The sequence below is a fragment of the Lolium perenne genome, chromosome 3 (genome assembly GCF_019359855.2).
Source record: "Lolium perenne isolate Kyuss_39 chromosome 3, Kyuss_2.0, whole genome shotgun sequence".
Taxonomy (NCBI): Eukaryota; Viridiplantae; Streptophyta; class Magnoliopsida; order Poales; family Poaceae; genus Lolium; species Lolium perenne.
Genome location: NC_067246.2, coordinates 275555462 through 275626101, shown reverse-complemented (window position 1 = coordinate 275626101; position 70640 = coordinate 275555462). Strand labels below are relative to the sequence as shown.

General features: G+C 44.0%; 5 protein-coding genes and 1 pseudogene across 7 annotated transcripts; 2 read left to right on the top strand and 4 right to left on the bottom strand.

Annotated features, from left to right (window-relative positions):
• Positions 1-2870: 2870 nt before the first annotated feature.
• Positions 2871-4147, top strand: LOC139838180 (uncharacterized; annotated as a pseudogene).
• Positions 4148-15484: 11337 nt separating this feature from the next.
• Positions 15485-18593, bottom strand: LOC127344461 (aldo-keto reductase family 4 member C10). Its single transcript, XM_051370744.2, has 7 exons — positions 18314-18593; positions 18161-18211; positions 17999-18075; positions 17815-17902; positions 17448-17720; positions 17137-17367; positions 15485-15766 (listed from the first exon to the last, which is right to left on the bottom strand). Exons 1-7 carry the CDS (start codon positions 18425-18427, stop codon positions 15683-15685), a joined length of 918 nt encoding a protein of 305 aa, XP_051226704.1. The 5' UTR covers positions 18428-18593; the 3' UTR covers positions 15485-15682.
• Positions 18594-20755: 2162 nt separating this feature from the next.
• LOC127344459 (aldo-keto reductase family 4 member C10) lies at positions 20756-24345 on the bottom strand. Its single transcript, XM_051370742.2, has 7 exons — positions 24028-24345; positions 23831-23881; positions 23200-23276; positions 23018-23105; positions 22444-22719; positions 22083-22331; positions 20756-21052 (listed from the first exon to the last, which is right to left on the bottom strand). Exons 1-7 carry the CDS (start codon positions 24136-24138, stop codon positions 20969-20971), a joined length of 936 nt encoding a protein of 311 aa, XP_051226702.1. The 5' UTR covers positions 24139-24345; the 3' UTR covers positions 20756-20968.
• Positions 24346-29668: 5323 nt separating this feature from the next.
• Positions 29669-36080, bottom strand: LOC127344460 (aldo-keto reductase family 4 member C10). The gene is made up of 7 exons (XM_051370743.2): positions 35861-36080; positions 35634-35684; positions 31979-32055; positions 31800-31887; positions 31113-31388; positions 30747-30995; positions 29669-30055 (listed from the first exon to the last, which is right to left on the bottom strand). The coding sequence occupies exons 1-7, from the start codon at positions 35969-35971 to the stop codon at positions 29972-29974; spliced, it is 936 nt and encodes a 311-aa protein (XP_051226703.1). The 5' UTR covers positions 35972-36080; the 3' UTR covers positions 29669-29971.
• A 24211-nt stretch (positions 36081-60291) lies between these two features.
• On the top strand, positions 60292-64856 carry LOC127344463 (CASP-like protein 5B1). 2 transcript variants are annotated; one of them, XM_051370751.2, is made up of 4 exons: positions 60292-60489; positions 60567-60848; positions 63741-63873; positions 64474-64856. In XM_051370751.2, the coding sequence occupies exons 2-4, from the start codon at positions 60718-60720 to the stop codon at positions 64672-64674; spliced, it is 465 nt and encodes a 154-aa protein (XP_051226711.1). In that variant the 5' UTR covers positions 60292-60489; positions 60567-60717; the 3' UTR covers positions 64675-64856. The 2 variants fall into 2 exon arrangements, with proteins under 2 accessions (XP_051226711.1, XP_051226708.1); XM_051370748.1 differs by lacking the exon at positions 60292-60489 and having other exon boundaries at positions 60496-60848.
• Positions 64857-65946: 1090 nt separating this feature from the next.
• On the bottom strand, positions 65947-68448 carry LOC127344462 (probable mannose-1-phosphate guanylyltransferase 3). Of its 2 annotated transcripts, none has more exons than XM_051370747.2 (5): positions 68137-68448; positions 67849-67983; positions 67346-67408; positions 67008-67247; positions 65947-66932 (listed from the first exon to the last, which is right to left on the bottom strand). In XM_051370747.2, exons 2-5 carry the CDS (start codon positions 67957-67959, stop codon positions 66261-66263), a joined length of 1086 nt encoding a protein of 361 aa, XP_051226707.1. In that variant the 5' UTR covers positions 67960-67983; positions 68137-68448; the 3' UTR covers positions 65947-66260. The 2 variants fall into 2 exon arrangements, with proteins under 2 accessions (XP_051226707.1, XP_051226706.1); XM_051370746.2 differs by having other exon boundaries at positions 67849-67980; positions 68137-68447.
• Between the last annotated feature and the right edge of the window lie 2192 nt (positions 68449-70640).

The window sequence follows — 70640 nt, the reverse complement described above, 5'->3', positions numbered from 1 at the left end:
CAACAACATGAACCCTAAATCCCAAATTCGAGGGAGTAACAAGAAAATCGAGAGAAAACAGAGAAATTGGAGCGAGATCTAACCTTACCCCTCTCTATATGGCAAGCTCTCGCATGCAAGGAACTCACGTCCACGGTTTCCGTTATCGTCCGTCTTACAGATCGACCGCTTTAGAGGCTCCTGGCGTGGGCAGTCAGAGCATCTTGTCAAAGGCACGGGTCCATACTGCGGCCATGAAGAACGGGAGGTCGAAGAGAAATTAGACATCACTCGTCTGCCGGAGAAGGGCTGCCGCTGGCGGAGAAGAAGAACAATGTGGCGCGGGGAAAGAAAGGGGAAGCAATGGCACGGGCACGGGCGCGGGCCTGGCTCGGGCTCCCATTATGCAAAGGTCACCTGGGTAAGCTGTGGGTCCGGCGCGCTAACGTGGACAAGTTGTGGGTCCCACGATGATCTGGATAAGTGGAGACGTATCCACTGCGGGGCACCAACAGCGGCCCCACTTGCTAGCACCAACCAACGGTCAACTAAACGGGAATCCTCCATCCGAGCTCCTTCTGCGGGTTTCAGACAAGGGATTGGGGAAAACTGATGAAAAACTAAGGAGCTGGGGAAAACTGAGTACAACTAAGGACCCGAGGGCACGAAAATAGAAATCCTTTTTTTTTTACCAAAATAGGCACTGCATAGGAATACGACGAATTGAATTTCCGCAGCATAAAGATTATTAAAGGTTTTCGAATTAATGGCTTGATCTCAAATTGAGAAATTCTCAAATTGAGGAGTAGTATGAATTAATGAATGAAGATGAGCTCCGCCACTACATGTCATCGTACCTTTCCGAGATAACAACGTCAACCAGGTGTGTCTTAAGTGCAAAACGGAAGGCGGAAGTAACTTTACCGTCAATAGACTATTGAATACACTATTATATGTTAGACATATTTGACCTAAAGTCCTAAACACTAGCATGAGAATGATTTGGTTACACTACAACAACAATATCAAAGCTTTTTTCCCAAACAAGCTGGGGTAGGCACTGATTTGTTTACAATATCCCCAAATACTATATATACACTGATTTTTTCTATGTAATATTGTAAGTAGACATGACTAAAAAACTAGAATTTTCTATCAAAATATTCTTTAGCATACGACTTAGGCATCCAGATAGGTAAGCATACACACATATATATGCACTATCATTCCAATGACACAAATTAATACGAGAAGATATCTATTTTTTCTTTTATTGTTTCTCACTTCGAGAGGATTCGGTTTGAACCTCTTTTTAAAAGCCAATATGTTAAAAATGTAATTTTTATTACACAATACGATTAAATGTTGGACAACATATTAGATATGACTGTGGATTGATAAAAGAGAGTTATAAACTTGTATATATAATTTTAGTATAAATAATTATATTTATTTAACTCTCCCCAAGATTAAGAATTTGCACATATCTACAACCCTGAATAGGATGAGACACAAAACACCTCTTTTCTAAAATATCTTTGAATCAACACTAGTTCACACAAACACTTAGGTCTCTTTCGTTTCCTCCCAACTCGGCCGGTTGTGGGCCGAGATCCACGCAGTTACACCGGGGTTGGGCCCCCAGGGGTTACATACCGGACCGCGCCAGAAACGTGTCCAGTTAAACCACCCTGGTTTTCTACACCGCCCAATTTTGCTCGAAAACACCTGTTTTGGCTGGTTTTTAGAAACACTAGGGTAGACTCGTGGATTCCATCCGGAGCGCTCGCGACGCTCGCGACGAAACGACAGCGACTCTCGCGACAGCAACAGCGGCGGCGGTGACTTGATCGGGGGGCGGAGTGGACGGCGGCGGAAAGGAGCCCCTCGACGCTGACGCCGCCCTTCCTCGACGCGGACGCCGCCACGGAGCCCGACCAAATCCCTAGCCGGCGGAAGCTCAAGATCTTCCCCTTCCCCGCCTCCGACGCCGGCTGGTAGAGGTAAATCATCTCCTCCTCGTCCCCCCTCCCCCTACGATGTCGTAGTCTGACTTGTTCTTGTTGGTTGGTTCCAGCCCTGATGCGATCTGGCATGGATTTGTCCACGGACATTCATGTTGGGATGGTTTCCTTGATCTGGGAGATGTTGTTGCTTTGCTCGACTAGACTAGAACAATTTGATGCATGCATCCATCCGTGTGTCACTCTAGTCCTAGCAAAATTACCAAATGTTCCTCTGTATGAGACACAAACTGAACCTAGATAAGCTTCTTGTTGCATGAAGAAACGTGAAGCTCTGTTCAATAGAAACTGTGGGAGGACAAACTAATACTGAATCCATATTTTAACTCGCTGATCTAGGACTCATTTGGGTATTTAACCATCTTTGCTCGGTGGTTTTGTAGCATAATTTACTTCTAGCGTTGGTGGTACGTGTGAAGCCACTTGTCTTGGGAGTGAAGCCTGATGGTCTGTATTTTCTAAGTTCAAAGAATACTCTGCACTTTTTAGCACTCGGGTAAAATAGAAGTAAACAAAACAGCTTATCCAATGTACTATCTCGTCCTTGCAAAATAAAATGTATTGTGTCTTAACTGTATTTGTTCGGTCACATCATATTTTCTCTCACCAAAGTATTGTACTACCTCTGTCCAAGAATAAGTAATTCAACTTTTTCTAAATATGGATGTGTCTACACACAAGATTAACCTGTTGAGGCAGTATTAACCTGTTGCTGGGTTGGCAGTACTAATTGATACATTGGATTTCAATATTCAATTTGTTCCTACTTTGTATCTTGAATTTGTTGTGGTATTTACCTGCAATTATACTATGTGTGTTCTCTTTGTGTTTATGGTATTTAAATCTACATCTTTCAAACTAAGGTAGATGGCTTTGAGAATTACGGATCGCATTAGGAAGAGAAGGGAGGAGGAAGAGGAGGATGATGATGATATGGTTCTCTTTCTTTTACCAATGTTGCATCTGTTGGGTGAACCAAAGGAAAAAGTGCCCCGCCATACATCAATTATAAGAGGCGAGGAGGTTGTAAGGGACTTGCTGGAAGGGCACGTAGAAAATTGCCGGGTAGCATTTAGGATGGAGGCTCACATCTTCAAGGCTTTGACTAGTTTTCTTTGATGCGAGAGGTTGGTACGTGATACCAGACTTAGCGTCGAAGAGAAAAACTAGCAGCCTTTCTGTGGATGCTATCCCATAATGCCTCCTACCAGGATCTACAACTCCAGTTCAAGCATAGTAATGACACTTTTCATAACATCATGAATAACTTCTTCAACATCATTCCTGCACTATCGAAGCACTTTCTCAAGCCTCCAAATCCAGCTCGAGTACATCCAAAGATCCGGAACAACCCAAGATTATTTCCTTATTTTCAGGTTTTTACTATACTACTTCAATCTAAATCATATAACCATGAAAATATGTTCTTTTTCACATAGCAAATAATACCTTCTTGGTGTTCTTTACAGAATTGTCTTGGAGCTATTGATGGGACTCATGTTCCCATGAACATTAATGGTGACATAGCCGTGCCATTTAGAAATAGGAAGGGCACACTGAGCCAAATTGTGATGGTGGCATTTGACTTGGACCTAAACTTCACGTTTATTTCTTGTGGTTAGGAGGGTTCTGCGACTGACGCTAGGGTTCTTAGGTCAGCAATTCGCAAAGGGTTTAGAGTACCTGAGGGCAAGTTCTATCTTGTGGATGGTGGGTATGCAAATACTAAATTATTTCTTGCTCCGTATCGTGGTGTTCGATACCATTTGAAGGAGTTTGGCCGTGGTCACCGAGCACCCCAAAACTACCAAGAATTGTTCAATCACCGCCATGCCCTGATACGGAATCATATTGAACGGGATTTGGGAATCATGAAGAAGCGCTTCCCCATTCTAAAGGTTGGAACACATCACACAGTTCAAAACCAAGTAAAGTTGCCGGCTGCTGCTGCAGTGTTGCATAACATCATCCATATGCACAAGGGAGATGAGAGTTGGTTAGATAACCAAAGAGAACTCATACCTGCAGCAAACTATGTTGACCTACCCGATGGTGACCCTCCACAGAATCATCAAGTCAACAATCAAGGCAACCACCTTAGAGATACGATTGCGCAACAAATGTGGGCAGATTACCGACATTAAGTAGTGACATCTGAAACTCATTTTGTGATGTAATAAATTACCAGAATCGGAGTTCTTTTGCTTTCATGTGATGTAATATGAACTTCTATACTTATGTAATTTATAAGAAAGTAGTTCATGTGAACTTATTTTGTGATGCAATAAAGTACCAGATTTGGACTTCTTTTGATTTCATGTTATGTAACAAAATATGTCTTGTTGCTTGTATCATTAATATTTTTAGGGGTCACCATGTCGACTATGACAACTGTCAGACGATCTCCAAGGCTAGAGAACTCGAAAAATACCCAACAGAGTGGAGTAGCGTTAATGGTGGGAATGCAAGTCAAAGGTGGGGTAATAAAAAAGAGTAGAGCATCGTCAAAGGTTGGAACCAAAGGTGCGTGCTTTTTATTACATTACACGACTGAAATGCTTTTACTACTGCTCAATGTTCTTTAATATGATTTCATTGTCAACCTGACAAGCTCACTGTAACTTGTAGTGTATATTCAGTCGAGTCGTCAAGTTTCTACTCATATCTTGAAAATCTTGTCAAACAGCTAGGGCTTCTTGGAATGCAGAAATGGAAAAGGTTCTTGTGGAGTTGCTCCATGAGCACCATTGTCCTCAATATAAGGGTCAGAATGGATGGTCCACCGATGTTTGGAACAGAATTACCTAGAAATTCCATGAGAAGCACCCGTATGTGAGTTACACACAGGGACAAATACAAGACAAATAAAAGGAGATGAAAAGAGAATACAAGATGCTGAAGGAGGCTAGACAGCAGAGTGGGGTTTCATGGAGTGAGAAACGATGTATGATTGAAGCTGATCAAGAGCTGGACAACCTCATCATTGTAAGATTGATTGTTTTGCTACTTACATGATTCCATCCATTCTTCTTTACAGTATGCATCACTAATGTGTTCTTTTCTGTTATGCAGTCATTCCCTAAGATTGGGAAGTTCCGTAGCAACAAGGCTTTTCCGCTTTTTAATGCCTTGGGAGAGCTATACGATGGGAAGCTTGCAGAGGGAACTTACAACTTTACTTCCACTGAACCAACACAACCAACACAAGTGGACTTCAATCCCGAGGTCAGTTCTGTAGAGGCTACACATTCCTATCCTGATGTAGAGATCACAGTGCATGTTCTGGATGATACACAAGGAGGGATGCAAGAGGCTAGTCTGCTAGACAACCTTGCTGGGAACATTGCTAGGAACGAGGAGGCTCAACCCACGGTGTCTGCTGCACCATCAACTAGCACTGAAAATGAACCCAAGAAACGTCGGACAAATGGAGATGTTGCTGCTATGATGGAAAAATACATTGAGATTAAGTCGAAGCAGATCGATAGTAAGCAGATCGAGGCCGTGGATGAATAGTCCATCAAGAACTGTGTTGCTAGGCTGAACACAATGGCGGTCTCATGAGAGGAGAAGGTCAAAGCCCTAAAAGTTTTTAAGAATGCAGACAACGCGAGCTCTTCATTTGCATTGATGCGGATACTGCTCTGATGTGGCTGGGAGATGAAATGGCTTAGGAAAGGTAAAAATCTCTTTTTTTCCTTTCTTTCATTTGCGTTGATCATGAGAAGCATGTTACAGACCATGGGATGTTTTACTGTCAGCTTTTTATCTAATTCATCTTCTAATTGCCAAGCAGATAGATTGTAGCTGTGATGGGTTTTTTCTTCTCTTTTATCTGATCTTCAAGTCTCCTGGGCTAAATTATGCCATTATGCTACATTCAGATTATGCCATGATGCTTTAGATCAAAGTATGGTGTGATGCAACTCTTACTGCTTGATTTCACATGTCTTGTGAAAATGAGATGCTAAGAAAAAGAGAGGAATGAGGAGCTGAGTTGCCAAATCATCCTTCCAGTTGAAGAGTTCAAGAAGGACCTTGTGGACCAGAGAACTTGATGCTTCATGCTTCAAACTGAACAAATTGATATTTATGTTTGTGTTATTGTAATAAGATGATGACTCTCTTTCAGAGCACTTGATGATTCATGCTTCAAACTGAACAAATTGATATTTATGTTTGTGTTATTGTGATAAGCTGATGACTCTCTTTCAGAGCACTTGATGTGTATTTTGTTTGAGATAACAATTTTACTGAAATCGAATTTTCATTGTCACCGAAAATTGATTCAAAGTTGCTATGAAGTAATTATTATCTGATGTCTGCACTAACGAGCTGATGCTGCTTGTCCATTGCCGCTGCCTGACTGCTAGGCGTTGTTGCTGCTACCTATGTGCATCGGCGCTGCTGCTGCTAGGCGCTGCGTGTGCTGCTGCTAGCTGCTAGGCGTTCGGGATTAACCGAATGAGCATTAGGGACCAGAATCCGGCGGGGAGAGGGTTGGTCGGATTGGGGTGACATGATGGGATCACCCAAATACACGGGTGGTTACTTCCCTGCGCGGATTGATCCCGCAGGAACCGAACGAGGCCTTAGAGTTGTCTCGTTCAGCATGTGCACGTCATGTTGAGAAAGTTACCTCAAGTGAGAAATGTAAAACTAGAACATCAGGTGGACCTGTGAAGAATTAATTAGATAGAGTCGTCGGAGTATATATACTAGTATTGTGCTACTTGCTAATGGGTATAATTGGAATTAAGTGGAGTGTAAGAAAATTTGTAACTATTTTTTTTGTTAAAATATATGCACATGTGATACGTCTCCGACGTATCGATAATTTCTTATGTTCCATGCCACATTATTGATGTTATCTACATGTTTTATGCATACTTTATGTCATATTCGTGCATTTTCTGGAACTAACCTATTAACAAGATGCCGAAGTGCCAGTTCCTGTTTTCTGCTGTTTTTGGTTTCAGAAATCCTAGTAACGAAATATTCTCGGAATCGGACGAAATCAACGCCAAAGTTCCTATTTTCATCGGAAGCATCCAGAACACCCGGGAAGGATCAGAGGGGAGCCCTGGGGGCCCCACACCACACCCCGGCGCGGCCAGGGGGGCCGCGCCCCCCTATAGTGTGGGCCCCCCAGAAGCCCTCCTGCGCCGCCTCTCCGCCTATATAAAGCCCCTGACCTAAAAACCTCGATGCGTTCGACGAAAACCACAGAAACCTTCCAGAGCCGCCGCCATCGCGAGGCCAAGATCTGGGGGACAGGAGTCTCTGTTCCGGCACGCTGCCGGAACGGGGAAGTGCCCCCGGAAGGCTTCTCCATCAACACCGCTGCCATCTCCACCGCCATCTTCATCACCGCTGCTGCTCCCATGAGGAGGGAGTAGTTCTCCATCGAGGCTCGGGGCTGTACCGGTAGCTATGTGGTTCATCTCTCTTCCATGTACCTCAATACAATAATCTCATGAGCTGCTTTACATGATTGAGATTCATATGAGTTTTGTATCACTATTCATCTATGTGCTACTCTAGCAATGTTATTAAAGTAGTCCTATTCCTCCTGCACGTGTGTAAAGGTGACAGTGTGTGCACCGTGTTAGTACTTGGTTTATGCTATGATCATGATCTCTTGTAGATTGCGAAGTTAACTATTGCTATGATAATATTGATGTGATCTATTCCTCCTACATATGCATGAAGGTGACAGTGTGCATGCTATGTTAGTACTTGGTTTAATCTGTTGATCTATCTTACACTAAAGGTTACTAAAATATGAGCATTATTGTGGAGCTTGTTAACTCCGGCATTGAGGGTTCGTGTAATCCTACGCAATGTGTTCATCATCCAACAAAAGTGTAGAGTATGCATTTATCTATTCTGTTATGTGATCAATGTTGAGAGTGTCCACTAGTGAAAGTGTAATCCCTAGGCCTTGTTCCTAAATACTGCTGCGTTACTACTGCTTGTTCTTTGTTTCTTTGTGTTACTACTGTGCAATACTACCACCATCAACTACACGCCAGCAAGCTATTTTACGGCACCGTTGCTCTTGCTCATACTTATTCATACCACCTGTATTTTACTATCTCTTCGCCGAACTAGTGCACCTATTTGGTGTGTTGGGGACACAAGAGACTTCTTGCTTTGTGGTTGCAGGGTTGCATGAGAGGGATATCTTTGACCTCTTCCTCCCTGAGTTCGATAAACCTTGGGTGATCCACTTAAGGGAAAACTTGCTGCTGTTCTACAAACCTCTGCTCTTGGAGGCCCAACACTGTCTACAGGAAAGGAGGGGGAACGTAGACATCAAGCACTTTTCTGGCGCCGTTGCCGGGGAGGAAGGGTAAAAGGCACTCATACTTCGGTTCCAGGTAAAGTACTTTTCTGGCGCCATTGTGTTTGTGCTCGAAGCTATTTCCTTTAGATCCTGCAATTGCAACTTTTTGTTTCTTGTTTACACTAGTAAGGCATAATGGACAACATCTGTGAGCTCTTTGTACTATTTCCTGAGTCAAGACATGAATGGTTTAATGCGAAAATTAAAAAACCCATGGAACATATTAGCATGAACACATTGAACACCATTGTTGCTAATGATATGGAAAATTCTAAGCTTGGGGAAGCTGGTTTTCATGATCTTTTTAGTCCCCCAAGCATTGAGGAGAAAATTTTCTTTGATGATACTTTGCCTCCTATTTATGATGATTACAATGATATTGGTCTTTTAGTGCCGCCTACTATGGAGAGTAATTTTTATGATGATTATACTATGCCTCCTACACTTGATGAGAATAATAATGATAGCTACTTTGTTGAATTTGCTCCCACTACAACTAATAAAATTGATTATGCCTATGTGGAGAGTAATAATTTTATGCATGAGACTCATGATAAGAATGCTTTATGTGATAGTTATATTGTTGAGTTTGCTAATGTTGCTACTGAAAGTTATTATGAGAGAGGAAAATATGGTTGTAGAAATTTTCATATTACTAAAACACCTCTCTATGTGCTGAAATTTTTGAAGCTACACTTGTTCTATCTTCCTATGCTTGTTACTTTGCTCTTCATGAACTTGTTTATTTAAAAGATTCCTATGCATAGGAAGCATGTTAGACTTAAATATGTTTTGTATTTGCTTCTTGATGCTCTCTTTTGCTTCAAATACTATTTCTTGCGAGTGCATCATTAAAACTGCTGAGCCCATCTTAATGGCTATAAAGAAAAGAACTTCTTGGGAGATAACCCATGTGTTATTTTGCTACAGTACTTTGTTTTATATTTGTGTCTTGGAAGTTGTTTACTACTGTAGCAACCTCTCCTTATCTTAGTTTTGTGTTTTGTTGTGCCAAGTAAAGCCGTTGATAGAAAAGTAAGTACTAGATTTGGATTACTGCGCAGTTCCAGATTTCTTTGCTGTCACGAATCTGGGTCCACCTCCCTGTAGGTAGCTCAGAAAATTAAGCCAATTTACGAGCATGATCCTCAGATATGTACGCAACTTTCATTCAATTTGAGCATTTTCATTTGAGCAAGTCTGGTGCCATTTTAAAATTCGTCAATACGAACTGTTCTGTTTTGACAGATTCTGCCTTTTATTTCGCATTGCCTCTTTTGCTATGTTGGATGAATTTCTTTGATCCACTAATGTCCAGTAGCATTATGCAATGTCCAGAAGTGTTAAGAATGATTGTGTCACCTCTGAATATGTTAATTTTTATTGTGCACTAACCCTCTAATGAGTTGTTTCGAGTTTGGTGTGGAGGAAGTTTTCAAGGATCAAGAGAGGAGTATGATGCAACATGATCAAGGAGAGTGAAAGCTCTAAGCTTGGGGATGCCCCGGTGGTTCATCCCTGCATATTCTAAGAAGACTCAAGCGTCTAAGCTTGGGGATGCCCAAGGCATCCCCTTCTTCATCGACAACATTATCAGGTTCCTCTCCTGAAACTATATTTTTATTCAGTCACATCTTATGTACTTTACTTGGAGCGTCTGTTTGTTTTTGTTTTTGTTTGTGTTTGAATAAATTGGATTACATCATGCTTGTGTGGGAGAGAGACACGCTCCGTTGTAGCATATGGACAAGTATGTCCTTGGTTTCTACTCATAGTATTCATGGCGAAGTTTCTCCTTCGTTAAATTGTTATATGGTTGGAATTGGAAAATGATACATGTAGTAATTGCTATAAATGTTTTGGGTAATGTGATACTTGGCAATTGTTGTGCTCATGATTAAGCTCTTGCATCATATGCTTTGCACCCATTAATGAAGAAATACATAGAGCATGCTAAAATTTGGTTTGCATATTTGGTTTCTCTAAGGTCTAGATAATTTCTAGTATTGAGTTTGAACAACAAGGAAGACGGTGTAGAGTCTTATAATGTTTTCAATATGTCTTTTATGTGAGTTTTGCTGCACCGGTTCATCCTTGTGTTTGTTTCAAATAAACCTTGCTAGCCTAAACCTTGTATCGAGAGGGAATACTTCTCATGCATCCAAAATACTTGAGCCAACCACTATGCCATTTGTGTCCACCATACCTACCTACTACATGGTATTTTCCGCCATTCCAAAGTATATTGCTTGAGTGCTACCTTTAAAATTCCATCATTCACCTTTGCAATATATAGCTCATGGGACAAATAGCTTAAAAACTATTGTGGTATTGAATATGTAATTATGCACTTTATCTCTTATTAAGTTGCTTGTTGTGCGATAACCATGTTTACTGGGGACGCCATCAACTACTCTTTGTTGAATATCATGTGAGTTGCTATGCATGTTCGTCTTGTCTGAAGTAAGAGCGATCTACCACCTTATGGTTAAGCATGCATATGTTAGAGAAGAACATTGGGCCGCTAACTAAAGCCATGCTCCATGGTGGAAGTTTCAGTTTTGGACATATATCCTCAATCTCAAATGAGAAAATTATTAATTGTTGTTACATGCTTATGCATAAAAGGGGAGTCCATTATCTGTTGTCTATGTTGTCCCGGTATGGATGTCTAAGTTGAAGAATAATCAATAGCGAGAAATCCAATGCGAGCTTTCTCCTTAGACCTTTGTACAGGCGGCATAGAGGTACCCCTTTGTGACACTTGGTAAAAACAGTGCATTGTGATGATCCGGTAGTCCAAGCTAATTAGGACAAGGTGCGGGCACTATTAGTACACTATGCATGAGGCTTGCAACTTATAAGATATAATTTACATGATGCATATGCTTTATTACTACCGTTGACAAAATTGTTTCATGTTTTCAAAATCAAAGCTCTAGCACAAATATAGCAATCGATGCTTTTCCTCTATGGAGGACCATTCTTCTACTTTTCAATGTTGAGTCAGTTCACCTATTTCTCTCCACCTCAAGAAGCAAACACTTGTGTGAACTGTGCATTGATTCCTACATATTTGCTTATTGCACTTATTATGTTACTCTATGTTGACAATATCCATGAGATATACATGTTACAAGTTGAAAGCAACCGCTGAAACTTAATCTTCTTTTGTGTTGCTTCAATGCCTTTACTTTGAATTATTGCTTTATGAGTTAACTCTTATGCAAGACTTATTGATGCTTGTCTTGAAGTGCTATTCATGAAAAGTCTTTGCTTTATGATTCAGTTGTTTACTCATGTCATTACCATTGTTTTGATCGCTGCATTCACTACATATGCTTTACAAATAGTATGATCAAGTTTATGATGGCATGTCACTCCAGAAATTATCTGTGTTATCGTTTTACCTGCTCGGGACGAGCAGAACTAAGCTTGGGGATGCTGATACGTCTCCGACGTATCGATAATTTCTTATGTTCCATGCCACATTATTGATGTTATCTACATGTTTTATGCACACTTTATGTCATATTCGTGCATTTTCTGGAACTAACCTATTAACAAGATGCCGAAGTGCCAGTTCCTGTTTTCTGCTGTTTTTGGTTTCAGAAATCCTAGTAACGAAATATTCTCGGAATCGGACGAAATCAACGCCAAAGTTCCTATTTTCATCGGAAGCATCCAGAACACCCGGGAAGGATCAGAGGGGAGCACTGGGGGCCCCACACCACACCCCGGCGCGGCCAGGGGGGCGCCCCCCCTATAGTATGGGCCCCCCAGAAGCCCTCCTGCGCCGCCTCTCCGCCTATATAAAGCCCCTGACCTAAAAACCTCGATGCGTTCGACGAAAACCACAGAAACCTTCCAGAGCCGCCGCCATCGCGAGGCCAAGATCTGGGGGACAGGAGTCTCTGTTCCGGCACGCTGCCGGAACGGGGAAGTGCCCCCGGAAGGCTTCTCCATCAACACCGCTGCCATCTCCACCGCCATCTTCATCACCGCTGCTGCTCCCATGAGGAGGGAGTAGTTCTCCATCGAGGCTCGGGGCTGTACCGGTAGCTATGTGGTTCATCTCTCTTCCATGTACCTCAATACAATAATCTCATGAGCTGCTTTACATGATTGAGATTCATATGAGTTTTGTATCACTATTCATCTATGTGCTACTCTAGCAATGTTATTAAAGTAGTCCTATTCCTCCTGCACGTGTGTAAAGGTGACAGTGTGTGCACCGTGTTAGTACTTGGTTTATGCTATGATCATGATCTCTTGTAGATTGCGAAGTTAACTATTGCTATGATAATATTGATGTGATCTATTCCTCCTACATATGCATGAAGGTGACAGTGTGCATGCTATGTTAGTACTTGGTTTAATCTGTTGATCTATCTTACACTAAAGGTTACTAAAATATGAGCATTATTGTGGAGCTTGTTAACTCCGGCATTGAGGGTTCGTGTAATCCTACGCAATGTGTTCATCATCCAACAAAAGTGTAGAGTATGCATTTATCTATTCTGTTATGTGATCAATGTTGAGAGTGTCCACTAGTGAAAGTGTAATCCCTAGGCCTTGTTCCTAAATACTGCTGCGTTACTCGCTTGTTTCTTGCTTTCACTGTGTTACTACTGCTACAATACTACCACCATCAACTACACGCCAGCAAGCTATTTTCTGGCACCGTTGCTACTGCTCATACTTATTCATACCACCTGTATTTCACTATCTCTTCGCCGAACTAGTGCACCTATTTGGTGTGTTGGGGACACAAGAGACTTCTTGCTTTGTGGTTGCAGGGTTGCATGAGAGGGATATCTTTGACCTCTTCCTCCCTGAGTTCGATAAACCTTGGGTGATCCACTTAAGGGAAAACTTGCTGCTGTTCTACAAACCTCTGCTCTTGGAGGCCCAACACTGTCTACAGGAAAGGAGGGGGAACGTAGACATCAACATGCATATCTTTTGATCTATGATAGTTGAATAAGTTACATTAGCCTCTGAAAGAATAGTTATACTAGTAATAGTGCACATGCAATGCACATTTTGTGAAGAAAAAAATAATTTTTAATAAATATATAGCAAACAAAAGATATACTTCCCATTTTTTCGATAAAGAGTATATATTAATATCTTGAAGATACCAATTACACCCAGCCTCTGCAACAACGCATTGCCCTAGCGGCACTACGGATGCACACAGCCTGAAAAGAAAGAAGAATTACAAAAAAGAAAAGTCCCGCTACAGCAATCTATGCCTTGAAACAACGGCACTAACACCACCAAGACAACACCAGAAGTTCAGTTTCTCCAAAAGCGACGCCTCCAAGAAGGAAACAGCACCAATGCCATCGTCGCCCGATCATAGATCTTAGGTTTTCACCCTGAAGAAAATCCTCACTCTCAAAACAATACCTTCAACAAGGTTATTGCCAGCACAACCAATTAAGGTCAGACCTTAGATTTTCACCCTGAGAGGTAAGACTTTGAACTTCTCTTGTGTAGTCGCCCCCACTTGCATACCGTTGCTTCAAGTCACAAATCACCAAGCCAATTCCTCATCGCCACCCAGACTCGAACCACCATAGCTAGTCCCCAGATCTTGACTTTCATGTCATTCTCTGCCAGCATCATAGAACGAAAACATGCTCCATGATATTAACGGCCAGTAGAGCTTCGAAGCGCTCCCTCTGAAACCAAACGGCCAGAGAAAAACACGGGTGCGCACGACCGAATTCCACCCGATCCAGCAATCTCCAGGCATGTCGTCCATTTGGAGTTCGCCGGCGGAGCTTTCCGGAACTCGACAGTCCAGCCAGATCGTGGAAGACACACAACTAGCGGATCAACATCTTGGCGCGAATTGGAATCCTAGGACAGCCACCTTTATGTGGTCGGACCAGCAGCCCCCTCGCCGCCGGCCGGCTTCCGGCGAGAATGTGTGCCGCAGCAGGCTGATGGACGGGGCAGAGAGAGGGACAACCGCCCCGAACCCCCAAACCACCACCACTGCCGACCGCCGCCACAAGCCGCCTCACAGAGAGGCGCCCGAGCCGGCCCATGCGGGCCTAGATCGGAGCCGCCACCCCACAGCACCCGCTGCGCCAGACCACCGCCCCTGGGAACAAGGGCAGCCACCACCCTCCTGGAGCCGCCAGGACCGCTGCCGTCGCAGGTCCCTACGCCGCCGCCGCCGCAGCAACAGCGCCGCCACGCCCCTGCCGCGCGACGCCCCGACCCAGCGGTATCGGCCCGCGCCGAGCTCACCGCGTGAGGGAGAGGAAGGGCCCCGCCGCCGCCCGCAACCGGCCTTTGGCCGGCGGCGCCATCCGGCGGCGGCGAGGAGAGGGAGGGGGTGGGGGAGGGACGAGGGCCGGCGGCTAGGGTTTCTCTCCTGTCGCCCGCGGGAGCGACGAGGAGATATACTTCCCATAAAATATGTATGCCATATATTTCGATTGTGATAAAGTTTATTGACTTATAGTGACTTATAGTCCATCCACTCCAATATACGATACATGTAAACTATTCATTACATTTACGGTAGCAAATATACGATACATGTAAACTATTGGTTACCTTTACCGTAGCAAACTCACTTCCTGATAAATTGTAGTTAAAACAAGCAATTGTATGTTGAATTGGTTTTGTGTTGACATCCTTTCCAAACATGAACATAAAATATAGTGCATGCCATCTACTCACAGTAGAAGTTGACCATATATCTCAGCAATAGACAATCCAATTATTACAAGGATGCCCTTATTACATCAACACGTGACGTCCATCTAAAAGAGCCACATGTTTTTTTTCTGAAGATGGAGATTCAACAACCACCAATTATTCTCAAAACGCTACTCTGGGTTTAGAGATTTCTTTCGGGTGAACAAGTGTATTTTGTTTCTTTTGGATAAACCTTGATCCACGCCAGCTTCAGAACACCTTTTTTTTAGGGGTGCTTCAGAACACCTAATCTCAAAGCTTCTCTGAAGTCTGAACACATTCAGAGAGGAATGCAAAGCAGTATGGAGGAATTACAGTAAGCTGTATCTTTTTGTACTTGTGATGTGGAGGCACGCTTCGCTTAATTCACTTGATTGTTTTTATTTGTGTCCTTAAGAAAACCTTGATATGAAGTTATGAACTGCCTCATATCATATTGCAGTGTATTTGCTACGCTGTCGGTTGCAGCTAACTAATGATGGAGGGAGATACGGCAGCCTCTTCTTACAAGCATTGTTTATCCAACTTTCCACTTTTTATTAGCCTTCGATAATTGCTCATCATTTGTTAGATTTCTCCATCAGTTTGACATCAGTGCTGTCTTCTTTCAGATTTCTCCATCGAAGAGCTCTTCGTAGGTTTTGTAAACGCTCTTCGGGTGCACAAATGAATCTCCTTTGATTTGCTTAGCCTGTTTCAGAATGAGCAATGAAGAAGACATGCATCAGTAAAACTTCTATAAGGTCTATAATAAATGCAGTCAGGCTGATAGTGGTATGCTTAATCATTGTAACGATAAACTAACCAGCAGTAGGTTTATCTTATGAAATGCACATTAGGAAATGTCAACATTGTAGCAAGAAATGGAAACATTTTCTGCACCTCAAAGGCTCACACAACTAAGAGCATCTCCACTCGTCCCCCCGAACAGGCCCCCGGCGAGCGTTTTTTCCATCCGGACGGCGTAATTCGGCCCAGTCGCGCCCCCGGTTCCTCGTTTTCGTCCGGATTTGGGCCTAAATCCATCTGGCGATCCCACGACATCCCCGGCCCCCCGGGGAGCGCTCGGGGACTCCGGACGAAGCGAAAGCGCGCGTGGCCCCAACTTGTCGGCGACAATGGCCTCCGATCTACGGCAAAACCCTCGTCTTCCCGATCTACGGCAAAACCCTCGTCTTCCCGATCTACGGCAATACCCTCGTCGAACGAAAGCTTTGAACTCTCAATTGGTGCAACATAGATAGATTATATATATATTTCGAATATAATTCGAATAAACATAAGAATTACATATAAAAACTAAAAAACTAAACTACTTCTTCTTCTTCTTAGAAGGCCCCGCCTCATCGTCGTCGCGGCGACGCTTCCGGCTCGCCACCTCCTCGTCGGAGGAAGTTGAGTCCTCCTCGTCGTCCTCATCTTCGTCCTCCTCCTCCTGCTCCTCCTCCTGCTCCTGCTCCTCCTCCTCTTCCTCGGCCTCTTCCTCGGCCTGCTCCACGGCCTCTTCGTCCTCCTCCTCGTCGTCCAACTCGTCCTCGCTGGCCGGCGGGGGGGAATCGTCGCTGCTGGACGATGCAGCTGCATCCCACCAATGGCGCCATCCAGGCGGCTTCCCCTCGCTGTCGGTGTCCGATGGCCAAGAGATATCGCTCATGGTTGACGGAGGATGGTGACGAGAGAACAGATGAATGGCGTCGCCCGTCGAAAACCGTATATGTAGGTCTCTCGACGACAGAGAGCGCCGGTTGCTCTTCCCCGGAGTTCGTGCTCCATTACGGCGGTTCTCGCATCGAGGCCACTTCGACCGTTCCCGACGAGTCGTTCCGGCTCTCCAGTCCACTTCGCGACGGTTCAATGCGTCGAGGGAACTCCGACGATTGCCCTTCCCGGTGACTGCGCCGTCGCTATGCACGCGGTGGGTGCGCGTCCATGGGCTCGCGGCTGGGAAAATGGGCCTCCCCAGGCCAAAAACTACATCCATCCGGCGCTAAATTTCGCCGGATTTGGGCGTGGGGAGCCCAAACGAGTGGGGATGCTCTAACTGAGATGTTGAGTACTTGCCTGTTTGATTTCAGAAAGCTTGGCGCACAGTTCTTCAGGAATAGACCAGTCAAACAGATCAATGTTCTCCTTCAACCTCGATGCGTTGGCACTCTTGGGAAGCACACTCTGACCCTGCTGAAGACCCCAGCGCAGAGCAATCTGCGCTGGAGTTTTCCCCAAACTCTCGGCTATCGACAACACCACCGGATTACTCGCGACGTCTTTCATCCTGCCCAAAGGTGCGTACGCCTACGGATCGAAAGCACATGATCACAACACTCCCAGTGTTACAGGCAGATAATTAATCTCAGAAACGCATGCAGACTTACTGACAGATGAACTCCACTGGAGCGGCAAAACGCTCTCAGTTTCGCCTGCTGCCAGCCGAGGTGGCACTCGACCTGATCGACGGCCGGAGGGACACGGGCGACGCCAAGCAGATCACCCAGCTTCTTGGATGAGAAATTGCTGACGCCGATCGCGCGAGCTTTGCCTGAATCGTACAGCTGCTCCATTGCCTGCCAGGTCTTGGGTATGTCAGGCTGGACAAAGTTCTCGGGGCTGATCTCGGTGCCTTTCTTGACCTGGAATGGCCAGTGGATCTGCAGAGACACCAGAGGAATCACTTGTCAGCAGGAAAGAGAGGTCAATCTGGTGTTTCGTTTGCATGATCATGATCACGCCTGACGAATTTACCAGATACAGATCCACATAATCCAACTGCAGGTCGTCCAGCGTGCTGTCGATTGCAGGTGCAACGTCTTCAGGCGCGAGATCACTACACCTATACAGAAAGGGGGATGATTAAAATTTCAGAACGATGTGCTGAGCATTTTAGTGTTCAGAACTCGAGGTCACTGTAAAGAAATTCTACTAGTACCATATCTTGGAGGTGATGAAAAGGTCTTCTCGCCTGACCACGCCATCGGCCAAGACCTTCTTCAGAGCAACACCAATCTAACAACACACAAAGCTACTCGTAAATCAAAGGTGTGAAATTGCAGTAGTAGCATGTGATTTACAGGGTGTTTTGCTAACTAACCTCCTTCTCGTTCTTGTACATCGGCGCGCAGTCGATGTGCCGGTACCCTGCCTGCCATCACCAATTCACCATACGCCGATAGCAAGCAAAACATGCATGTCAGTCAGTAAACAAGCTGAGAACGGTAAGTGGGCGTGCAGGTAAGGCAAAGACCTTGACGGCGGCGCCGATCACGTCGGTGACGACCCCCGGAGCGGCCTTGTAGGTGCCGAGGCCCACGGAGGGGACGCGGGCGCCGGTGTTCAGCGTGAAGTCGGCGGCGGCCATCCTCCGGTTGCTGGCTGCTTGCTTTGCACCCGCTTCGCTCTCTCTCGCGCGCGCGCCGCCGACCGCCGCGAGCGTGACACGGTCACACGGATGGGGAGATGCCGGAAGAAAACAAAAGCGGGACGCGAGCTCGAAGATGCAAAGCGATAGCCGGCTAGGTAGGCGACCGGGGACGCGTCCCGATCATACCAGTCACACCCGGCGTGCTAAAGCCCAACGAGATGCGGACACGGGACCCGCATGTCATTGCACATTTGCGCTAAGCTCAAGCGCATTCTTTTAGGAAATCACTTGTAATCCGCCGACCGATCCGGGCAAGAAAATCGGTCGTCACTCCCGCGCGCCGAAACGCGGAACGTCTCAGCTTATACGGAGTAGGTTCTGTGCGCGTGCAGTTAGGGCCTGTTTAGTTCCCAGCCACACTTTGCTAAGCCAAAGTTTGGCAATTTGGCATGTGTTTGGTTCTTGCCACACTTTAGAGCCGCCACACATCACTATCCATATGGCCCACTTATCATAGAGTGAATTTTTGCCAACTTTACCACACTTTGTGACTTCCAAAATCCTAGCCACACTTTTGTGGCTGCCACACTTGCCAAAATTAGGCTTGATAAAGTGTGACTGGGAACCAAACAGACCCTTAGTGCTTTATCTTCTTTTTTCTGTCGTGCGGCCATTCCAACCTAGTGATGCATGCAAGCGGACCAGGTTACTAGTAGCTTTCTTGTTTACTATTGATGATGCATGCATAGGCTTGCTAGCCTTTTCTGCACGCACTCAGGCGCAGCTTGCTACTTTTTGGCGCTTGGAAATTGTTAATGTTGTGTTGTTCACTCTTTTTGTACACCCCCAACTTTTTTTATTGGATTCACCAGTGATTATTATTGTAAATATATCAGCGATTTGTTGTAACGATATCTTGGCACCATAAATATTAGTTTTTGATTTCCTATTTTGTTGAAATTATTGTTTACTATTGTTGTAAACACCTAATATTTATGTGGAATTTATTTTAAATTATTGTTGAAAATACATTAGTGATTTTATTGTAAACATATGAAACGGTTGCCTTTTTAATAAAATCATTGTTTACTATTTGTTGTAAACACCTAACATTTTTGTTGTATTTATATTTAATCATTCTTGTAAATACACAATTCATTTTATTGTAAAGATATGAAAAATGTTAATTTTCTGTTGAAATCATTGTTTACTATTTGTTGTAAACACCTAACTTTTTGTTGTATTTAATTTTAATTATTGTTGTAAATACACATGATTTTATTGTAAAGATATAAAATTGGTGCTTTTCTATTGAAATCATTATTTACTATTTGTTGTAAAGACCTACTATTACTATACTAGTACTAGAGTATTATAGCTCTCAAGTCTCAACAATAACCACGGTAGGCTCACAGGACCTCCACTCCAACGAGAATGCAAAGTAGTAGTGGTAAAGCACATGCCACCTGACGTAGCACAGCAGGATTGAAAGCGACGTTGATGAATTAATTCCTCGCGCGTGCCATGCCGAAAGCTGGACATGCGCCTGACACAGCGAGCTTTGCATGCAAGCAGCAGATAGCGACATGAGAAAATAGCCAAGCCGTACGATGCTGATCCAACGGACGCGAGAGCAACCGATCTAGGAGCCCGGATCCGGCGACCGACGCCTAGCGCGCGCCATTCTTTTAGCTGCACGTCACGTTAGACGTCATACTATCTATATATGGAATGAATCTAGTGAGGAGCTCCACGGGATAAAAAAAAAATGAAACGATGTTACCCTTGATCATATTTTGCTGACATTTGCTAGTTCTAAGACAACTCCAATTTTATCGGTTTTGCTAGTTCTCATCTGAGATTTAGTTAGTGCTTGGTTATCTCCATAGCCTTTTGATTTTCTTTGTGATTCGTGCATTCCTATGAGCTGCAGGTGGGTTGTTTTTGAGTTGCAAGTGGGTTGCAACGGAGAAAAATTTGTTCATGCAGTCAAATAAAATGTTCATTAGCAGTCTTGTGAGTTGAAAGTGGATTGCAACTGAGTATTTTGAGTTCCAATGAGTTACAAGTGGGTTGCAACTGACAAAAAGAATTACCGTGGTAAAAAATATCCATCTGGTGGTCGTATGAGTTGCAAGTTGATTGCAACTGAATATTTTGAGTTGTAAGTGGGTTGTATCTGATAACAAAATTGTTCAGAACTAATCTAGTCTGTCAAGCGAGAGCTAGAGATAGACCCTAATTTTATTTATTGCTTTGCATCTTCTCTGGCAACACAGAGTTGATACATTTTGCATCTTCTCTGGCAAACAAACGAGCAACACAAAACAAATAATGCAGATGACAGTAACGAGCTAGGATAAATACATAGTCGTAGCACATATTCCTTAACCTAGAGGAGCAATGCATGCAGTCTAGAGAATAATTCCCAACGGAACTGTCTGAGCCATATGATTGTTAAGCACATGGTTGACAATACATAACAATTTAACAAGCGACTGTGTACCAAGGTGCCCTGAATAAACACCGGGAACAGTCCTAAATTTCCCCGTCCCAGAGCTCCTCGTGGGTCTTGTAGATGCTGTCTTTGTTCACGATGAAGTTGCCCATGAGCAGCCTAGTCTGAACATGACAAAAACAAACAAAAAAAAGGCACGTCAGGAATAACTGCTGCACTGCACTCAAACTGGTGTGGACACATGAAAATGCATATTCACTAATCAGGCCATCGGGGACCAGACTTGACATGTATCGCTTTTTAACAACAACAAACAAAACTGTCCTGATAAAGGAAACTGAAGTTGTCTGTTTTCAACAACAGCAAACAATATTGTCCTGATAAGCACATGTAGCAACAAACAACCAATTGATAGTAAAGTGGAAATTTGGTTCTATCAGTGATGTTCTCTTAAAAAGAACGGAGCTATCAGCAAACTGAAGTTGTTTGTTTTCAACATCAGCAAACAATACTGTCCTGATAAGCTCGTGTAGCAACAAACAACCAATTGATAGTAAAGTGGAAATTTGGTTCTACCAGTGATGTTCTCTTAAAAAGAACGGAGCTATCAGCAAACTGAAGTTGTTTGTTTTCAACAACGGCAAACAATACTGTCCTGATAAGCTCATGTAGCAACAAACAACCAATTGATAGTATAGTGAAAATTTGGTTCTATCAGTGTTGTTCTCTTAAAAAGAAGGGAGCTACTTCTTTCATAAGGAGAAACTAAAGAAAAAGCACATCCAGACTCAGTGGCTGGGTGCCACAGCACACACCACACAGTGAAATAAAGGGAGCACATAACCATCGGTTATGCTATTATATAAACCTGAACCTGCACATCATTTCACTATATTATTGCTCACATGTTTCTATGAATTGGAACGACCAAGGATAAGAGAACATTTCAATATGAGTATCCTGGCACTGAAGCTATGGAACGAAGATATAAACTTTTAAGACTGCAAATGCAGAAATGCTACTTAATGTGATATTTCATCAGTTTATTGTATATAGATTTGTAATTTCACACCCAACATCAGTGTATTTTTCTCCCAATTAAATTAGATAGCTCCCATCTGGTAAAAGAAGTCTGCACAGACAAAACAAAGCTAAAAGTTGACGAAAAAACCAAAACAAAGTAGCATAACTCACCTGCTTAATCTCAGAGAACTTCGCAAGCAAGTCATCCGGAATTGACCAGTCATAAACATCAAGGTTCTGCTTTATACGATCTTCACTCACGCTCTTTGGGAGTACACTGTGACCCATCTGAATGTTCCAGCGCAGCGCTACTTGTGCAGGAGTTTTGCCAAGCTTCTCTGCGATTGAAATGACAACAGGTTCTTTAAGGACATTACCATTCATCCATGTTGATCCAGGTGAACCTAGTGGTGAGTACGCCTGCAAAATGCACAAGCCGATTTATAAGCACACACACCAGGTTTTCCAAAGAAGTAAATTCACAAGCCAGTACCTTAACTGGCAAGAAAATATAGTTAGATAGCAGACTTACAGAGAGGTGAACACCCTTTGACTGGCAGAAGCTATGGAGTTTAGTTTGCTGCCAACCAGGATGGCACTCCACCTGGTCAACAGCTGGAGGTATGCGAGCAAGAGCAAGCAAGTCCCCCAGTTTCTTCGATGCAAAGTTGCTCACACCAATTGCACGAGCTTTGCCAGCATCATGTAGCTTCTCCATTGCTCCCCATGTAGCTGGGATGTTAGGTGTTACGTAGTTTTCAGGGTTGCCAATACTGGATCCCTTCTTGACGCTAAATGGCCAATGGATCTACAAAAAAAGTAATGCGTTTTTTTATCAGACAATACACGCAAACAACATGCCAACCCTTTCAACGAACAATTATTTAGCTCAGAAATTAGACAGATGTGTTAAAAAATGAACAATAAGAGCTACCTTAAGATTTATTGGTAAGTGAAGTCTATAGTACAATGCAAGGCAATACCAAAATGGATGCGGAGAATCACACGCAATACATATAGCTGATTACTCAAAGATTGAGAACGCATAAATGAGCAAGTAGCATAATGAACTATACTCCCTGAACAGGAAGATGCATACAACTTACAAGGTAAAGATCCAAGTAGTCAAGCTGCAGGTCACTCAGGGATTCATCAAGTGCCAAAGGTACATCTTCTGGAGCATGATGACCACACCTGAAAAAAACATGGCCATTACAAGCAATCAGTCAGACACGAAGTATTAAGAAGATACAAAACTATAGGGGGTTCACCAAAGATCTGGCTTTACCATAGCTTAGAGGTGATAAAAAGATCTTCGCGCTTGACTACACCCTCTTCAAATAGCTTCTTGAGAGCCAAGCCCACCTGGACAATCCAAATGTATGCTTTTGTTATTCATAACCCAGCTTGAACAGAGACAACTTTGGACAAAAAGAATGTTAATGTTGGAAGGGTAAATGTTAGGACTATAAGTTTTGATTTCTATCTCAATTTGGTACGTGTCCTCTAAAGTACAGTCCAAATTGGTCACGCCTATTTTCTAAACCAGTTGTGGTTGTTGTTGTTTTTTTCCTTTTTCTGGAAGAAGGTAGATGGTCGTGGACTCTTTCTAAACCAGATCACTGGTCTAGTAGTCCCTGTGTCAAATGAATGGACAGAAAGGAATTTATCATAAGGCCCACACGTATGCAGATTGGACATATAAATATTCAGATGTTATTTTAGTCTTCTGTTAGTATGCTAGATCGAGTTGTTCGTGTTTGCAGGAAACAAGCAAGAAATCTGTGCCCGAATATTAGGATCACATATAGTACGAAGATAACTAACAATTAATGTGAAGGGGATTAGCCTGGTTGGAAAAACAAATAGAGAATATAGCACTGCGTGAGTGATTCAAAGCTTGGGAGAAATCGAGTTACCTCCTTCTCGTTGTTGTAGGCTCTGGCGCAATCGATGTGCCGGTACCCTGCCTGCACGATTTAATTGAGGAGGAGATCACGCACTGATTCGCCGACATTCTCCCGCAAAAAGACAGCCACACGGGCAGGATCGGAGAGGGGGAAGAGGGAAAGAAAAAGAAAAAGGGGACGAGAGGGGGCATTGCGGTGAGACGGACCTTGACGGCGGCGTAGACGGCCTCGCCGACGACGCCGGGGTCGGACTGCCAGGTGCCGAGCCCCACGGAGGGGATCTTGGCGCCGGTGTTGAGCACGAAGTGGCTCGCCATCTCTCGCTCCCACTCCGCCGCGCAAGGAGACCGAGGTCACAGTGACAGATGCGCAGACAGGGGAAGGGGACGAAACGGAAACGGTGAGCAGAGCGGGGTGCGCTCTACTTTGTAGGCAGCGGCTGCGGTCGGCCGTCGGCGAGGGTGGCCCGGCACGGCCACGGATGGTTTGGTTCGTTCCGGGGCTTCGCGTTGGTGGCAGACTGGTAGTAAGTAGCACGAGGCTGTACTACTGGCTGGTGCTGCGTGCGCCAAGTGGCTGGGCCAGCTACCAGTAGAACCAGTCCGAGGGTTTTAATAAGCTGCATCGTGTTTTTTTTTTCTTGGCGAACCTAAACTCCCAGTCGAAAATATTCTGCAATCTGACAATTAGATTTGGCGCCATCAGAATAGAACAAACGTTGTGCAGGTCGATGCAAAGAAAAAGCAGTACCGCAGAAGCAGCTTGGCACCAAGCCATATGGCCGCGAATTGAGGTCGGCGCCAAGGGCAATGGCTTCCGTGTTGTTTTTTCTTAGCGTTGGCCTGCACAATTTCAGCTCTATTCACGATAGCGCTGAATTCAAGGGTTAGATTTCGAACAGTTTTACCAAGAGGTTAGACAAGTAACTAATTTCGTGCATGGGTAAGATTCATAAAAAAAAAATCCCTCTACGGAGTCTCCTTTGAAAAAGACCATGTTTTGGTACCGGCACACATCAATAATTCTACGTTTACGGGAAGAAAGCTTACGGGATTTTGTTACGGGATTACCTGTCAATCAAGGATTTGTCCTTGAAATTTTTTCTGCAACCGAACCAAAACTTCCTTCCAATGAATTGGTTCCACGATCTCCCCGTAAACTTTTTTCGTAAGCTCTCTCCAGTAAGTGTAGCATTGTTGGGCACACATTAAATGACCTTCCTCGCTCCCCCTCTGCCCCAGATTAGCCAGGTGAGCAACATATGTGTAACATTTTGATAAATTTGGCCTCTAGACGAAATTAATCCATCGCTTGGCTCTCTGGCAAAACAATTTCGGAATCTCGACGCCACCGATAATGGCGTCAAAGTTCTGTAAGGAAATGCAACACGGAAAGACTCTGACGAGTTTGGGGCCATCCCGTTGGCGGCTTGGCGCCAACTACACTTCAACGTTGGATGACTTGGCACCGACATGCTTCGTTATTGTGCTGCCTTGCATCGACTAACATAATTTTAGCTTTGTTTTCAATGACGCTGCCTATAGGACAGATTTTTTTTTTCGAGGAATCCTATAGGACCGATTTCAAAACAGTTTCTCAAGAATAGATGAAGAATTAGTCTCGTCCAAGGGATGGACTTGTAAAAATGCAACACATGAATATTGCTCTCAATCACGATATGCATGTTACGGTCTAAGTTAGAGCATGTCTAACAGGCTCCGTATTTTTTCGCCCCTTAAAACGCGAGTAGAGGACCCTGTATCCAGTTTTCGCCGGCCGAAAACTCGGACGAGCTAGCAGAGCCCGTATCCCTAAACTGTAAAAGGGTATATTCCTAGAATATACCAAATCATTTTTTTTTCTTTTTCCTCTTCTTCCTCCTCTCCTTCTTCCTCCTCCAACCACCCCGTGCCTCGCCTGTGCCACCGCCCGCTTCGCCAGCCGCGCTTCGCGCCGCTTCGCCGCCGCCACCGGCCTCGCCGCCGCCGCCGCTCGCTGCCATGCGCTCTGCACTTCGCGCTCGCTCGCCGCGCTCGCTTCTCGCCCGCCACGGCTCCGCCCGCCGACCTCGCCGCAGCCGCGTCGCTTCGCTTCGCCCGCTTCGCTGCCGCCGCCATGGCTCCGCCCGCCGCCATGGCTCCGTCACGCCCGCCCCGCTTGCCGCCCGCCCGCCATGGCTCCGTCCGCCCGCCATCGCTCCATCCGCCTCCACCACGCCGCGCGTCCTCGCATCTCCGGCTTGGCTGCACCCGCACTGCCGCCGCACCGCGTCGCGCCTCGCACGCTCCCCGCCCGTGCCGGCTCCGACGCCATCGGGTGCACACGCGCCCGGCTGCTCCAACCGTCGCGATTTTCTGAAAGTTCAGCGCGCCACGAGTGAGGGGTTGGCCATGTATTCAGCCTCCCGCCCCGTAGAAGTAAGGGGCCAAAAGCCACCCCGTAGCCAAAACTGTAAAAAATCGACGCGGGGGCCTGTTTTACGGGGTCTGCTAGACGACCGGGTAGAGCCATACCCCGTATATCGGCGGTTATTTTATGGGGTTGGGCCTTTTAAGGGGTCTGTTAGACGTGCTCTTACCTCTGCTATGACCAGCCTCTGCAATTTCGATCGCAGTCTTCTGTTTATTCATATATAAAAATTCGTGGCACTTGTTTTATGACAGGGCCATGAACATAAAACGATGAAAAATACGGTTTACCTACCCTTCCCTGTCGCATGTGCCGCTTTGCCGGATTCAGTTGGTATCTTTCTCCCTGCCGACCCGAGAAAGTGGAGAATCCTTTTTTGTCCACATCGTAGAGACCTAAATCAAATTAGGTAGTGTTCCCTTTTGGACATTGGAAGTGGAACGCAAAGATACCGAATGCATGCCGCATAATCGACTTATTAATGACGCGGCGACAACTGATCAGTGATCAGTACTGCTAGTTGACTAGTGACCCGTCGAATTGTGGCTGATGATGACAAGAACAGCGACGCATCCACGAGTTCAGACCAATTCGAGGCTATGGCTAAACCACGTCGCTGATGAAGAGCAAACCTGCACTGTATCGCTGCACTTGGCTAGCTAGCTACTGGACTTGACAAGATTGTGTTGTGCATTCTGAATCGTAAGCAGTGACGCGTTAAACAGGTAAAGCTAGTTCTCGCGCGGGATCACCGGATGAAAGTAGGGTTGTGTGGGGTGAAAGTCTGACAAAATACTCCCCACCGATCCATAACAAATATGGGGATTTTAGTTAATTTTATTTTAAATGTAAACTAAAACACCGACAGTTATCATGTTAGTAGCATTTTTGGAAACTACAACACAAAATGGATTAGGTTCGAACTTTTTTACAAAATAGGGTCTTTCATACTATCCTCAGGTGGGGCGCTGAGTGTCATGATAGATAGCACGACGCCTTTGCTATAGCTAGGTTCCGCGCCATACAACACGACGATGTGGCCTAGGGCGTCATCTATCTAGCATGGCGTCTTAGCCTAGGGTGTCATGCACAAATGCAATTTTATGGAAAATATAGATCTACTCTATTTTGTGCTAAAGATTTAGAGAAAAATCATTTTTATCCATTTTCACCAGTCTAGGTAGGTAGCAAGACAGCAGGAGCACAAGTTTTGTTTTTTGTTGTTGATACACGAAACAACGGCGAGCATCCTATGCAGGACGTGTTTGGTTATCTAGGCGTTTTTTGGACCCTTGCACAATAAGCTTGGTGAAAACTGGTTATATTGAAATGAGATCTGACTATCTGAACCAAGCTCTGCACTTTGTTTTATAGCCCACATCAGTGTTACCGTTTGGTTTTTCTTGCACATGTTGTTTCAGGGTGCAAATGTACAAAACATTGGTGTTTGGTTGTATAAAATGGTGTGATAGTGCGAACGAGAGGAGTTGAGGGAAACTCCACACGAAGGGTAGTCGACTCGTATCAGAGTGTAAGTCAAGAAAACGAATCTAAACCTACCAAACTGATTATAAACATGATCGCTTGAGGAGATTGCCAAATAAACTTCGCTAACAAACCATACAAAGAGATATACTCTAACACCAATCCCTTCAGTCGGTGGATGCATGGATTGTACTACAAGTCCAGGAAGAGTTACGAGGGTAGACCCTTCACCATGATATCAACGAGTTGTTGAGGCATCTCAAAAAAAAAAAAAACGAGTTGTTGAGACGATGACACATGAAGAACCCATATGTGACCGAGAGATACCTTCTGGCTCACAAAGTGGATGTCGATCTTGATGTGCTTGGCACGCCGATGTACCCGCCATAGAAGACAATTGTCGCAGCTCAAAGGGGATGATGAAGCTACTGAAGTAACTATCGAATCCAAGAAAACTCATCGATGGTGTGAGCAACATCACGATATTCCACTTCGGCACTGTGGGAAATAATCGTCTGACGCTTGGAGGACCACGACAACAGATTATCACCGAGGTACATGCAGTACTTGGAGGTGGAGTGGTGTCGAGTATCTGGATAGCCCACCTAGTCGGCATCCGAATATGCCTCGAGGGAGGCAGCAGGCATGGCATAGACTCGAAGACTGAGTTCAAGGGAGCCCTTGATGTACCAAAGAATCCGCTTCACCGGGTTGAGATGAGGTTGATGGGGTACATATGCATGTACAAGCACACTTGTTGTAATGCATGAGCAATGTCGGGCATGGTGTGTCATGGTATTGTCAAGATAGATGATACATGGGTAGCTTAAATGAGATGAAGAGGGATGGAGACACTAGATGGTCTGGACCAGATTGGCATATGCCACGATGTACCCAAGTCTGGCCCCTCAGGGTGGGAGAGGGATTCTCTAACTTTGCATGTCCTAACTTTGGGTCATTGATAGCCGGGTCCAGCATCTGGTGGCCCCCATATTTTAGTGATTCAAAGTCAGGAAAATGTTAGATGTTAGAGGCAAAGTCAGAGAATCAGTGTCGCTCAAGGTGGAGGTAAAGATCAATTCCTGCTTGGTTGTATTGATAGATATGTTTACAGATTGCCGGAAACATAGATGGAGGCTAAGGCGGGCGAATATGTTCTGGAGCTACCATCCCTTGGCCAAGTCTTTTATATATGCGACTTGACCTAGGGTTTACATCATGCGGGTGAATCACCTAGCTAAACCCTAAGTCGACTATCCACCATTGATTTCAAGGCTTGCCCTTCAACCGGGCCTTCACGTCATACATGACCTTGGCGAGTAGGTCCAAGAGGAAGGCGAGTGGAATGGGCCACCCTGGTCTTGGACAGCAACTCACTCCGCTGGGCCTATACGCATGGATATTCCATTGTCATGGTGAGAGTGAGGTACCGTGCAGCTCCAACAAAACTCCGATACCGTCGAATCAACAACAGGAGGGCACAGAGAGCTTGCAACGAGAGCTTGCAACGAGTGTCAATAGGCATGTCACATGGGTTGCAGTTAAGCATGCCGACACGCCGAAGAAGATCCACAACGTATTGGCGCTGAGACTGAAGCATCCTAGTTGACGAGAAAGCGTGACAGAAATCCCGAGGAAGTGGGTGAGATCCGCCATGGAGAACTCGAGGGTGAATGATCTCGGTGATGTGTTGAAGTAGCTAAGGTGTCAAGGCAGTGAATATAATTCCATCAACTTACAGTAAAATGAATACACCTAGATAACTCAAGCACAAGATTAGGCCGCTAATTATGTTGTCGGTCTCCATCAAAACCACTTAGGGAAGAAAATGCACTTACAGACATTGAGAAGCAAAGTCACCAATCCCAACCATTCAGTTTAGATCCGACGTAATAGATTGGTCCCGATTAATTAACTAAAAAGAATGGAACTTTTCAGAAAAATTTACAAAAATGTCCAGTAAAATGTAAATGTTTCATTGTATATTTTGAGAAAAAATCGGTCAACTTGAATGAGAGGTTGTGACTAAATATACATAAAAAAATTAATTAATCACAAACCACTCATCCAAATGGATTGGAACTTTCTCAGGAAACATGACCTATAGGAGCAATACATGCAGTCTAGAGAATATTAACTCCCAAGGTTGGAGACTTGGAGCCATACATTTCCTTAAGCGCATCGTTGGCAATACATAACAAGTGACTGGCACTAAGGTGGCCTGCTCTCTGGGCAGAACCAACATCAGGAGCAGTCCTAAATTTCCCCGTCCCAAAGCTCCTCGAGGGTCTTGTAGACGCTGTCTTTGTTCACGATGAACTTGCCCATTTGCAGTCTAGTCTGAACATCACCCAAACAAACAAACAAACAAACAAAATGGCACGTGAGAAATAACTGGTGTGGACACATGAAAAATGCATACTGTGGTTCTGTGATGATCAAATTGTCACCAATCAGTTCATCAAGGATCAGAGTTCAGAACAATACATTTGGCATGTATCCGTCTTTACAGATCTATAGGAAACTGAAACTGTTTGTTTTGAACAACAGTCCAAGAGGCAAACAATGCTGTCTTGATGAAGTCATGCAGCAAGCTGTAAACACTACACAGTGAAGTGGTAATTGCTTCAACGAAAGGAGCACATAACCACCGCTTATACTATTCTAATGAGTAAACCTGAACCTGAAGATCATTGTAACTATATCATTGCTGCCTGTTAATGCTCACGCGCTTCTATGAACAAGCACAATTAAAGGATAAAGGAACATTTACATCTAATATCCTGGCACTGAAGCTATGGAAGATATAACTTCAAATACTGCAAATGCAGAAATTCTACTACCTAACTTGATATAGAACATTTCTGATGAGGGTTTTAAAACGTCACTTCATTCTATATAAATTTATAATTCGATACCCAGCATCAGTGTACTTTTATCCCAATTAAACAAGACAGCTCCCATCTGGTAAAAGAAGCACAGCCCAGCTAAAAGTAGGTGACAAATGACAATAAAAAGTTGCATAATTCACCTGCTTAATCTCAGAGAACTTCGCAAGCAAGTCGTCTGGAATTGACCAGTCATAAACATCAAGGTTCTGCTTTATACGTTCTTCACTCACGCTCTTTGGGAGTACACTGTGACCCATCTGAATGTTCCAGCGCAGCGCTACTTGTGCAGGAGTTTTGCCAAGCCTCTCTGCGATTGAGATGACAACAGGTTCTTTAAGGACATTACCATTACTCCATGTTGAACCAGGTGAACCTAGTGGCGAGTATGCCTGCAAAATCGAGAAGCAGAATTATAAGCACAAGCACCAAGTTTTCCAAAAAAAAAAAGTACAAATACCACTAGCCAGCATCTTGACTGGCAATAAAATATAGCACGACAGACTTACAGAGAGGTGAACACCAGTCGATTGGCAGAAGCTATGGAGTTTAGTTTGTTGCCAAACAGGATGGCACTCCACCTGGTCAACAGCTGGAGGTATGCGAGCAACAGCAAGCAAGTCACCCAGTTTCTTGGATGCGAAGTTACTGACACCAATTGCACGAGCTTTGCCAGCATCATGTAGCTTCTCCATTGCTGCCCATGTAGCTGGGATGTTAAGTGTTACATAGTTTTCAGGGTTGCCAATACTGGATCCCTTCTTGACGCTAAATGGAGAATGTATCTACAAAAATGTATAAGCGTTTATTGTTTTTGTATTAGACATTACGTGAAAACAACATGCTAACCCTTTCAACGAACACTTATTCAGTTCAGAGGTTAGACATATGTATTACAAACTGAACCACAAAAGTGACAGTTTACAATACAGCTTCAGTCAATTCCAAAATGATAAGGAAAATCATACTGCAATGAACTAGCATATGCAATACAGACACTACAAGAAACTCTGGACACGAATGTATCAATTAATGGAGAAGAATTATATTTACAAAAATGGAAAGGGATTACAAAATAGCAATTTGTTTTGAGTTGATGTCAATGGTCGTGAAGGTCACTGGAAATCGAGAAACCATAACTTGACACGTAGCGTATTGAACTGTATTTCCTGAACAAGAAAATGCATACAACTTACAAGGTAAAGATCCAAGTACTCAAGCTGCAGGTCATTCAGGGACTCATCAAGTGCCACTGGCACATCATCTGGGGCATGATGATCGCACCTGAAAAAACATGGCCATTAAAAGCAATCACTTAGACATGAATTATTAAAAGAGCCAAAACTAAGGGGGGTCACCAGAAATCTGGCTTTACCATAGCTTGGAGGTGATAAACAGATCTCCACGCTTGACTACACCCTCTTCAAACAGCTTCTTCAAAGCCAAACCCACCTGGACAATCCAAAAGTATGCTTTTTCTATTCTTTAACTTAAAATTAAATAGAGACAACTATGGACAAAGGGAATGTACTAACGTTGGAGGGTAGATGCTAGGACTATAAGTTCTGATTTCCATCTCAATTTAGCAAGTATATAGTATGGTTGCATAATTAATCATTTAGAAAACCTCTTGTGTTTCATGCTAATTACAGATGTTGCATGTGGAGTCTTTTTCTTCATGGTTGCATGCAACACTCGTATTAATAAGGACCATACAAGGTAGAAATCTAATAAAAAAAATTGGGGAGAGATAGTGGCCTTGTATATGTAGATTTTTTTTTAATAATGGTCTTCAATTCAAAGACGGAGAGAGTACCTCTCTTGTACTAGATTGTGTGTTCGTGTTTGCAAACAAGCACAACATTTGTACATGAATATTCGGATCACATGTACCCATCCAGAGGTTTGGAGAAGTCGAGTTACTCCTTTCTGTTTTTTTATACAAGGTCAGCATCTCATTTTTTGGATACCAAGAAAACGAAGCCAACTCATAAACAACAGGATTAATTGTTTGGAAAACCTCACATGTTCTGGACTAATTAAAGATGTTGCATTTGGCAAGTACTACCTCCGCCCCAAAGCTTAAGGCTTATAGTTTTTTTTTTTTTAAGTCAAACCAAGTAAAGTTTGACCAATGTTAGAGATATATTCCGTGTACGTATAAACGGATACTCTAGGATAGAGATAGGACTCTCGTGTCTTGCCTTGCACTCCAAGATAATTCCTGTACGCCTATATATACTCGCCCATGAGGCTCAATAATACATCCAACATATTCCGCATATCTCTCTTCCTCTCTATCCTTCTACATGGTATCAGAGCGGCACCGATCCTAACCTAGCCGCCGCCCAAGCTTCCGCGCCGCGCCGCCCCCGGGAGGTCGATCTCCATGATCTACTCCGGGGGCCGTGCAACCCGTACGAGGGTTCGTCCGCCGATCCGTTGATCCGCTGCCCTCGAGTCTTTTTTTTTTCCAATCTGTAGATTGGTCTTCTTTTTGCGTCGCCGGTCGCTCGACCGGCGTTTTCTTTTTTGGTTTACCGATCATAGATCGGATTGAGTCACCCACCGCCGCCATCACCGCGCGCCTCTACTCCGACAACAGCGTCGATCTACACCGGCCATCTTCATCCACCGCGCGGCACGGCCGCACGCGTCACACACGGGACGCCTACGTGCGACGCAGCAGGCTATCTCGCCCGCGCGATCTCCATCACCGGTCCGTCTTCGCCGTCATCGCCCGGGACATCACCGACAACGTCGCCAACGACTCCGATCTGCGGCGCGTAGTCCACGCCATGGCACGTGTAGCGCCACCGTCGGTCTGATCAACCGACCCCGCGCACGTCTTCGCCAAGCACGTCCCCAAGCACGCGCCTACTACCGACCGAGCTACGGGCTGCCGCTGCGTTGCCCTTCGGGCCGCTGCGCCGCCGCCTTTGGTCCATGCTACCGGCCTCCGACGCGCCTTCCAAGGCGTGTACGTTGCTGGTGGCCTCCCGCCGCTGCATCGACTCGCGCTCTGCAGCTACGCCGGCCCCTCGGGCCGAGACGTCGCCACACGCAGTCTACTTCGCCGTCCCCCGCGCACCGACGTTCCAGGCTACTACCGCGCCGCCCCATCGGCGCAGGTCGCCACCGTCAGCGCAAGGTCTACGTAAAGCCGCCGGGTTCTTCCTCGCCTACTTCGAGTACCGCCGCCGCACCTCTACAGGTAACCTGCATGACCACTTCTGGTCGTTGCAGGCCTCGCCGACCACCTCTACAGTCTAGGCATCCAGCATGGCCACTCCTGGCCGCCGCTGGTATCGCCGCCTTCTACATCTCCGTCCACCATGACCTCGTCGCCAGCATCATCGACAACCGCGGACTGCATCGGCACCTCTCCCTTTTCGCCGCTCTGCGTCTCGCCACCGTTCTGGAGGCCTCCTCTGCTGGTCCCCCTGACACTGGCGCATGGTCCATGATGATCCCTACCCCCGGACGCCCGGTATTGGCAACACCGATACGTACCTTCGTCCCCGACGCGTCTCCGGGCCTGGCAAGCTCGGATTGGCGCCTCGTCTTCATCGGCATCGACTCTTCTACGACTGCCTCGACCGCGTCGCCGACTTCGTCTTTGCGTACTCGGTTCTGGCAAAACCGGAGTATGCCTTCGTCCCCGACGTGCGCCTAGTTCTGGCAAAACTAGGGCAGCACCTCGTCCTCGACGGCTCAGACTGCATCGACTTCGGCATCGACCATCTCCACGACTGCCTCGACGCGTCTCCGTCACTCTCCTCGCGCACTATGCGCTCGCGGCTTCATGTGCGGCTACCTCGACACCGGCAACCGACCACGACATCGACCACGGCACCCCCCTCGCGCGGCTACCCCGACGAAGGTTGCAACACCCACGCTCTCGGCTACCTCGACATCGGCACAAGGGCTACCACCTCGCCTGTGCCTCACCAGCTTCCTCTACAGTCCAAGCATCCGCGTCGCGACATCGTCCACGATGCCCCCGCTACGACTGTGGGGGAGTGTCAGCCTTCTGGTGTCCACTTCGGTTTATCTCAAGTCTGACCGTCCACGTCGTTCATGTTGTTCACAACGCTCCCGCTACGACTGCGGGGGAGTGTTAGAGATATATTCCGTATACGTATAAACGGATAGTCTAGGATAGAGATAAGACTCTCGTGTCTTGCCTTGCACTCCAAGATGATCCCTGTACGCCTATATATACTCGCCCATGAGGCTCAATAATACATCCAACATATTCCGCATATCTCTCTCCCTCTCTATCCTTCTACAACCAAACTTTAGAAAGACCTATCTACAAATATGATATTTTGTAGATACCATATGAAAATATATTTCATTATCTATCTAATGATATTGATTTTCTGTTTTGCATGTTAATGATTTTTGATAAAAACTTAGTCAAACTTAACATAGTTTGACTTTCTAAAAATAATATAAGCCTTAATCTTTAGGATGGAGATAGTATAGTATATGATTACATGTAACGCTCCCATTAATAAGGACCATCGAGATAGAACTCTAGACAATTCTTCTCGAAAGACATAGTGTGACCTCTTCAAATAAATGTATTTCTAGCTCTTGTACTAAGTCAAATTTGTAAGCTTTGACCGACTTTATTGAAAATAGTAGCCTATCAAATTGGTATAATAAAGCTACATCTCAAGACTGATCTAGTGGTATAAAATTGGTACTCCCTCTGTTTCAAATTAGTTATCGCAGTTTTGGTTAGGTTTGATCAGATACAAACGTATCTAGGCACGTTTCAGTGTGCATGTTTCGCTCATTATGAAAGAAAAATATACTGCGAGTAATTTGAAAGCGGAGGAAGTACCATAAAGATAGTTAGTTTTCCCCGTAAAGATGGTCAAACTTTTCAGACATTTGACTTCGGACAAGATCTAGAAATAAGCTTATTTGAGGACGGAGCAACTATATTTGGGGGCCCGTCAAAAAAAAAAACTAGATTTGGGGCAGTGGCCTGTTTACAAAGACGGCGGAGGGAGTACCTCCTTTTCGTTGTCGTAGATTCTGGCGCAATCGATATGCCGGTACCCCGCCTGCAGGATTTAAATCGAAGAGAAAATCACATACTCATTCGCTGACATTCTCCCACGAGAAAGTATCCACGCTGGCAGGATCGGAGAAGAGGATTGGGAAAAGAAATCCGAAGCAAAGACATGGAGAAATGAACAAACTATGGGGATGAGAAGGGGGCCATGGCGGTGAGAGGGACCTTGACTGCGGCGTAGACGGCCTCGCCGACGACGCCTGGATCGGACTGCCAGGTCCCGAGCCCCACCGAGGGCATCTTGGCGCCGGTGTTGAGCACGAAGTGCCTCGCCATCTCCGCTCTCTCCCGAACTCTGCTGAATCACAGACACAGTAGCAGTCACAGACGCTGAGATGCAGGGAAGGGGCACGGGACTGGGACTCTGGGAGGATAGTAGGAGGAACTAGCGAGGAAATTGGTGCGGTGCTTTTATATGCGAGTAAAATGCATTAATAGTCCACCAACTTGTCATTGCAAGTTGGATTCATCATCCTAATCCGAATACCATTTTGTGGTCGCTAAAGACGTTGTCTGTGTTTTCTGCGGTCACTGAGCTACCGTGTATTTTATTTTTTTGAGAAACACGGTACATGCGCTCACATACACGCGCATACACTCATCCCTATGAACGCACACACGCACACCATATCCCTATGAGCACCTCCGAAAACCGAGCCGACGGATTGGATCTTGAAATTGACGAAGTCATCACAGGCGCCTCGCTGTCGACGGAAACGCCGCCTCCCACTGAAAGAATATTCCGTCTTTTATGAGACACACAGATGTCAAACCTGGGGGTTTGAACTCTGGTGGGCTGGGGGTACAACCACCCTCCTAACCACCCAACCTCAGGTTTGGAATCCACTTGTCAGTACACATGTGGTATTCTAGTATTTTTTCAAACAAAAAATGCCAAGTAGGAGGTTATATGCAAAAGTGTCATTGACTTCTAGTTCCTCCTGGATGCAAAATCACCTCACCCTCTGCCTCCATGGCGGCGGCCTGCGTTCCCCTCCTCCGCCATAGTCCCACGATGCCTTTGTCGCGTGCAGCCTCCCATCTCTCCGTTGGGCCCCGACTGGCCACCGCCGCAGCGACGTCGACTCGCAAGGAGGAGCGTTGCGCAATTTCAAGGTCAGGAGCACCACAGGCAGTCGTGGTGCCCCCTCCGAGGATGGCATCCAACAACATTGTGGCAGGAGCAAACAAAGTGGCAGTAGGGCGTTGGATCTTGAGGGAGGCATGTCAACACACGTGGAAAAATACATATCATGTCTTAGAACCGGTGACCGTAGAAAACACAGGCAATGGACTATTCATGTATTTTACTCTTTATATGTAGCTGGGTGCGGTGAGTTGTCGGCGAGGCTAGCCCGGATGGTTTGTTTATTCCGGAGCTTTGTGTTGGTTGGTGCTCGCATATGGCCCAGTGGACTTTTAGGACAGGGATTGCCGATAATTATGGGAATGGTATTTTGGCACCTAGGAGCATATGCTCCTGATTTTTTTTAAAAAAAAATCAAATACATTTTCGAAATGTTGAAAAATTCGGACAACAAATTTAATCCGTGCATCTCAAAATTTTACACGCTCACAAAGTAGTTCCACGGAAAACTGACATTTTAGTGTCATGTAAAATAGACGGATTTTGGTGTAAAAAAAGGTTGTATACGTGATAGTTTTTTGTCCTTTTCACACAAATCACAAAAATGTTGATTTTTTCGTAAAACTTGATGTGTGCACATAGAATGTCGATACGTAAGCGCGGAAAGTTCTATTCAGATTATTTTGACGTTTCAAAATGTTTTTTTAGCATATGCTCCTATGTGTTGAATTGAATTTCTGCAGAATTATTACCTATATATGCTCTAAGGAGAGAGCTTTGGCTATTGTTCATTAAACACATGAACAGTACCAATGGTAAACTGTGTTGCAGTAAAAGAATCCTGGTAATTTCTTGATTGTAAATTTTCTTTCCACATGCAAATTTTTTACGGTTTTTTTATTGTAATTTACTGGTTTAAAATCTTGTTATAATTTTCACGAATGGCCTTTACAAGGCGACTAGGGAGTAGTAGCACTAGCACAATAACCGAGCGTGGCAAGATGTTGATAAATATAATAAATATATGAATTTTCTCAAACTAGAATAAATAGAATATTGGGTCTTTATTTTTCCGGAATCACATTATTTTGGTCAGGATGTGACGCCACAGGTCATCATTTTTCTTTAAAATTCGTGCAACGTAACAATCTCATACTACGATCTATTTTATCTCACCGTTTGAAGGGCACGTTATCCCGCGGACCAATCCTAGAGCGCACCGCCTCCTCAATCTCAGGAAGCCCTTTGGGACAAGACCTTCTCTCGTTACACCAATTGTCGTTGAAGCAGGTGCCTTGTTATAGACGTAGATGTCACCAATCTGGTCAGTGACGAAGTCGAGGCTCCCGAAGCGGATAGATCCCCCCAGAAACCCCCATGGTCCGCTGGAGCGGTTCGAGGATCATATGTGGTGGAATGGTGACTATCGGTGGTGAACAGGAAAGGTAAGCCAATTGAGATGCTTGAAAGTGGCACAGAAAGCCCAAACCTCGCGCGCCAACTGCTAGGTTCTGATTCCCGGTCCTAAATTTGTAGGCGGGTGGAGGACTTGTGACCACGATCTCGTGAGGGAACAAGCTGAGTCTCACGGGAGAATTATACATGTTCGGGCCAGGAATAGATCGCTAGTAACAATAATACTTCCTGGTGGTTTATATTGCTTTGAGTGTGAGGTGATATTATGCTTTGTAGGAGCCCCAACTTTCGTGGGGAGTCGGCTAAAATTTCTCTCTCCTTTTCGGGTATAGATCAAACTATGAGTCATGTATGAAAGCCTTTTCAGATTGTTTGGTTGCTTAGCTTCCTCTCCTGTGGTAGTGAGACCTATTTATACTACTAGACGGTGGGCTCACCCTTGACGAGAGGAAGGCCATGTCTCCAACTGTAAAGTCTTTCTCGTGTTGGTATGGCGACCCACGAATAACATGGTCGTATCATGCGCAGCGGGTGTCATGGTGACGCCCTTAGCAAGGATGGTAAATGCATTCATTTTATATCTAGTAGATTTGCCAAACTTTACGAGTCGCTAAATAAGATTTAAATTTAATACGATCTCTATCCATAAAAGTGAGAAAGACTCTGAGGCTTTTTGGTTAATACATGTGAAGTTGTACTAAACAGCTAGAGTTCGAGACTCACCACCTCCTATATCAAATACAACGGTGGTTCCTCCCACTGTTGGTTTCATCTTTTTTCTCTATCCATAAAAGTATGTCTTATACTTATTTAAATTTACGGTTTTGCTATGTCTCAGTCAACTGAGAATTTCTTAAGTCTTAGTCACCCACAAAAATGAACTTGAGTTGCACTTTTCTGTTAAAAAAGTGCAATTGCACTTTTCTACTAAAAAAGTGCAACTGATCCGAGTTGCACATTTTTTTGAACTGCAGTTGCACTTTTCTAAGGTGACTGAGACTTAAGAAAATCTCAGTCAAATGAGACATAGGCACACCCTTAAATTTATATGTATCTAGCAGGAATCGCAACAACATATAGTAGTGCAATTTTTTCTCCCAGAAGATTCATGTTAGCTTTTTGCCACCCACGATCCACATAGATCAGGGATTATGGATGGTGGCTTTGGGCCCGAGTGAAACAGACAGTGTCTAATAGCATAGTAGATCTGATTTTTTTTCTTTCCTTGAAATAGAAAAAAAGATTTGAGTGATATACTCATAGATACATCTAAATCTAATTTTTAATAAAGTTGAAATACTTTGGGACGGAGAAAGTACTGTATTTCTTAATCTCAAACCGAGCTTTCCTTTTTTTTAGAGGGAAGGCTCAAGATGAGTCCAGCTTTAAATTAATGAAACCTTAACTGGTAGAGTACACGACATAACCATTACAAGACCGACAGAGTATGAATACAGCACACAAGCACATGGTCCGACACGAGCAGTACGACAACAACACATAAACGAAAGGTGTCGCCCCAACGAGACCTTCCGACATGCACAACGAACTAGTTCGACATAAGAGAAAAGCATAAGATAAGGTAGCTCGACACGGTCCGCCGACGGAGGTCCTCACGCCGGGCGGTCCCGGATGTTGGCGTGGAGCGAGCGAAGTCTCCCGATCGCCAACTCCAACGCCTCGCGGTCCTGCCGCGTAGCCACTGGCTTCCACGCCTGTAAGTACATCAACATTTTATATAAGACGTCATTAGGTTGCGAAGGGAAAAGCCCATCAATGGTAAACTTGTTTCTAATGTTTCAAAGTCCCCAGCATAGGGCCGCGCAACAAATCCACAGTACCCTCTTAGTTTAGCCTGAGAGATCATCGAGAAGCCTATAAAGCACACCGCTCCACCTCGGCACCACCACCATCTGTTGTCTGCTTCGAAAACGATACCCCAACAGGAAGAACGGCGTTGCTTTTCTAGATTGTTTGGTTGCTTAGCTTCCTCCCCTGTGGTAGTGAGACCTATTTATACTACTAGACGGTGGGCTCACCCTTGACGAGAGGAAGACCATGTCTCCAATTGTACAAGTCTTTCTCGTGTTGCTATGGCGACTGATACGTCTCCAACGTATCGATAATTTCTTATGTTCCATGCCACTTTATTGATGGTACCTACATGTTTTATGCATACTTTATGTCATATTTATGTGTTTTCCGGAACTAACCTATTGACGAGATGCCGAAGTGCCAGTTCCTATTTTCTGCTGTTTTTGGTTTCAGAAATCCTAGTAAGGAAATATTCTCGGAATTGGACGAAATCAACGCCCAGAGTCTTAGAATTGCATGAAGCTTCCAGAACACCCGAGAGCCACCAGAGGAGGGCCCTGTGGGCCCCAGATGATAGGCTGGCGCGGCTAGGGGGTGGGCCGCGCCCCCCTACTGTGTCGCCGCCTCGTCGACCCTCCGACTCCGCCTCTTCGCCTATATAAAGGTCCCTGACCTAAATCTTCGAGACGAAAAAAGCCACGGTACGAGAAACCTTCCAGAGCCGCCGCCATCGCGAAGCCAAGATCTGGGGGACAGGAGTCTCTGTTCCGGCACGCCGCCGGGACGGGGAAGTGCCCCCGGAAGGCTTCTCCATCGACACCGCTGCCATCTCCACCGCCATCTTCATCCACGCTGCTATCTCCCATGAGGAGGGAGTAGTTCTCCATCGAGGCTAAGGGTTGTACCGGTAGCTATGTGGTTAATCTCTCTCATATGTACTTCAATACAATGATCTCATGAGCTGCCTTACATGATTGAGATTCATATGAGTTTTGTATCACTATTCATCTATGTGCTACTCTAGTGATGTTATTAAAGTACTCTATTCCTCCTGCACGGTGTAATGGTGACAGTGTGTGCATCGTGTAGTAGTTGGCGTAGGTTATGATTGTATCTCTTGTAGATTATGAAGTTAACTATAGCTATGATAGTATTGATGTGATCTATGCCTCCTTCATAGTGTGATGGTGACAGTGTGCATGCTATGTTAGTACTTGGTTTAGTTGTGTTGATCTATCGTGCACTCTAAGGTTATTTAAACATGAATATCGAATATTGTGGAGCTTGTTAACTCCGGCATTGAGGGTTCGTGTAATCCTACACAATTAGTGGTGTTCATCATCCAACAAGAGAGTGTAGAGTATAGCATTTATCTATTATGTTATGTGATCAATGTTGAGAGTGTCCACTAGTGAAAGTATAATCCCTAGGCCTTGTTCCTAAATACTGCAATCATCGCTTGTTTACTGTTTTACTGCATCTGTACTGCCTGCCATATTACCACCATCAACCACACGCCAGTTGTAGCATCAAGCTATTTTCTGGTGCCGTTACTGCTGCTCATATTCATTCATACCACCTGTATTTCACTATCTCTTCGCCGAACTAGTGCACCTATACATCTGACAAGTGTATTGGGTGTGTTGGGGACACAAGAGACTTCTTGTATTGTGGTTGCAGGGTTGCATGAGAGGGATATCTTTGACCTCTTCCTCCCTGAGTTCGATAAACCTTGGGTGATCCACTTAAGGGAAACTTGCTGCTGTTCTACAAACCTCTGCTCTTGGAGGCCCAACACTGTCTACAAGAATAGAAGCACCCGTAGACATCAAGCACTTTTAAAGCGCCGTTCTTGCAGGAGGAAAGGTAAAAGGTACTCACACTCCAGATCTCGGCTACTAAGCTATTTTTCGGCGCCGTTGTAAGTGCTCGAAGCTATTTCCTTTAGATCCTGCAATTGCATCTTTTTGTTTCTTGTTTTACACTAGTTTGGCATAATGGAAAGCAACAGTGAGCTTTTAAAATTATTTCCTGAGTTAAGACATGGATGGTTTGATGCGAAAATTAAAAAACCCATGGAACATATTAGTATGAACACTTTGAATACCATTGTTGCTAATGATATGGAAAATTCTAAGCTTGGGGAAGCTGGTTTTGATGAGCATGATCTTTTTAGTCCACCAAGCATTGAGGGGAAAATTTACTTTGATGATACTTTGCCTCCTATTTATGATGATTATAATGATAGTAGTCTTATGGTGCCGCCTGTTATGGAGGATAAATTTGAATATGATTACAATATGCCTCCTATATTTGATGATGAGAATAATAATGATAGCTACTTTGTTGAATTTGCTCCCACTATTACTAGTAAAATTGATTATGCTTATGTGGAGAGTAATTATTTTATGCATGAGACTCATGATAAGAATGCTTTATGTGATAGTTATATTGTTGAGTTTGCTCATGATGCTACTGGACATTATTATGAGAGAGGAAAATATGGTTGTAGAAATTTTCATGTTATTAAAACACCTCTCTATGTGCTGAAATTTTTGAAGCTACACCTGTTTTATCTTCCTATGCTTGTCACTTTGCTCTTCATGAACTTGTTCATTTACAAGATTCCTTTTCATAGGAAGCATGTTAGACTTAAATGTGTTTTGAATTTGCTTCTTGATGCTCTCTTTTGCTTCAACTCTCATCTTTATGAGTGCATCATTAAAACTGCTGAGCCCATCTTAATGGCTATAAAGAAAGAACTTCTTGGGAGATAACCCATGTGTTTATTTTACTACAGTACTTTTATTTTATATTTGTGTCTTGGAAGTTGTTACTACTGTAGCAACCTCTCCTTATCTTAATTTTGTTGCATTGTTGTGCCAAGTAAAGTCTTTGATAGTAAGGTTCATACTAGATTTGGATTACTGCGCAGAAACAGATTTCTTGCTGTCACGAATCTGGGCCTAATTCTCTGTAGGTAAGTCAGAAAATTATGCCAATTTACGTGAGTGATCCTCAGATATGTACGCAACTTTCATTCAATTTGAGCATTTTCATTTGAGCAAGTCTGGTGCCTCAATAAAATTCGTCTTTACAGACTGTTCTGTTTTGACAGATTCTGCCTTTTATTTCGCATTGCCTATTTTGCTATGTGGAATGGATTTCTTTGTTCCATTAACTTCCAGTAGCTTTGAGCAATGTCCAGAAGTGTTAAGAATGATTGTGTCACCTCTGAACATGTGAATTTTTGATTATGCACTAACCATCTAATGAGTTTGTTTCGAGTTTGGTGTGGAGGAAGTTTTCAAGGGTCAAGAGAGGAGGATGATACAATATGATCAAGAAGAGTGAAAGCTCTAAGCTTGGGGATGCCCCGGTGGTTCATACCTGCATATTTCAAGAAGACTCAAGCATTTAAGCTTGGGGATGCCCAAGGCATCCCCTTCTTCATCGACAACATTATCAGGTTCCTCTAGTGAAACTATATTTTTATTCCATCACATCTTATGCACTTTACTTGGAGCGTCTGTTTGTTTTTTTTTGTTTAAATAAATGCTTGTGTGAGAGAGAGACACGCTCCGCTGGTTCATATGAACACATGTGTTCTTAGCTTTTAATGTTCATGGCGAAGGTTGAAACTGCTTTGTTAATTGTTATATGGTTGGAAACAGAAAATGCTACATGAGGTAATTGGTATGATGTCTTGAATAATTTGATACTTGGCAATTGTTGTGCTCATGTTTAAGCTCTTGCATCATATACTTTGCACCTATTAGTGAAGAAATACATAGAGCTTGCTATAATTTGGTTTGCATGATTGGTCTCTCTAAGGTCTAGATATTTTCTAGTAAGGGTTTGAGCAAGGAAGATGGTGTAGAGTCTTATAATGCTTACAATATGTCTTTTATGTGAGTTTTGTTGTACCGGTTCATACTTGTGTTTGTTTCAAATAACCTTGCTAGCCTAAGCCTTGTATTGAGAGGGGATACTTCTCATGCATCCAAAATCCTTGAGCCAACCACTATGCCACTTGTGTCCACCATACCTACCTACTACATGGTATTTCTCCGTCATTCCAAAGTAAATTTCTTGAGTGCTACCTTTAAATTTCTATCCTTCACCTTTGCAATATATAGCTCATGGGACAAATAGCCTAAAAACTATTGTGGTATTGAATATGTACTTATGCATTTTATTTCTTATAAGTTGCTTGTTGTGCGATAACCATGTTCCTGGGGACGCCATCAACTACTCTTTGTTGAATATCATGTGAGTTGCTATGCATGTTCGTCTTGTCTGAAGTAAGGGCGATTTACCATGAGTTGAATGATTTGAGCATGCATATTGTTAGAGAAGAACATTGGGCCGCTAACTAAAGCCATGATCCATGGTGGAAGTTTCAGTTTTGGACAAATATCCTCAATCTCATAAGAGAATATTAATTGTGTTGAATGCTTATGCATTAAAGAGGAGTCCATTATCTGTTGTCTATGTTGTCCCGGTATGGATGTCTAAGTTGAGAATAATCAAAAGCGAGAAATCCAATGCGAGCTTTCTCCTTAGACCTTTGTACAGGCGGCATAGAGGTACCCCTTTGTGACACTTGGTTAAAACATATGTATTGCGGTGATAATCCAGGTAATCCGAGCTAATTAGGACAAGGTGCGGGCACTATTGGTATACTATGCATGAGGCTTGCAACTTGTAGGATATAATTTACATGATACATATGCTTTATTACTACCGTTGACAAAATTGTTTCTTGTTTTCAAAACCAAAGCTCTAGCACAAATATAGCAATCGATGCTTCCCTCTGCGAAGGGCCCTTCTTCTACTTTTATGTTGAGTCAGTTTACCCATCTCCTTCTGTCTTAGAAGCAAATACTTGTGTTAACTGTGCACTGATTCCTACATACTAGCATATTGCACTTGTTATATTACTCTATGTTGACAATATCCATGAGATATACATGTTACAAGTTGAAAGCAACCGCTAAAACTTAATCTTCCCTTGTGTTGCTTCAATGCCTTTACTTTGAATTACTGCTTTATGAGTTAACTCTTATGCAAGACTTATTGATGCTTGTCTTGAAAGTACTATTCATGAAAAGTCTTTGCTATATGATTCATTTGTTTACTCATTGCATTTACCATTGGTTTGATCGCTGCATTCATTACATGTGCTTACAATAGTATGATCAAGATTATGATGGCATGTCACTCCAGAAATTATCTTTGTTATCGTTTACCTACTCGGGACGAGCAGGAACTAAGCTTGGGGATGCTGATACGTCTCCAACGTATCGATAATTTCTTATGTTCCATGCCACTTTATTGATGATACCTACATGTTTTATGCATACTTTATGTCATATTTATGTGTTTTCCGGAACTAACCTATTGACGAGATGCCGAAGTGTCAGTCTCTATTTTCTGCTGTTTTTGGTTTCAGAAATCCTAGTAAGGAAATATTCTCGGAATTGGACGAAATCAACGCCCAGAGTCTTAGAATTGCATGAAGCTTCCAGAACACCCGAGAGCCACCAGAGGAGGGCCCTGTGGGCCCGGATGATATTTGGCGCGGCCGGGGTGGGCCGCGCCCCCTCGTGTCGCCGCCTCGTCGACCCTCCGACTCCGCCTCTTCGCCTATATAAAGGTCCACGACCTAAATCTTCGAGACGAAAAAGCCACGGTACGAAAAACCTTCCGTAGCCGCCGCCATCGCGAAGCCAAGATGCGGGGACAGAGTCTCTGTTCCGGCACGCCGCCGGGACGGGGAAGTGCCCCCGAAAGGCTTCTCCATCGACACCGCTGCCATCTCCACCGCCATCTTCATCAACGATGTTGTCTCCCATGAGGAGGGAGTAGTTCTCCATCGAGGCTAAGGGCTGTACCGGTAGCTATGTGGTTAATCTCTCTCCTATGTACTTCAATACAATAATCTCATAAGCTGCCTTACATGATTGAGATTCATATGAGTTTTGTATCACTATTCATCTATGTGCTACTCTAGTGATGTTATTAAAGTACTCTATTCCTCCTGCACGGTGTAATGGTGACAGTGTGTGCATCGTGTACTACTTGGCGTAGGTTATGATTGTAATCTCTTGTAGATTATGAAGTTAACTATTGCTATGATAGTATTGATGTGATCTATGCCTCCTTCATAGTGTGATGGTGACAGTGTGCATGCTATGTTAGTACTTGGTTTAGTTGTGTTGATCTATCGTGCACTCTAAGGTTATTTAAACATGAATATCGAATATTGTGGAGCTTGTTAACTCCGGCATTGAGGGTTCGTGTAATCCTACACAATTAGTGGTGTTCATCATCCAACAAGAGAGTGTAGAGTATAGCATTTATCTATTCTGTTATGTGATCAATGTTGAGAGTGTCCACTAGTGAAAGTATAATCCCTAGGCCTTGTTCCTAAATACTGCAATCATCGCTTGTTTACTGTTTTACTGCATCTGTACTGCCTGCCATATTACCACCATCAACCACACGCCAGTTGTAGCATCAAGCTATTTTCTGGTGCCGTTACTGCTGCACATATTCATCCATACCACCTGTATTTCACTATCTCTTCGCCGAACTAGTGCACCTATACATCTGACAAGTGTATTGGGTGTGTTGGGGACACAAGAGACTTCTTGTATTGTGGTTGCAGGGTTGCATGAGAGGGATATCTTTGACCTCTTCCTCCCTGAGTTCGCTAAACCTTGGGTGATCCACTTAAGGGAAACTTGCTGCTGTTCTACAAACCTCTGCTCTTGGAGGCCCAACACTGTCTACAAGAATAGAAGCACCCGTAGACATCAAGCACTTTTCTGGCGCCGTTGCCGGGGAGGAAAGGTAAAAGGTACTCACACTCCAGATCTCGGCTACTAAGCTATTTTTCGGCGCCGTTGTAAGTGCTCGAAGCTATTTAATTTAGATCCTGCAATTGCATCTTTTTGTTTCTTGTTTTACACTAGTTTGGCATAATGGAAAGCAACAGTGAGCTTTTAAAATTATTTCCTGAGTTAAGACATGGATGGTTTGATGCGAAAATTAAGAAACCCATGGAACATATTAGTCTTAGTCACCCACAAAAATGAACTTGAGTTGCACTTTTCTGTTAAAAAAGTGCAATTGCACTTTTCTACTAAAAAAGTGCAACTGATCCGAGTTGCACATTTTTTTGAACTGCAGTTGCATTTTTCTAAGGTGACTGAGACTTAAGAAAATCTCAGTCGACTGAGACATAGGCACACCCTTAAATTTATATGTATCTAGCAGGAATCGCAACAACATATAGTAGTGCAATTTTTTCTCCCAGAAGATTCATGTTACCTTTTTGCCACGCACGATCCACATAGATCGGGGATTATGGATGGTGGCTTTGGGCCTGAGTGAAACAGACAGTGTCTAATAGCATAGTAGATCTGATTTTTTTTTCTTTCCTTGAAATAGAAAAAAAGATTTGATATACTCGTAGATACATCTAAATCTAATTTTTAATAAAGTTGAAATACTTTGGAACGGAGAAAGTAATGTATTTCTTAATCTCAAACCGAGCTTTCCTTTTTTTAGAGGGAAGGCTCAAGATAGAGTTCGGCTTTAAATTAATGAAGCCTTAACTGGTAGAGTACACGACATAACCATTACAAGACCGACAAAGTATGAATACAACACACAAGCACATGGGGTCCGAGTATGACAACAGCACATAAACAAAAGGTGTCGCCCCAACGAGACCTTCCGACGTGCACAACGAACTAGTTCGACATAAGAGAAAAGCATAAGATAAGGTAGCTCGACACGGTCCGCCGACGGAGGTCCTCACGCCGGGCGGTCCCGGATGTTGGCGTGGAGCGAGCGAAGTCTCCCGATCGCCAACTCCAACACCTCGCGGTCCTGCCGCGTAGCCACTGGCTTCCACGCCTGTAAGTACATCAACATTTTATATAAGACGTCATTAGGTTGCGAAGGGAAAAGCCCATCAATAGTAAACTTGTTTCTAATGTTTCAAAGTCCCCAGCATAGGGCCGCACAACAAATCCACAGTACCCTCTTAGTTTAGCCTGAGAGATCATCGAGAAGCCTATAAAGCACACCGCTCCACCTCGGCACCACCACCATCCGTTGTCTGCTTCGAAAACGATACCCAAACAGGAAGAACGGCGTTGCTTTTATAGATTGTTTGGTTGCTTAGTTTCCTCCCCTGTGGTAGTGAGACCTATTTATACTACTAGACGGTGGGCTCACCCTTGACGAGAGGAAGGCCATGTCTCCAATTGTACAAGTCTTTCTCGTGTTGGTATGGCGACCCACGAATAACATGGTCGTATCATGCGCAGGGTGATGCACCAATACGGGTGTCATGGTGAAGCCCTTAGCAAGGATGGTAAATGCACTCATTTTATATCTAGTAGATTTGCCAAACTTTATGAGTCGTTAAATAAGATTTAAATTTAATACGATCTCTATCCATAAAAGTATGTCTTATACTTATTTAAATTTATATGTATCTAGCAGGAATCGCAACAACATATAGTAGTGCAATTTTTTCTCCCAGAAGATTCATGTTACCTTTTTGCCACGCACGATCCACATAGATCGGGGATTATGGATGGTGGCTTTGGGCCTGAGTGAAACAAACAATGTCTAATAGCATAGTAGATCTGATTTTTTTCTTTCCTTGAAATAGAAAAAAGATTTGATATACTCGTAGATACATCTAAATCTAATTTTTAATAAAGTTGAAATACTTTGGAACGGAGAAAGTACTATATTTCTTAATCTCAAACCGAGCTTTCCTTTTTTTAGAGGGAAGGCTCAAGATAGAGTCCGGCTTTAAATTAATGAAGCCTTAACTGGTAGAGTACACGACATAACCATTACAAGACCGACAAAATATGAATACAACACACAAGCACATGGTCCGACACGAGCAGTACGACAACATCACATAAAAGAAAGGTGTCGCCCCAATGAGACCTTCCGACATGCACAACGAACTAGTTCGACATAAGAGAAAAGCATAAGATAAGGTAGCTCGACACGGTCCGCTGATACGTCTCCGACGTATCGATAATTTCTTATGTTCCATGCCACATTATTGATGTTATCTACATGTTTTATGCACACTTTATGTCATATTCGTGCATTTTCTGGAACTAACCTATTAACAAGATGCCGAAGTGCCAGTTGCTGTTTTCTGCTGTTTTTGGTTTCAGAAATCTTAGTAAGGAAATATTCTCGGAATTGGACGAAATTAAAGCCCAGGGGCCTATTTTCTCACGAAGCTTCCAGAAGTCCGAAGGAGAGACGAAGAGGGGCCACGGAGGGGCCACACTATAGGGCGGCGCGGCCCCCCTTGGCCGCGCGGCCCTGTGGTGTGGGGCCCCCGTGCCGCCTCTTGACCTGCCCTTTCGCCTATAAAAAGTCTCCGTGACGAAAACCCCAGTACCGAGAACCACGAGACGGAAAACCTTCCAGAGACGCCGCCGCCGCCGATCCCATCTCGGGGGATCCAGGAGATCGCCTCCGGCACCTGCTGCGGAGAGGGGAATCATCTCCCGGAGGACTCTACGCCGCCATGGTCGCCTCCGGTGTGATGTGTGAGTAGTCTACCCCTGGACTATGGGTCCATAGCAGTAGCTAGATGGTTGTCTTCTCCCCATTGTGCTATCATTGTCGGATCTTGTGAGCTGCCTAACATGATCAAGATCATCTATCTGTAATTCTATATGTTGCGTTTGTTGGGATCCGATGAATAGAGAATACTTGTTATGTTGATTATCAAAGCTATGCTTATGTGTTGTTTATGATCTTGCATGCTCTCCGTTATTAGTAGATGCTCTGGCCAAGTTGATGCTAGTAACTCCAAGAGGGAGTATTTATGCTCGATAGTGGGTTCATGCCTCTGTGAATACGGAGGAGTGACAAGAACCACTAAGGTTATGGATGTGCTGTTGCCACTAGGGATAAAACATTAGTGCTATGTTCAAGGATGTAGTCACTAGTTACATTACGCGCAATACTTAATGCAATTGTCTGTTGTTAGCAACTTAATACTGGAGGGTTCGGATGATAACTTTGAAGGTGGACTTTTTAGGCATAGATGCGGTTGGATGACGGTCTATGTACTTTGTCGTAATGCCCAATTAAATCTCACTATACTCATCATGATATGTATGTGCATGGTCATGCTCTCTTTATTTGTCAATTGCCCAACTGTAATTTGTTCACCCAACATGTCGTTCGTCTTATGGGAGAGACACCTCTAGTGAAACCGTGGACCCCGGTCCAATTCTCTTTCTTGAAATACAATCTCATCGCAATCTTTGTTCTCTTGTTTTTACGCAAACAATCATCTTCCACACAATACGATTAATCCTTTGTTACTGACAAGCCGGTGAGATTGACAACCTCAACTGTTTCGTTGGGGCAAAGTACTTTGGTTGTGTTGTGCGGGTTCCACGTTGGCGCCGGAATCTCTGGTGTTGCGCCGCACTACATCCCGCCGCCATCAACCTTCAACGTGCTTCTTGGCTCCTCCTGGTTCGATAAACCTTGGTTTCTTTACGAGGGAAAACTTGCTGCTGTGCGCATCATACCTTCCTCTTGGGGTTGCCCAACGAACGTGTGAAATACACGCCATCAAGCATATTTTAAAGGCGCCGTTGCCGGGAGATCAAGACACGCTGCAAGGGGAGTCTCCACTTCTCAATCTCTTTACTTTGTTTTTGTCTTGCTTAGTTTTATTTATTACTTTGTTTGCTGCACTAAATCAAAATACAAAAAAATTAGTTGCTAGTTTTACTTTACTTGTTATCTTGTTTGCTATATCAAAAACACAAAAAAATTAGTTTACTTGCATTTACTTTATCTAGTTTGCTTTATTTACTGTTGCTAAAATGGCCAACGCTGAAAACACTAAGTTGTGTGACTTCACAACCACAAATAATAATGATTTCTTATGCACACCTATTGCTTCACCTGCTACTACAGCAGAATTCTTTGAAATTAAACCTGCTTTATCAATCTTGTTATGCGAGAGCAATTTTAAGTGTTAGTTACGATGATGCTGCTGCCCATCTTAATAATTTTGTTGAACTATGTGAAATGCAAAAATATAAAGATGTAGATGGTGATATTATTAAACTAAAATTGTTCCCTTTCTCATTAAGAGGAAGAGCTAAAGATTGGTTGCTATCTCTGCCTAAGAATAGTATCGATTCATGGACTAAATGCAAGGATGCTTTTATTGGTAGATATTATCCCCCTGCTAAAATTATATCTTTGAGGAGTAGCATAATGAATTTTAAACAATTAGATACTGAACATGTTGCTCAAGCTTGGGAAAGAATGAAATCTCTGGTTAAAAATTGCCCAACCCATGGACTGACTACTTGGATGATCATCCAAACCTTCTATGCAGGACTAAATTTTTCTTCACGGAATTTATTGGATTCAGCTGCTGGAGGTACCTTTATGTCCATCACTCTTGGTGAAGCAACAAAGCTTCTTGATAATATGATGATCAACTACTCTGAATGGCACACGGAAAGAGCTCCACAAGGTAAGAAGGTAAATTAATCGAAGAAACCTCTTCCTTGAGTGATAAGATCGATGCTATTATGTCTATGCTTGTGAATGATAGGACTAATATTGATCCTAATAATGTTCCATTAGCTTCATTGGTTGCACAAGAAGAACATGTTGATGTAAACTTCATTAAAAATAATAATTTCAACAACAATGCTTACCGAACAATTCTAGTAACAACTATAGGCCATATCCTTATAATAATGGCAACGGCTATGGTAATTCTTATGGGAATTCTTACAACAATAATAGGAGTTCACCCCTGGACTTGAAGCCATGCTTAAGGAATTTATTAGTACACAAACTGCTTTTAACAAATCTGTTGAAGAAAAGCTTGGGAAAATTGATATACTTGCTTCTAAAGTTGATAGTCTTGTCTTGATGTTGATCTTTTGAAATCGAAAGTTATGACTAATGAGAATCATCATAATAAAATTACTACTACAGCAAATGCCATTCAAGTTAGAATTAATGAGAATATAAGATTAATGGCTGAAGCTGCGTGCTAGGTGGGATAGAGAAGAAAATGAAAAACTAGCTAAAGAGAAGAATATAGCTAAAGTTTGGACTATTACCACCACTAGTAATGCTAATGCTACACATGTTGCTGCACCTCCTACTCATACTAATAAAAGAATTGGTGTTAGCAATGTTTCCACTTCAATGCAAAGCGCGAAAAACTGCTGAAAGCTGCTAAAAGCTATTTGGAAATCATGTCTGTGATAAAGCTGCTGAAATTTTTTCCAACATTGGGGATGATGATCCCATTGCTTTAGATTATAATGGTTTGAATTTTGATGATTGCCACATCTCTGAAGTTATAAAGTTCTTGCAAAAACTTGCTAAAAGTCCTAATGCTAGTGCTATAAATTTGGCTTTCACGCATCATATTACAAATGCTCTCATAAAAGCTAGAAAAGAGAAACTAGAGCGTGAAGCCTCTATTCCTAAAAAGTTAGAGGATGGTTGGGAGCCCATCATTAAGATGAAGATTAAAGATTTTGATTGTAATGCTTTATGTGATCTTGGTGCAAGTATCTCTGTTATGCCTAAGAAAATTTATAATATGCTTGACTTGCCATCGCTGAAAAATTGTTATTTGGATGTTAATCTTGCTGATCATTCTACAAAGAAATCTTTGGGTAAAGTTGATAATGTTCGCATTACCATTAACAATAACCTGGTTCCCGTTGATTTTGTTGTCTTGGATATTGAATACAATGCATCTTGCCCCATTATATTGGGAAGACCTTTTCTTATTTGTTGGTGCTATCATTGATATGAAGGAAGGTAATATAAAATATCAATTTCCTCTCAAGAAAGGTATGGAACACTTCCCTAGAAAGAGAATGAAGGTACCTTGTGATTCTATTATGAGAACAAATTATGATGTTGACACTTCATCTCTTGATAATACTTGATACACACTTTCTGCGCCTAGCTGAAAGGCGTTAAAGAAAAGCGCTTATGGGAGACAACCCATGTTTTTACCTACAGTACTTTGTTTTTATTTTGTGTCTTGGAAGTTGTTTACTACTGTAGCAACCTCTCCTTATCTTAGTTTTGTGTTTTGTTGTGCCAAGTTAAGCCGTTGATAGAAAAGTAAGTACTAGATTTGGATTACTGCACAGTTCCAGATTTCTTTGCTGTCACGAATCTGGGTCCACCTCCCTGTAGGTAACTCAGAAAATTAAGGCAATTTACGTGCATGATCCTCAGATATGTACGCAACTTTCATTCAATTTGAGAATTTTCATTTGAGCAAGTCTGGTGCCATTTTAAAATTCGTCAATACGAACTGTTCTGTTTTGACAGATTCTGCCTTTTATTTCGCATTGCCTCTTTCGCTATGTTGGATGAATTTCTTTGATCCACTAATGTCCAGTAGCATTATGCAATGTCCAGAAGTGTTAAGAATGATTGTGTCACCTCTGAATACGTCAATTTATAATGTGCACTAACCCTCTAATGAGTTGTTTCGAGTTTGGTGTGGAGGAAGTTTTCAAGGATCAAGAGAGGAGTATGATGCAACATGATCAAGGAGAGTGAAAGCTCTAAGCTTGGGGATGCACCCGGTGGTTCACCCCTGCATATATCAAGAAGACTCAAGCGTCTAAGCTTGGGGATGCCCAAGGCATCCCCTTCTTCATCGACAACATTATCAGGTTCCTCCCCTGAAACTATATTTTTATTCCATCACATCTTATGTGCTTTTTCTTGGAGCGTCGGTTTTTTTTTTTTGTTTTGTTTGAATAAAATGGATCCTAGCATTCACTTTATGGGAGAGATACACGCTCCGCTGTAGCATATGGACAAGTATGTCCTTGGTTTCTACTCATAGTATTCATGGCGAAGTTTCTCCTTCGTTAAATTGTTATATGGTTGGAATTGGAAAATGATACATGTAGTAATTGCTATAAATGTCTTGGGTAATGTGATACTTGGCAATTGTTGTGCTCATGATTAAGCTCTTGCATCGTATGCTTTGCACCCATTAATGAAGAAATACATAGAGCATGCTAAAATTTGGTTTGCATATTTGGTTTCTCTAAGGTCTAGATAATTTCTAGTATTGAGTTTGAACAACAAGGAAGACGGTGTAGAGTCTTATAATGTTTTCAATATGTCTTTTATGTGAGTTTTGCTGCACCGGTTCATCCTTGTGTTTGTTTCAAATAAGCCTTGCTAGCCTAAACCTTGTATCGAGAGGGAATACTTCTCATGCATCCAAAATGCTTGAGCCAACCACTATGCCATTTGTGTCCACCATACCTACCTACTACATGGTATTTTCCGCCATTCCAAAGTAAATTGCTTGAGTGCTACCTTTAAAATTCCATCATTCACCTTTGCAATATATAGCTCATGGGACAAATAGCTTTAAACTATTGTGGTATTGAATATGTAATTATGCACTTTATCTCTTATTAAGTTGCTTGTTGTGCGATAACCATGTTTCGGGGACGCCATCAACTACTCTTTGTTGAATTTCATGTGAGTTGCTATGCATGTTCGTCTTGTCTGAAGTAAGAGAGATCTACCACCATAGGGTTAAGCATGCATATGTTAGAGAAGAACATTGGGCCGCTAACTAAAGCCATGTTCCATGGTGGAAGTTTCAGTTTTGGACAACAATCCTCAAATCTCAAATGAGAAAATTATTAATTGTTGTTATATGCTTATGCATAAAAGAGGAGTCCATTATCTGTTGTCTATGTTGTCCCGGTATGGATGTCTAAGTTGAAGAATAATCAATAGCGAGAAATCCAATGCGAGCTTTCTCCTTAGACCTTTGTACAAAGCGGCATAGAGGTACCCCTTTGTGACACTTGGTAAAAACAATGCATTGTGATGATCCGGTAGTCCAAGCTAATTAGGACAAGGTGCGGGCACTATTAGTATACTATGCATGAGGCTTGCAACTTGTAAGATATAATTTACATGATACATATGCTTTATTACTACCGTTGACAAAATTGTTTCATGTTTTCAAAATCAAAGCTCTAGCACAAATATAGCAATCGATGCTTTTCCTCTATGGAGGACCATTCTTTTACTTTCAATGTTGAGTCAGTTCACCTATCTCTCTCCACCTCAAGAAGCAAACACTTGTGTGAACTGTGCATTGATTCCTACATATTTGCTTATTGCACTTATTATATTACTCTATGTTGACAATATCCATGAGATATACATGTTACAAGTTGAAAGCAACCGCTGAAACTTAATCTTCTTTTGTGTTGCTTCAATGCCTTTACTTTGAATTATTGCTTTATGAGTTAACTCTTATGCAAGACTTATTGATGCTTGTCTTGAAGTGCTATTCATGAAAAGTCTTTGCTATATGATTCACTTGTTTACTCATGTCATATACATTGTTAGATCGCTGCATTCACTACATATGCTTTACAAATAGTATGATCAAGATTATGATGGCATGTCACTCCTAAATTATCTCGTGTTATCGTTTTACACCTCGGGACGAGCAGAACTAAGCTTGGGGATGCTGATACGTCTCGACGTATCGATAATTTCTTATGTTCCATGCCACATTATTGATGTTATCTACATGTTTTATGCACACTTTATGTCATATTCGTGCATTTTCTGGAACTAACCTATTAACAAGATGCCGAAGTGCCGATTCTTTGTTTTTACTGTTTTTGGTTTCAGAAATCCTAGTAAGGAAATATTCTCGGAATTGGACGAAATTAAAGCCCAGGGCCTATTTTCTCACGAAGCTTCCGAAGTCCGAAGGAGAGACGAAGAGGGGCCACGGAGGGGCCACACTATAGGCGGCGCGGCCCCCCCTTGGCCGCGCGGCCACGTGGTGTGGGGCCCCCGTGCCGCCTCTTGACCTGCCCTTTCGCCTATAAAAGTCTCCGTGACGAAACCCCGATCTGAGAACCACGAGACGGAAAACCTTCCCGAGAGACGCCGCCGCCGCCGATCCCATCTCGGGGGATCCAGAGATCGCCTCCGGCACCTGCCGGAGAGGGGAATCATCTCCCCGGAGGACTCTACGCCGCCATGGTCGCCTCCGGTGTGATGTGTGAGTAGTCTACCCCTGGACTATGGGTCCATAGCAGTAGCTAGATGGTTGTCTTCTCCCCATTGTGCTATCATTGTCGGATCTTGTGAGCTGCCTAACATGATCAAGATCATCTATCTGTAATTCTATATGTTGCGTTTGTTGGGATCCGATGAATAGAGAATACTTGTTATGTTGATTATCAAAGCTATGCTTATGTGTTGTTTATGATCTTGCCTGCTCTCCGTTATTAGTAGATGCTCTGGCCAAGTTGTTGCTAGTAACTCCAAGAGGGAGTATTTTTGCTCGATAGGGGGTTCATGCCTCTGTGAATGCGGAGGAGTGACAAGAACCACTAAGGTTATGGATGTGCTGTTGCCACTAGGGATAAAACATTAGTGCTATGTTCAAGAATGTAGTCACTAGTTACATTACGCGCAATACTTAATGCAATTGTCTGTTGTTAGCAACTTAATACTGGAGGGGGTTCGGATGATAACCTGAAGGTGGACTTTTTAGGCATAGATGCAGTTGGATGACGGTCTATGTACTTTGTCGTAATGCCCAATTAAATCTCACTATACTCATCATGATATGTATGTGCATGGTCATGCTCTCTTTATTTGTCAATTGCCCAACTGTAATTTGTTCACCCAACATCTTTGTTCGTCTTATGGGAGAGAGAACTCTAGTGAAGCTGTGGACCCCGGTCCAATTCTCTTTCTTGAAATACAATCTCTTGCCATCTTGTTCTCTTGTTTTCTGCAAACAATCATCTTCCACACAATACGGTTAATCCTTTGTTACAGCAAGCCGGTGAGATTGACAACCTCACTGTTTCGTTGGGGCAAAGTACTTTGGTTGTGTTGTGCAGGTTCCACGTTGGCGCCGGAATCTCTGGTGTTGCGCCGCACTACATCCCGCCGCCATCAACCTTCAACGTGCTTCTTGGCTCCTCCTGGTTCGATAAACCTTGGTTTCTTTCTGAGGGAAAACTTGCTGCTGTGCGCATCATACCTTCCTCTTGGGGTTGCCCAACGAACGTGTGAAATACACGCCATCATCCGCCGACGGAGGTCCTCACGCCGGGTGGTCCCGGATGTTGGCGTGGAGCGAGCGAAGTCTCCCGATCGCCAACTCCAACGCCTCGCGGTCCTGCCGCGTAGCCACTTGCTTCCACGCCTATAAGTACATCAACATTTTATATAAGGCGTCAGCAGGTTGCGAAGGGAAAAGCCCATCAATGGTAAACTTGTTTCTTATGTTCCAAAGTCCCCAGCATAGGGCCGCGCAGCAAATCCACAGTACCCTCTTAGTTTAGCCTGAGAGATCATCGAGGAGCCTATAAAGCACACCGCTCCACCTCGGCACCACCACCATCCGTTGTCTGCTTCGAAAACGATACCCCAACAGGAGGAACGGCGTTGCTTTTCTAGATTGTTTGGTTGCTTAGCTTCCTCCCCTGTGGTAGTGAGACCTATTTATACTACTAGACGGTGGGCTCACCCTTGACGAGAGGAAGGCCATGTCTCCAATTGTACAAGTCTTTCTCGTGTTGGTATGGCGACCCACGAATAACATGGTCGTATCATGCGCAGGGTGATGCACCAATACGGGTGTCATGGTGACGCCCTTAGCAAGGATGGTAAATGCACTCATTTTATATCTAGTAGATTTGCCAAACTTTATGAGTCGTTAAATAAGATTTAAATTTAATACGATCTCTATCCATAAAAGTATGTCTTATACTTATTTAAATTTATATGTATCTAGCAGGAATCGCAACAACATATAGTAGTGCAATTTTTTCTCCCAGAAGATTCATGTTACCTTTTTGCCACGCACGATCCACATAGATCGGGGATTATGGATGGTGGCTTTGGGCCTGAGTGAAACAAACAATGTCTAATAGCATAGTAGATCTGATTTTTTTTTCTTTCCTTGAAATAGAAAAAAGATTTGATATACTCGTAGATACATCTAAATCTAATTTTTAATAAAGTTGAAATACTTTGGAACGGAGAAAGTACTATATTTCTTAATCTCAAACCGAGCTTTCCTTTTTTTAGAGGGAAGGCTCAAGATAGAGTCCGGCTTTAAATTAATGAAGCCTTAACCGGTAGAGTACACGACATAACCATTACAAGACCGACAAAATATGAATACAACACACAAGCACATGGTCCGACACGAGCAGTACGACAACATCACATAAACGAAAGGTGTCGCCCCAACGAGACCTTCCGACATGCACAACGAACTAGTTCGACATAAGAGAAAAGCATAAGATAAGGTAGCTCGACACGGTCCGCCGACGGAGGTCCTCACGCCGGGCGGTCCCGGATGTTGGCGTGGAGCGAGCGAAGTCTCCCGATCGCCAACTCCAACGCCTCGCGGTCCTGCCGCGTAGCCACTTGCTTCCACGCCTATAAGTACATCAACATTTTATATAAGGTGTCAGCAGGTTGCGAAGGGAAAAGCCCATCAATGGTAAACTTGTTTCTTATGTTCCAAAGTCCCCAGCATAGGGCCGCGCAGCAAATCCACAGTACCCTCTTAGTTTAGCCTGAGAGATCATCGAGGAGCCTATAAAGCACACCGCTCCACCTCGGCACCACCACCATCCGTTGTCTGCTTCGAAAACGATACCCCAACAGGAGGAACGGCGTTGCTTTTCTAGATTGTTTGGTTGCTTAGCTTCCTCCCATGTGGTAGTGAGACCTATTTATACTACTAGACGGTGGGCTCACCCTTGACGAGAGGAAGGCCATGTCTCCAATTGTACAAGTCTTTCTCGTGTTGGTATGGCGACCCACGAATAACATGGTCGTATCATGCGCAGGGTGATGCACCAATACGGGTGTCATGGTGACGCCCTTAGCAAGGATGGTAAATGCACTCATTTTATATCTAGTAGATTTGCCAAACTTTATGAGTCGTTAAATAAGATTTAAATTTAATACGATCTCTATCCATAAAAGTATGTCTTATACTTATTTAAATTTATATGTATCTAGCATGAATCGCAACAACATATAGTAGTGCAATTTTTTCTCCCAGAAGATTCATGTTACCTTTTTGGCACGCACGATCCACATAGATCGGGGATTATGGATGGTGGCTTTGGGCCTGAGTGAAACAGATAGTGTCTAATAGCATAGTAGATCTGATTTTTTTTCTTTCCTTGAAATAGAAAAAAAGATTTGATATACTCGTAGATACATCTAAATCTAATTTTTAATAAAGTTGAAATACTTTGGAACAGAGAAAGTACTGTATTTCTTAATCTCAAACCGAGCTTTCCTTTTTTTAGAGGGACAAGATGAGTCCGGCTTTAAACTAATGAAGCCTTAACAGGTAGAGTACACGACATAACCATTACAAGACCGACAGAGTATGAATACAGCACACAAGCACATGGTCCGACACGAGCAGTACGACAACAACACATAAACGAAAGGTGTCGCCCCAACGAGACCTTCCGACGTGCACAACAAACTAGTTCGACATAAGAGAAAAGCATAAGATAAGGTAGCTCGACACGGTCCGCCGATGGAGGTCCTCACGCCGGGCGGCCCCGGATGTTGGCGTGGAGCGAGCGAAGTCTCCCGATCGCCAACTCCAACGCCTCGCGGTCTTGCTGCCTAGCCACTGGCTTGCACACCTGTAAGTACATCAATATTTTATATAAGGCGTCAGCAGGTTGCGAAGGGAAAAGCCCATCAATGGTAAACTTGTTTCTAGTGTTTCAAAATCCACAGCATAGGGCCGCGCAGCAAATCCACGGTACCCTCTTAGTTTGGCGTGAGAGATCATCGAGGAGCCTATAAAGCTCCGCAAAATAGGTAGGGTCAGGAGCATTCAAGCAGTTCCCGAACTGCGCTCCACATGAATCTCACCAGAAGGCAGAGAAAGAAATCATGGACGGTGTATTCCAAGTTCGAGCAAAGGGTACATCGCCTCGACGATGGGCCCATTCTACGGTGGATATTGTTATTCGGAGAAGGCGTTTCCGAAGGAGTTACCAGAGGTTTCCTTGTAGGTAAAGGTGTTCCTATGAGAAAAGCTCACATTTCGCCTAAGAATTTATCGTCACGTGATAAGGCATCAACGCAAGCAACCGCGTCCGGCCCGACGGCGCCGCGAAACCAAGGCCACACTCCCCAAACCCCAGATCCCACCGCTTGACCGACCAAACCACACCGCCCCGAGTGTCAACGCTCACGGCACGGCGGCGCGCGCGCCAGCTTTCGTCGCCGCCGCGGCACGGCACGGCAGTCAGCCGGCGTCAGCGTCACCACTCACCGCCACCGCAACGCGCCACATTTCTCCAAATCCAACCGAAAGGTCTCCTCATCTCCTCTCTCCCTTCTCCGGCCTTCTCCATCCTTTTCGAAAAGTAAAAAAAGAAACCCCAAACTCAGTCCGCGGAGCCACCACCACCTTTCCGCCGCTCTTTCGCGCACGCCGGCCCGCCGACCGAGACCCTCCTCACTCAGACCCGCCCCCCTAACCCTCCGCCCGCCCGCCCGCATGGCCGCCGATCGCCGGGCCGGCATCTGATCGGGCGGCGGGATGAGGGAGCTGGCCGGGAGCCCCGGGTCGTGCAGCGGCCTGGCGCTGCGGCTGGGCCAGTTCCTCTTCGCCGCCGGGTCCGTCTGCGTCATGGCCTCCGCGGCCGGCTTCGCCAACTACACCGCCTTCTGGTAACGCCCCTCCTCCCTTCCCCAATCGCCCGGATTTGCGCCCTGTCTGTCTCCAATTACCGTCAGCAAACGCGTGCTTAAGTGGCGCGCGCGACTACTGATGATTGTCGTAGTAACTAGTAAGTGTGCCCTTGAGACGTTGGATACAGCAGTATTGTTTGCATTGACTGGCTGGTCCTTTTACTTGCGGGATGGGAAATGCTCGGTAATTGCATCCGCTAAACGCCCAAAAGTTATAGGATCTGAAATTCTCAGTAGCAATTACCTTAAATCGATCTGCAGCTGAGCCGATTTGGTGACCCGGAAGCACTAGGAGAGAGCAATTAATGGAGTCCGCATACTATGCATGACAGCTCCCGGAATCTACAGGATCTGAATTGCCATCCCCTTAAGAAAATTAGAGTGTATATATATTCTGCCGAAGGTCTGTCCTGGTCAGAAGCTTATACAGCTGGAGCTAAGTGCGAGACAATCACAAGCCAGCTGATTGATCTACTGAGCCGTTAGCCCAAGTCCTTCCAAACACGGGTCCATCTCGGTTTCCAGAACGCTTGCACAGCTGTGAATAGACCTCCGGGTCCAGGCCGGCAGCAAAATTGTCCCAGGTTGGATCAAATATGGCATCCACATTCACTTTGACCCAACCAACCGGTGGAGGTTCCCAGATCCAGGTGTATGGGGAGTTCCCTAACTTCGGTTGGGATCCTCAATAGCAATAATCCAATGCTCCCTTGGTGAATACCATATAGAGAATGAACATAGCTTTGTATAAATTATACTGATCCAGGAACCAGTGCACCACCCTTGCCAAACACAGTATCATTCGGAGATGCCAAGCTCTCCAGAATAAGAACATTAAGTGTTGCTTCATTACTGTCACTCGAGTGAATCCAAAAGATGGGGTGACCAGCCAGGGCTGGTGCAACTATATTTGCTTCATCAGGGAGATCCCAAATCAGCCGCAAAGCCATTCGTAGAGCTTGTGATTTAGTGCAACACACCACATCGTGAAAGCTATCCCCACTCTCTTTTGGGCTCAAATTGTACAAGTTGGTTGAGTTGCAAGAGTTCATTGCCAGCGACATTGTTAGACGGCAAGAGCATCTATGGCAAGCTCCCAACCAATAACTCCGTTTTTTTTTGTGTGTGTGGAACATTGGCATTGCAGATATTTTCCAAAATTTTCCGTCCTCCCTCACCTGCAGTCCTGTGTAAGAATTCATCATTTGACCCACATGAGACATAGATGACCTAATTTTCATGGTGCCAAGCAATTAAATCATCATCACCAGTGTCAATATCTGGAAGACAAATACCCAAATAGCAGCAGCATCATGTCGGTAGAAGATATGTCTAATCGGGGGTTCATCCAATTTTCTTGTTAAGGTAGCATTGCTCACAAACCCATTTCAGTCTAGAGCGCACCATTTTGCCCAAGATCTTGAGAGATTCATGTTTAAATTTCTAGGGAGCGACTCTGCAGTAAATGTTTGCCAGTTTCTTAATTGGTAAACGGTGCAGTTGAGATATGCATGCAGTTGAGACTTGCACAAAAAATACAGTTGAGACGCGTTTTCTGTTTCCCAACTGCACCGTTTACTGGTTAAGAAACTGGTAAACGTGTACCAGTTAGCAATCCATACCTTTTAAGCCTTAGGGCATGTACATTGGTTTAGACTCCTACCGTCTGTACCATACCTCCAAGTATCTTGCAGATAGTACTAAAGACACCATCTACAACAAGCTGTCTATTTGGCTATCTGTAAGCACCGTGGAATCAGGAAATTCTGTCAAGTAACTGAAGAGCAGGTCCACACACTCCGGAGAAACGTGGGCTTGAAACCGTGAAATAGCGACAACTCCCTCTACAATGGCAAGAAGGCTGTCTGTAAGCAGCGATTAACGTGGAAGCAGACCGTCTGTATTTCTACAGACAGGCTCTTTCTTTTTCAATCTTCTCTCTCTTCCATGTTAGCCAAAATCCTACATGGCACATATTATAGACAGCTGACTGTATATCATTGTACATGCCCTTAGGAGTAAGCAGTTTTGGAAGTACACGTGCTGGAACTTCAATCATTTTACCCTTTTCGAGCTACTCTCTTAAACCAAATTAAATAAATCAAGTTGTCAGTATGTTTGGTATATTTTGTATGACATCCCAATACAGGTAGTACATGAGAACTACCAGTATCTTCTGGGTGTCATACGTAACAGCCTAGAATTTGATGAGTGCATTCATCTCTATTAAGTTGAGTGTTGGTGTACGATTAGTGAGTGTGCATTTTATTCAAGGATATCTGCCAGGGACGTGCTTATAAAACACCTGTTTATGCAACTTCATGTGCCCATGTAGTAATAAATTCATCAACCTTCTGGATTTGAGATTATAACCTTCATAAAACCTACTACCTCCAGATCAGATTAACCGGCGCACTTGAGAAATCTCCGGGACCAAGGTGTTTTCTGGTTGGCTGTGAAAAACGAGAGGAGGAGCGGTTTTATCGCGTGGAGCGATGAGGAAGTAACTACCAAGGCTAAGGATCGTGGACAGGCCCCACCTTTCAGTAGTTTTGCATGCAGTCCCGTCACATGCAGCTGCGCGTTCACACCATCTTTGCTTCCCACTACCATATGCAAAGATGAAATCACACTTGCATGCAAAGGAACGGAGTGCTAATTAAACGACAGTGAATGCTATGCGACTAAATTAGCTTGGGAAAAAGAAACTGCATGGTTTGGCAAGGGCGCCGGTTAATCTGATCCGGAGGGAGTACATCATGCTCTCCATTTGTGTAATAAATGCATTTATTTAAACTCTTAACTTCAACTACATGATCATAACTTGATTGCGCATTGGTAATTTTTTTAACTACAACTCTCAAATTTCAGCTACTTGATTGCGTCAATGGGACTACAAGCACTCTGGAGCTTAGGACTTGCGTGTCTTGATGGCTATGCTTTGAGAATGAAAAAAGATCTCCAGAGTTCTGTTCTTGTGAGCTTATTTGTTGTTGGCGATTGGGTAATTCCTTGATTGTTTATCAGAATTTTGCATTATATATTTTATTGCTTTATTTTTCATCCCACATATATTACCACAATTTGAAAACGAATCCGAAAACCTTTTAAGTTTCTCCAATTTCTTTGGTGGTGTTACTTTAATATATATCTTGTATTATAAGCCCCCATATTCTGCAAGCGCATCTTACGTTAAGACAACAATACTAGCCAACTTATGGTGGATTACTGTAGACTAGTAAACTTTCAGCTCAATGAATCGTGCACCACAGTCACAGGCTCATAGACAACAATACTAGCCAACTTAGTTTCTACTAATATATACCTTTTGAGCACAACTGGTAGGAGCTCTGCCTAATATATACCTTCAGTTCACATACAAAACCAGTATGAGTCGGATCAAAGTGCTTGAAAGTTTTTTTATGGTCTGCAATTCATTTGCATGATTTTCACAAGACCCTAGGATATATCCATATTCACTTTCTGCAGTTCAGTTTAATTTTGATTTTGGTCACTTGTCTTTGAAATTATGTTATGCCTCTGGTTTTTCAACTTTGAAATGTTCCTTTTGAAGTACTAAGGCAAATTATTCCTGATGATGCAGGTAACGTCGATCCTTTCGTTCGCTGCTTCATGCTCTGCGGGAGGCGTTGTTGTTCTCTTCGATAGGGATGCATTCTTCTGCAGCAGGGATCCACACCTCCCCTGTGGGGCATTTGAGCTCGCCACAGCGTTTGCTTTCCTTTCTTGGGCGCTTAGCGCTACATCTGCCCTTGTAATGTTTTGGCTCCTCGCTTCACCTTGAATAGGTCTGTATGAAGCTCCATGTGTGCCTAGTGCTGTTTGGTCCGTCCGGTTGTATACCAACTGTTTTTCGAAGCAGACTACATAGAAAAAGACTGCATATTTCAGAGATGTGCAACTGCGGCAAGTTTCATGAACTCTTATCTCTCTAGGAATTAAGTGAATGGAACATGGGTGGGAAAACTGTGCTTGCAGTGCTAAAACATATATGCCTTGCTTCAAGCTTCGAAATGAGCAAATCTTTGTCATGCTTCGATGTAAAGGCAAAAGATAAACTGGTTCCTAATATGTAGCCTTGGTGTTGGTTAGCTCCATAGCTTTACCGTGGCCACTTTCTGACTCATTTTGCCTATTGGAACTTGCAATTGTGACACACTGAGATTGTCGTCAAAAGTAGAAAATATGTCACTGGATGGTAGAATATGAAGTTCCATATTCGGATATTCTGCTGTGTCATTTCACACGAATAGAGATGGGCGGCTTCATAGTATCCAAGCACACAGGAACCAGGAGAGACAAAACAATCGATATACTGTTGGGCACCACCGCAAAAGTCTCCAGCTAATGTTATGTGAAAGGCATACTGGGGTCTTATCTGAAGAATGCTAGGACAACGACTTACAACCGAAAGCGATCAAATTTCAATTCTCTCCAGTTGGCATGATCTCATACCATCTTGGTAGTTCTACCAAGATATGCATTTTTCATTTCGCAACAAAAAGAAAGGAGCATATAGAGTTTATACAGTCAGCTTTCACGTTCACATTCTCCTGGCCAAGCCTAACAATTTATATATTTGTACGAAAATATATGACTAGTCCCATCCACAAATTTTCTCCAGTTACAAGAGGCTCGTGAATGGACAAGTAGCATTGCCTGGGGTGGTTCTCATCTTTGTGACTGCTATTGCAGGAGTATCCCGGTTTGATTTGTTGATTGAGATTCCTGCAGAAAAACTTGAGATCCACAATTCAACCATTGAGCAAATGAAAATTGACAGGTAAAATCTCACAAGTGCTCAACACACCAGCACAGCAGGATGAGCAAACTGGCGCTCCATACTTGTCCAGATCTCATGACAATGCACCAACTGCTGTATCTACAGTAATACTGATCTGTCCGCAGCAGAATTGAGCAATATCCCATATATTTTCCAGAAAGAAAGCCCTGGAATGCAGGTGCTATTTTTTTCTTCGAAAAAAGAATTCTTATCCTCTTGGTGCAGGGCATAACATATTACCAGATCAGGAGATTCATACAAAGCAGAGTTAAGTTTAAGTCTGAAAACACTGCTCTTCTTTATTCCCCCTATGCCATTGTCATTACACTTTCAGTAAACAAGGAAAACAAATAAACAGGACGACATCTCCACAGAGCTATCCTAAAGCTGGAAGCTTAATCAATCCCAATCGTTCCGCATACTGAACCCTCGATGAGACAACACTGGAAATGACTAATACATGGTCAACAATTTAGCGAGTCTCACAACTACCACATATATCAAACTGTTTACAGTATGCACTAGAAAACACCAGGTGACATTGTTCATAAATAAACATCTGTGCACCATGACCAAAAGTGCTGAGCTCACATGACGATCTCAGGCTTCAGGATGCTCGACTTAATCTCTTTGTGTGGGAGAACAACACCACCATTGCTGTAGACCTCATCACCTACATGCACATCCTCTCCCAGGATAGTTACATTTTCTATGCGTGCCCATTTTCCAACAGTCGAGTGCCATCCAACAATGCTGTTTGAGATGCAAGCATGCTTCTTAATACGCGCACCACGCATCACCGTGCATCGGGAAAGCCTCACACCATCCTCCACAACGCATCCAGGTCCAATAGCAACATCAGGACCAATCAGACAACCCTCGCCAATCTTGGCACTCTCGTGCACCAGGACATTCCCGACAACATGTGTTCCAGAGGCTAGCCTAGCAGCTGATCTCTTCCTAAGCGAATCTAGGTAAAGACGCAAGCCAGTAATGTAGTCCCTTGGCTGACCAATATCCATCCAAAAACCTGGAAGGACCATCGCGTAGAGCTTTTGATCGGCTGCAATTCGAGGGAAGACCTCCTTCTCAATTGACGTAGGCTTCAGTTCGATGCGGTCCAGGACTGACGGATTCAACAAGTAGATTCCTGCATTGATCTTGTTGCCTACAAATATCTTTGGCTTCTCTACAAATTTTTCAACCACTCCAGTCGTGTCGTCCATAACCACAACACCATATTTCGATGGTTCATCCACCTACATTGACAAGGCAGTCAGTTTCGATGTCTTAGTAAATTGCACAAAAAAATGACACAAAGAAAGAGAGTCTACCTTGGTGACCATGATTGTTGCCTCACCACCATGGCTCTTGTGGAACTGTATGAGCTCAGCAAACGGGTATTCGCTTATGACGTCACTGTTGAGGACAAAGAACGGCTCGCCAGATCCATCCAGAAGCTTGTCCCTCGCTAGGGCAAGAGGGCCGGCAGTTCCCAAGGGTTCGGTTTCTTGGGAGCACGTGATTGTGATGCCAAGCTTATCCTCGAAATCCTTCAGGAAGTTAATCATGACCTGAAAGATATATATGGCACAGCGATTAGATTGCCAAAGTATAATAATTAAGTGAGACAGCAGTAAAGATGGATTTATCTCCTCTTTTTTCTTTTTACCTCTGGACGGTAGTTGATGGCTAGAACAACTTCTGTCACACCAACTTCCTTCAAAGCTTCAATCTGCACAAAATGGTAGGTTTTCATGAGGAACACCGCTCTTTACTCAAACCAGAGAAAAAAATCAGTTCGTCAGTGCTAGCAACTTTGGATACAGAGAGCAACTTTGGTTGAGATGACAACTGTTCAGCATTTGGGAAGCAAAAACAAAAATCCCAGGAGTACATGATCTGATACAGAGAGTTTTTTTCCAAGCACACAGAGCAATTGTGCAACCAAAGAGGCAGCTTGTAACAATGGCACTCAGATTCTACTAATGGGCAGATGGTTACTCCACAGTATGTACATAAGTACTGCGGGGTTCTGAAGTTTAGACCAACAACGCAAATGCTACAATGTAATGCTCGGATGCCCCCAACATATGTGTGCGGTTAATTTGTGCATAAGTTTGCTGATGATTCACACTCCCACGCTCAGAAACTGTACGGGAGAAGCCGGTATACCTGGTGCAGAATCATGGGCTTGTTGGCGAAATCCACGAGGGGCTTGGGGAAGCTGAGCGTGAGAGGGCGGAGGCGAGTCCCGAAGCCCCCGACGAGGATGAGCGCCTTCATGGTGAATCACCTCTCTGATCCCTGCTGGCCACAGACCGGAAACAAATCAAATCACACTCGCCCACACGCGGAATCGATCTGCGGGGGCACAGATCAGCTCGAGGGCGCCTGGCACGGGACCCAATTGGAGAGGCGAGCGGGATCGGAGGACGGAATTGGAGGAGGAGATGAGATTACCTGGAGCTGGAGGAGGAGGAGGCAACGGGATCAGATTTGGAGCAGCGCGCGAGCCACCTGGTCGACCGCCAAGAGACTTTAACAGACTAGCAGGATTCAGGAGGAGTCTGGCCTTGTGTCCAAGGAGCCCAGCGTCAGGGTCGCGCTTATATAGGAGGAGGCTGGCTACCTTGTGCTTCTATAGGAGAGGCAGAGAGCGTGGGTTCGTGCCCAACCGGCAACCAGACGTGAGCGCCGGCGGTTTTTGTCGGTGAGCTCCGTCACGTCGCCACCGCGAATTCGCCGCGACAAAGCCCCAAATTAAGGCCAACTCTTCCGTCGTGGCCGTGCGAAGCAAAGCAGTTCTTCCTTGGGGATCCAGTTTTCTGGCGCGCACTTTCCCTGCTTCAAGGCACTCCAACGCGATTAGTGTGAAGCTGACACAAAGCACGTGAGTACATTTCATCTGACTGGGAGCATCAGGCTGACGAGCTCGGCATATTCTACTCGCTGATTCCGCGGCAATGCGTCGTGGAACCCGGCAGATCCGGCCGGGCATCTTTTTTCAGGTTTTGGTCAAAACCTGAATCCAAGGAACCAGGTCGCTTTCACCCTGCGCCTTGCATTGCTCTTTGATTGCGACCGACGCCGGAAGCGCGCGCCGCGTGCGTGATCCGCGTGGGAGGGAGAGATGCCATGTCGGTGGTACAGTATTACTGTACTTTGCTCCGTTCCGTTTGAGAGTGGCCTCGTGTTTCTTACGGTGCTTACTGCATCTGCGTCGGAAGAGCTGACCCGAAACCACATCAAAGAATGAGTTGATAGCATAAAACTACTACCACATTTCTGCTCAAATTTTGAAAAATTACCACTTTGGAGCTCACGCACCGGTTTGGTTCGGCAAAATAGTATTGATACTATTCACTTATATCTGTTTTTATTTTATACATGATTTCTAGTTGCGCCTAATATATCATACTCTATGTGCATGATATTTTTTCTTAATTTTTCAAAATTTAGAAGTGCATTATTACGTTATGTCATGAAATATGATTTTTGCATAATATGAGAGAAATAGATATAAAAATGGATATAAAAGCCATAACAACAATGCCACGGCAAAATTAGTGATAAAAACATGAAAAAAAAAACTAAGAAGGAGCATATGAGACTATAGTGTGGGCATGACATAGTGGTAGAGACTTGGTGATGCGTCCCTAGTTCTTTTTCTTGACAACTTAAAGTCTCTTCATTCAATATAAAATAGTGTTCCATTAGAGACTAATAGAGAAATTAAACTTGTTAGTCCCTACTTGCTTTTCAACAAGGGTTCGACCTTCTCCCGCAGAGGCAAGTGAATATATTGATCTGGACGGTTTGATAAGTCCCAACTCCGACAAGGGGTTCAACTGATGCCATGAGAAAATTTCATAATTTTATGACCAGGTTATGGCATGGGAAAATTTGATTATTTGAATGTTGTTTCTTCCTTCATTGGAATTTCAGGAGTTCCCCTCCTTGGGACATGTAAAGACCTATCTAAGAGCATCTTCAACAACACCATCAAAGACCCCCCATCCGTATGTTGAGGGTCCGACCACACATTCATGCTCCACCCCTCCATCGGTCAAAATGTGAGCCTAAATTTTCTGAACACCCCAAAGGCCCCCTCAACATTCGGGGTCAGTCGGTGTGTCCCGAGTCCGACACCCTATAATCCCCCCTCCACCCCTTCTCTCTGCCAGCTTCGACTCCTCTCTATTCCGCATCGTGTCCTCAACCACCATCATCCTCGTCACATCACCGGCTAACCTGCCGCGATCCAACAAGCAGTTTCGATGCTTTTTGGCTGCAAGCCAGGAAGGCACGATGGATCCGGCCGGCTCTTACTGTACCGCCACCACCATGGTGACAGCTGGACGCGCGCGCTAACCCTTCTCGTCGACTATTGATTGTCCTTCTTTTCCACCACAACTCGTCTTGCTCGTCGCATGCAGCATGCCACTGCGGAAGGTGTTCACCCATCTAGGCAAACAAACTTCTAGATATTTTTTTGCAAATTTATTCCAATGAATTTCATGGATTATTCCACTGTTTAATTGCTGGAGATGCTCTAGAGCATATGCGTACATTTACATCCAGGACTATTCACATCATATGCACTACGCAGACACAATGTGTGAATGTGAGGGCCAATCCTAAGTTTTTTTTGTGTTGTTGTGCATCTTAAATACTCAATGTTAAATAAACAAATTGGGTTCACTCATTTGAAATGTACAATTCTATATTTTAGTGAAAAAACAATGCCCTTGGAGCGATAAAATGTATGAGGTTATAATATTGAAGACACTGTATGGATCAGTATATGAGGATATCTATACCTCTTTTCACATCCGGAAATATGACATTCTGATGGATACGATAACCAGAAGCTCTGCTAAAAATTACTAAAAAGAAATACCACTTAGATGACATATTTTTATGATATTGTCATATTTTGATTCAAGGTCAAACGCTCTCACTCT

Excerpts from the sequence above, each read along its gene's own strand:
- LOC127344461 (XM_051370744.2), bottom strand. The coding sequence starts at position 18,427 with ATGGCCGCCGCCGACTTCACGCTGAACACCGGCGCCCGCGTCCCCTCC. Across the intron at positions 17,721-17,814 it reads ATTATGTGGATCTGTATCTG|ATCCACTGGCCATTCCAGGT; the intron begins GTAAATTCGTCA and ends GTGTCTCTGCAG. Across the intron at positions 15,767-17,136 it reads AGCTTTCTGAAATCAAACAG|GCTAAGCAAATCAAAGGAGA; the intron begins GCAAGTACTCAA and ends ATTCTGAAACAG.
- LOC127344459 (XM_051370742.2), bottom strand. The coding sequence starts at position 24,138 with ATGGCGAGCCACTTCGTGCTCAACACCGGCGCCAAGATCCCCTCCGTG. Across the intron at positions 23,106-23,199 it reads TTTATCACCTCTAAGCTATG|GTGTGGTCATCATGCTCCAG; the intron begins GTAAAGCCAGAT and ends TGTTTTTTTCAG. Across the intron at positions 22,720-23,017 it reads ACTACTTGGATCTTTACCTT|ATCCATTGGCCATTTAGCGT; the intron begins GTAAGTTGTATG and ends CTTTTTTTGTAG.
- LOC127344460 (XM_051370743.2), bottom strand. The coding sequence starts at position 35,971 with ATGGCGAGGCACTTCGTGCTCAACACCGGCGCCAAGATGCCCTCGGTG. Across the intron at positions 35,685-35,860 it reads CCGTCTACGCCGCAGTCAAG|GCGGGGTACCGGCATATCGA; the intron begins GTCCCTCTCACC and ends TAAATCCTGCAG. Across the intron at positions 30,996-31,112 it reads CGACTGGTGTTCACCTCTCT|GCATACTCGCCACTAGGTTC; the intron begins GTAAGTCTGTCG and ends TCGATTTTGCAG.
- LOC127344463 (XM_051370751.2), top strand. The coding sequence starts at position 60,718 with ATGAGGGAGCTGGCCGGGAGCCCCGGGTCGTGCAGCGGCCTGGCGCTG. Across the intron at positions 60,849-63,740 it reads GCCAACTACACCGCCTTCTG|CTACTTGATTGCGTCAATGG; the intron begins GTAACGCCCCTC and ends CTCAAATTTCAG. Across the intron at positions 63,874-64,473 it reads TATTTGTTGTTGGCGATTGG|GTAACGTCGATCCTTTCGTT; the intron begins GTAATTCCTTGA and ends CTGATGATGCAG.
- LOC127344462 (XM_051370747.2), bottom strand. The coding sequence starts at position 67,959 with ATGAAGGCGCTCATCCTCGTCGGGGGCTTCGGGACTCGCCTCCGCCCT. Across the intron at positions 67,409-67,848 it reads AGCCCATGATTCTGCACCAG|ATTGAAGCTTTGAAGGAAGT; the intron begins GTATACCGGCTT and ends CATTTTGTGCAG. Across the intron at positions 66,933-67,007 it reads CAACAATCATGGTCACCAAG|GTGGATGAACCATCGAAATA; the intron begins GTAGACTCTCTT and ends TTGTCAATGTAG.